General features: G+C 48.4%; 2 protein-coding genes across 2 annotated transcripts; both read left to right on the plus strand.

Annotated features, from left to right (window-relative positions):
• Window positions 1–18639: 18639 nt before the first annotated feature.
• On the plus strand, window positions 18640–58152 carry CLMP (CXADR like cell adhesion molecule; the record flags this gene model as incomplete). Its single annotated transcript, XM_082296863.1, is given in 8 exon segments — window positions 18640–18743; window positions 18745–18785; window positions 49794–49951; window positions 50586–50787; window positions 51572–51739; window positions 52450–52572; window positions 54093–54234; window positions 55896–58152. Coding segments are annotated over 8 exon segments (1233 nt in total). The 3' UTR covers window positions 56191–58152.
• Window positions 58153–62458: 4306 nt separating this feature from the next.
• Window positions 62459–67615, plus strand: HSPA8 (heat shock protein family A (Hsp70) member 8). Its single transcript, XM_082296968.1, has 9 exons — window positions 62459–62517; window positions 63457–63666; window positions 64120–64325; window positions 64412–64564; window positions 64658–65213; window positions 65493–65695; window positions 65982–66180; window positions 66468–66700; window positions 67130–67615. Exons 2-9 carry the CDS (start codon window positions 63462–63464, stop codon window positions 67313–67315), a joined length of 1941 nt encoding a protein of 646 aa, XP_082153094.1. The 5' UTR covers window positions 62459–62517; window positions 63457–63461; the 3' UTR covers window positions 67316–67615.
• The last annotated feature ends 2721 nt before the right edge of the window (window positions 67616–70336 follow it).

Here is a 70336-nt window from a genome sequence, read left to right on the forward strand (position 1 = left end):
TTAAGCCTGGAGAAGCTGCTCAGATGTCAACCACAAAACTCCAGCAAGCAGGATGTGGCAGAGCCTCTTTGCAGCAGTGCTGGACTTATTTTAAGCTTTCTGTAATTGATTTAATTTGCATGCAGTGGCTCTGCAGGGCAGGAACTATATTTTGCTCAGTGTTTATACAGCACCTCACTAAACAGACACCTTGCCCATGCTTAAGGCTCCTAAATGTTAAATTATAATAAATAAACAGTGAGGTACATACATTTATTTTTGTCTGTGGCCTGGGGGATTAATACAGCACCTCAGGGGAGTTACAAGTGAGTTTCAAGTTATTCTGAGTGGCAGGAGTCAGACACCATTTCAAACCAGTCACCTTTGGAAGGCCTTTTTTGAGGTCAAATGGGAAATTGTGGTGCCATCAGACAGGTTTGTTCTTGTCTTTCAGTCATGAAAAGCCTTTTGCTGACTCCTGCCTTTATGAACCTGACATCCTGACCCTTGGGACGGTGAGGGATGCAGGTCTGCCACTCAGCAGGATTTTATAGAAAATCCCTGCCAATGTTTGTTTGGCAGCACCATCACTCCCCCAATACCATCAGTGCCCTCTCTAGCCCATCCCTGCCTTTGGGCATCCCTGCTCCAGCTGTTCTTGAGTCAGCTGGGAGAATCCACAGTCCTCCCGTGCCCTCTTACACCTCAGTGTGCAGCCCAGAGCACAAACCCCTGTGAATCCTTCACGGGACATATTCATGCCCATTTTTGCTTGCATGAAATTCCTTTCCAGTGGAAAAATGTCCTTTCCCCAGCAGCAGCACACAACAAACCCAGGCCAGCTCTTCATCACCACCTTCCAGCTCAGATTTGCTTTTCTCTACTGCTAACACCCTTGCCAGCCAGCCTGACACTAAGGACTTCTGCCCAAAAAAGCAAAGGATTGCACAAAACTCGTTAAATGCACGAGTCCTGGCTCCTTATTTTGCCTTGGGGGGTTTTGTCTCATCCAGCACAGACAGAGGCACAGGTTCTTGTCAGGTGCAGTGCAAGGACCTTGCTGTGACATCTGGGAGCAGCTGGGGCTGCCATCTGCTTTCCACATGTTCCCTGTGTCCCTGTGCAGGGAATGGCCACTCCAGGAGCATCTTCATCCTGGATTTGCAGGGCCCCAGGAATTCTCTTCAGGGAGCAAGCCCTGACACTTGGCACCAACACTGGAGCACGTTTTACACGCACAGCACCCCCAAGAGGTCCTACAAGCAGCACCAGGGCAGGCCACAAACACTGTAGGACTGAGACCAACCAGGCAATCTGTCCTTGTGATGAAATAACCCAGCTGAGCAGACAAAATCTTTGAAATAAAGCCAAAACCAACTTCATTTAGCAGTGCCATCAACACCATGAGCATGTGCCATCAGGACCTCACTCCTTCACACCACAAATGCATCTCACGCTCAGCCAAAGCCATGAAGAAGAAATCCAGCATAAATAATCTATCCTCAGACTTTCTGGGGTTCATTTAAAAGTCTTTATTCACTTGTTAACCTAGGCTAGCCTTGCTTAACTTGCACTTCCAGATAAAAATCATGACCTAGAAAAAAATTTTTGCTGTGGGAAGCAGCAATGTTCATAATTGAAGTATAGGGAAAGGAAAGATAAAAGCACTGGGGAAAGGCATTAAGTTCCTTTGGAGGCCTGGGGAGAAACATATTTAAGCTTTAATGTGGGATGACGTGCAGACTTAACAAACTGTTGTTAGATCGTGATCCAGCTCCCTGCATCCTGTTCCCTGAATTCCAGGGATGAAGCACCAGGCTCTGGGCAGAACCACTTCTGTTTTCTCCAGCTCTTTTAGTGCACTGGGTTTGTTTGCCAGGGCAATTTTTAAAATCTCTGCTCGTCCCGTGCAGCAATTCCTTTATCTCCTGGATCAGCGCCTGCCAAGAGACCAGCCTCAGCTCCTGCCCTTTCCTCCTTGTCCCACTAACCCTTGCCTGGAGACTCTTCCCGGACTTTTTGCTTCCCAGGGTGTGTTCGGCAGAAGTGGGAATGGAAAGGCTCGGCAGGGGCTCCATCTGCTGGGACAAGGGACAGCCTCGGGCTCTGGATTCCCCAAAACAGGGATGAGGAGCTAAGCAGGCAGGTCGGGAGCCTCTGGAAGTCACAGAATCCATACAAACTTTCCTCATGCCCCCCAGAGCTGCAGATCCACGGGGCAGACACCTGGATAAGACAAAAACTCCATGTCCTGACCTTACTCAGCCTCTCTAAATCCCGTTTTTTCTCTGTGGTTTGTGCTTCCCTGAGCATCCCTGAGTGGCAGCTGAGAACAAGTCCCGGCTGGGAAGGGCTGGAGCAAACCCCTCCCAGACCGTTTCAGGCTCTGGATTCCCCAAAACAGGGATGAGGAGCTAAGCAGGGAGTTCAGGAGCCTCTGGAGGTCACAGCACGGATGCAGCCGTTCCTTATCCCACAGAGCTGCAGACCCACCCGGATGAGACAGTAACTGGATGTCCAGTCCTTACTCAGGCTCTGAGCCCTCCTCAATCTCATTTTTCCTCTGTGCTTGGCGCTTCCCAGAGCATCCCTGAGTGAGAGCCGAGAACAAATCCCTGCTGGGAAGGGCTACACCCGACTCCAGCCTGGAGCAAAGAATCCCAGACCGCGAATCCCTGCGGCTCCTGACCTTCACCCCCCCCCTCAGCCCTCGCGTTTCCTGCAGCAGGAACATTTTCCGACGAGGTTTTCCTTGTCGGGCAGGGCTCATCCTGCGTTCCGGGATAATCACAGCGAGCACGGGAAAACCGCTGGAAGGTCCCGCAGCAACGCTGGCTGTGGAGCAGGAGCGGCAGGGATGTTCCTGCTCCGCAGGGATGCTCCTGCTCTGCAGGGATGTTCCTGAGCTGCAGGGATGCTCCTGCTCCGCAGGGATGCTCCTGAGCTGCAGGGATGTTCCTGCTCTGCAGGGATGCTCCTGATCTGCAGGGATGTTCCTGCTCTGCAGGGATGTTCCTGAGCTGCAGGGATGCTCCTGCTCTGCAGGGATGCTCCTGAGCTGCAGGGATGCTCCTGAGCTGCAGGGATGTTCCTGCTCTGCAGGGATGCTCCTGAGCTGCAGGGATGCTCCTGAGCTGCAGGGATGCTCCTGATCTGCAGGGATGTTCCTGAGCTGCAGGGATGCTCCTGAGCTGCAGGGATGCTCCTGATCTGCAGGGATGTTCCTGCTCTGCAGGGATGTTCCTGAGCTGCAGGGATGCTCCTGATCTGCAGGGATGTTCCTGCTCTGCAGGGATGCTCCTGAGCTGCAGGGATGCTCCTGAGCTGCAGGGATGCTCCTGCTCTGCAGGGATGCTCCTGAGCTGCAGGGATGCTCCTGCTCTGCAAGCATCCCACAGGCTGCCTTCACACACACTTGTTCCCTCTGACAGGGAAATCCGGGATTTCGATGGCAGCAGGGACTAACAAGCAGGCATTTCTATTCTTTCCTCCCACCCTTTTACATTTAAGGGGATTCTTTGCGAGGTTCTGCCAGCGTTTAGGTAAAAAACACACGTTTTTAGCGGCCATTTTTCCTTCCAGGACTAGGCTGTGCTGCAGAAATGAAAAATAAACCAACAAAACCACAAAATCCTTAAAAAATTAAATCAAAGTAAAAAAAAAAAAATAAAAACTGCTGTGCACAGCATTTGTTCAGGCCACAAAATCTTTTTTTAATAAGAACATCGATAGCACAAAGACATTTCCAGGTTACCACTGACATTTTCTAGGAGAACCACAGAGATGCAGCTTGCAGATAAAAATAATATAAATATAACACACACCCCCAGCGCCCGAGAGGTTCGTCCCTAGCGGGCACAGGTGGGTTCCTAACAAACGAAAAATAAGGAATGGAGGTGGAAAGAGGAGGTGTTGCCTCCACCATTCACGTTTATCAATGCTGAGGGCCTTTGAGGAGTTATTTTATTTATCTATTATTATGTTTTCACGAGGATGAAGAAAGATATATTCATTCCTGTCACAAACTGATTTTTTTTTTTTTAAGACAGCACAGAAAAATCAAATTATTTCATTTTCAAAGGCTTCTCCTCAATCCTGGGGAGTTGAAACGTTACAGGACATACCCAAATGTTGGGAATATCAAGAAGCTCCTTCTCCATGCCTCATTTTTTATCCATTTCACCTGGATGTGGGATTGAACTACATTGATTAAGGTGGTTAAAAAGTGCTTTGAAATCTTCAGCAAAGACCCAGAGCCCAGGAAACTGGCGTGATTAAAATTTCCAACTAATAAGCTGCAGCTGGCACTGCATTTCTTTGATTTGGATTTGATAGAATTGCCCAGAAACTACTTTGAAAACTGCAAATTAAAACCTACCAAGTAGACCTGCTCTTACTACAGCAGTGAGAAGCTGGAAAGAAGAGTAAAAAATAATTGTTAACAAGGAAATTGTTGCAAGGTGAGGCTGTAAAATGGGAATTCAAACTCTGGGAGCATCCCCAGCTCCCTGGGTTTCAGCCCCTTGCTCCCTCCCGAGCCCACGAGGTGGCAGCGTTACTAAAAGAATAAAGGCTCAGGAATTTAATTCTCTCATAAGCCATTAACCAGCGGTCCACCGCAACCCCCGAGCTTTGGCTGAAGTTGGGAGCTGGCTTTTCACGCAGCAAAGTAGCTCTTAAATGCCGATTTGCCCCTTAAACCAAAGAAATAAAAAAATCAGATGATCTCTTCTGCCTTTGTAGAGCACCCACCGCCAGCAGAGAGCTCAGAGAGGCTCTCCTGAAAACCAAATTACACTCAGGCACCCCCTCTGAGGGACAGGACGAGCCTCACTTCAGTATCTATAACATAAATATTTTGTTTTAACAGCAGCTGCTGTCTGGACTCGGGCTTTAATAAACCTGTGCCTGTCGTGCCCCAGAGCTCTCCTCCTGTCGTGCATCTCCTCTCCAGCCCTAATTTCCATAACAATAACATCAACAGAAGCGCCCTCATCAGTTCCATTGCTTTTGACATCTGCCTCAATATTTAATGACTGGAACAGGCCTTCCATCTTCCTCTCCCTCGCTCCAAGCCTGAGATTTTTCCTGTTTCCATCTCCAAATGATAAATATGCTCCCATTTTCTGTTCAAGTGCTGTGGCCAGTTGCTGAGAAATGTTGCATTTCCATTGAGCAAAATAACCCCATTTTCTCCCCTCTCCCAGCAGCAGTTTAACGATGCCAATACCCACAGACCATTTCCTGCTGGTGTCTAATGTAAATAAAATTGTCCCCGCTACAAATTAACAGCTGAGGAGCGAATTTAAAAGCCTACATTAAGTACATCTAATTAACATGTTAGTCCATCCTAACTCGTGGAAGTCCAACCATGGTGATGCCAGCCTTGAATTAACCTCATCTTCAGAACCTTCAGCTCTTACAAAGCTGAGATCAGTTTGTTAAAATCAGTCCTTGCCTCCACTTCATTTTTCTGAGCGCAGGGGACAAGTGACACCTATCTGGCTGATTTATTCATCAATATTACACTCGCAGGAAAAGAGAATTTATCCCCAATTAACACAACTGTCTTCATAATAAAAAAATAATAATCGGTCTTATTTCGTTTCAACTTCGCTGGATATTCCCAGCCAGGCTGAACAATTCCAAGGGTTTCCTGCAGAGCGTGAAAGCTGCAGGAACCCTGAGTTTGTGCTGTTAAAGATCACCCTGCCCTTCTCCAGGCCCGCTGTAATCGATGTGACAGAGGAGAATCTGAAACAAGGTGACATTTTCTACCTCACTGTGCAAAACACGAAGCAGGAGTGGGTTGCATTCCAGAATTACCACCAGCACCTTTCCAGCCGAGGGGAAAACATCCAGAGAAATCCCACACACGGCAGGCGGGGTGTGGGCACACGCACGGATGGCAAAGCCCTCGGAAAGTTGCTGGATGAGTTTTCCTTCAAGAGGAATGACGAAAACCAGGCCTGAAATCTGCTCAGATTTTCCCCATCTGTGTCAAATTCCTCTTTTTCAGCCACTGAAGGCTTCCCTCACCTCACATCCTTCCCCTGACCTCAGGGCAGGCTGTGGACACCTCCTCATTTCTCCTCCCCATCGTTTTCCAGTTTGGGAGTAGCTTTGCCCCGAGCTCCTGTGGAAAAGAGTCCCCAGACAGGCCAAAAAACTGTTCCAAGAGAGGGCTGTCCCTTCTCCCAAGAGCTGCCTGTCCTTTCTCATCAGGCAGATGAGAACTCACAGCACAGTGAGTTAATGCCAGCACACAGCTGGATAAAGCAGCTTTGAGCTCTGCTCTCATGCCAGACTGAAGGCAAGAAAACAGAATGGGAGGAGACCTTTCCCTCTGGTCAAAATGAGAGGATTGACTTGTAAAAACTGGGAATTCTAATTACCACAAGGAGCAGAAGCCAACAATATTCACAGGTTCACAGAATCACAGAATGAACTGGGCTGGAAGAGACCTCTGAGATCATCAAGCCAAACCTGTTCTCAGGTGATCCAGTCCAGCACAGAATTGATGCTACACTAATGGGTGGTTTTCACACAGTTCTCCAATCCCTGATCTGTTCATCAGAAGCTCTAGAAAATAAAGGAATTTTCTCTCTTTTACCTTTCCCAGGTCAACCCAGCTCCTTCAGAAATGAGGGCAGAATGTTTGGTTCCCGACTGTTCTCGCACTGCTCCCCCATCTGACCCTGCAACTTCCAAAAATCAACATCCAGAAACCAAGATTGCAACAGCGGCTCCAGGAAACAGCCACCCTCACAGGCATTTGCCCAGTTAGAGGCACTGATCCCAACAGAGCACGATCTGTGAGTTATTCATCAAGCAACGTTTTCCTTCCTTTTTGTGGTCAGACACTGAAGAAGCCACAGGATGTGGCAGATGATCTGTAGCAAACTGCCTAGCTGCCTGGAACACTCTTTCCCTTTTAACAGGCTTTTAGTTAACATTCAGTAGAGTGTGGAGCTTTATTCAGACACCAAGGGACAGCTCCCAGAAAAGTCCAAAAGTCCCAACAAACACCAAGAAACCCAATTTTTGAGGTGCACATCCAGCCTGAAGTTCACACTGGCATCACGCTTTTGATCAGCACAGGAGACATTCGAGTTAATCCCGTGTCTGCCTCCTCTATTACGTAACTCCAGCCCCCTTGCTGCCCCTCAGACATCCAATCACTCCCCTGCAGCGAGGTCCTGTCAGATCTGCTGCCAAATTATTCCCAGGAATGGACGAATCGAGGGCTGCGGAGCTGTCAGTGCAGAGCTCGGAGTGAGCAGCCACTCTCAAGGCATCAGTCAGCACAACAGGCAACAAATCACTTGACCCTGAGCTGGGCTGAGTCTTTATTTCAGAGCTCACTTTGATTCCCCAAGATGAGGGGTATTTGCTGCTCCACCCTCCATCCTCAACCTCAACCCTTCAACAAGAGCAAAGCTTTCACTCGGAAGTCACTGAACAAAGTGCGGGGCAGGGAAAGGAGGAGGGAGCTGCACAAAAGAGATTTTATCACATTTATGATCACCCAGACAGGTGAAAGTTGTCTCAGCAGAAGGGCACGGCAGATTTCATTCCTAGGAGATGTTAGAAGGCACAGCTGCCTTTTTGAAACCTTTTTTGAAACCTTTCTCTGCCCTTCTGTGGGGGTGGAATTCAAAGTAAACTCTGACTCTTCTTCCCTTCCGAAACTCAGAGGATTCGTAACTCCAGTTATTCACTGAAGGGGTCAAAATCCACGTGTCAGACAAAGGGAGGTGGTGCAGGAAAAGCTCATCAAAGGCTGGGAAACACCTCCAGGATCATCAAGTCCATCCTTTGGCCAAATACCCCCTGGGCAACCAGACCAGAGCGCTGAGTGCCACATCCAGTGTGACCAAGAGTCAGAACAGCCAAGTAAATGTCACAGAAAAGTCGGTGTTAAAATCCTTTTATTCTGAAAAGCCAAGATCACTCTAATTGAAACTAAAAAACTGAAACAGGCTAATTAAAACTAAGCAGGGTAATGGCAGGCAAAGGCCAGACTGTGGCCTGCCCCACATACCAGCAAAACCTCTTCAGGTACCTACAGCAATATCAGCGATCCAGTGTCCCCCTTTCCCAGAAAATGAACTTCTTGGTGCATTTTCTCCCTGTTTTTCCTCTCTCTGTAAAGAATGGGAACAAGCAGCAGAGAAAGGCTCCATCTGCACACTTCACAGTGCCAGAACTCGCCTCCCTCGGGTGAGACCACCCAGCATCCCCCCGCTCAGAGACAGCAGGGCACAAGTTCCTACAATTTATCTCCCCGAGAGCTTTTTTGCTTTATCATCTCCCAGACATGTTATTTTGTCTTCAGCTCCAAAGAGACACACGATGTTCTGGGGAAAGATATTTACATTTTGAAAGCATTTCCATTAACTGGCTTTTCCCCCTTTTTAAATTTTTTTTTCCCTTTACTTTTTGAAGGTCACTCATAAATAATTCAGCGCTACAGACTGAAAGAACATGCAAAGCTCAACTTTGTACACAGACTGGAGCTAAAGAAGAGAGAATGAAGAGAGAATCACAGATCATCTGAGTGCTGTTACACACAGCACGTAAAGCTGTTTGAGCACAGCAATAATGCAGCTCTGAGCACAAAAACACACACAGGAGGTGCTTCAAGGGATTCAGTTGTGCACAGGAATCCTTGATCCTGTAGCACAGGCAGAGGTTGATAGGCCACCTTATCTAAATGCAGAATTACAAGCACACAGTGGCTCATGTTAAATGCTTTGTGAAATTCCACAGGAGCCCTGGCGTGGAGTGGGAGATAAAAAATCGGGCCATGTATTTATCATTAATAGAGCAGATCAAAATAATTGGGTTTATCTTTCATTTCCCCAGCTCTATTGAGTAAAAATAGTTTATTTTTTTCAATCTCTTAAGGCACTGAACACAAATTAACTGTAAACTCTGCTGGTTATTAAGCAAAGCAGCTTCCTCCAAGTAATCATTGCACAGAAGTTCTCCTGCACATGGAGCCAGAAAAATTCCAGGTTACATCTCAGCTTTATACATCTCTTAAATCAAAGGTTTAATGTTTGATTTTACTCCTCTAAGGCAGCACCAGTGGGAGCTGGAGAGGGAAGAGCACTCCCTCCCAGGTGGGAATTTACACACTCCTTCCAAGCGGCTGCCTGAGAGCTGACATCAAGCCTGGCCTGGTTTGAACAGCAGCTAATGGGGAGAATCCCCAAGGATTGGATGCCTCCCATTCACACTCCGAACTCTGCAGTCACAGCAGGAATAACTATCACCCTGCAGCTGGTTCCAGCAGATTATCTTCATCACATGCCTCAAGTCCTAAAAGACTCCCTCTCATCCAAGTCATCGTTCGCAGGGTTGATTAATTCCCTGAAATTTATTGCCATGACAAAAGACACGAGTGCTGCCCAAGACAGATCTGTCAAGTATCTGTTAGCGGCAGGAAATGAGTCACCGAAATTTGGGATCCGCTTTCTCGCAGCATCTGTTCCTCAGCTGATGGCAGAGCAGTGATCCTGAGCATCGTCTTACACACAGGATACACGAGTTTGGAGCCAGCAAACAAAAGAAGGTGCAGCTGGTAACCCCGGAGGGGTGAGCCAAAGGGCCTGCCTGGTGAGCAGCTTGCTCCATGTGCACTCCAATGACAGGAGAAGGAAAATCCTGCTCCCATTCCGTGTTCCTGGCAAAGGCACCGTGTTCTGAGTGCGTACCAGCAGTGAGCCTCTCCAGCTGCCTGCAGTGTACAAACCACGTTTCTCCCCCACACCGAACAACTTCCATTCCTTTTGACCTCTCTGTCCTTTCCCCTCCCCTCCACCTTTTAAAAATATTTTGCATTTTAAGCTGGTCGCGAAAAAATTTTGAGTTTGGAGCTTTTCCAGGTTGGAGCCTTCACGTCCCTGTCAGCAGAAGCCTCTGAGTTAAGAGAAAGAAATTTGCAAAAATCTGACACCTGCCACTTTCCATTGAGCTTTGGGTGGAAAATGTCCCTGGCCTCTTCCATTTTTAATGTCAGAGCCAGCCTGGCGGAAAAGATTACCTCAGGTAAAGTCATTCCGAACAGGAGCTGCCTGCCAAACCCCTCCCTCCCCTGCTGCAGGGTTGCACCACCGCAGCTGCGCTCATCAGCATCACTTTTCCAGGGATAACCCTCCCCAGGAGAGCTGCACTCCGCCCCCACCGCCAGGATTTCTGCTCCCTGTGGGTATTTGGGAGCCCAGGACCCAATCCTGATGGGATTCTCCTCGCCAGGAATGGGGCAGGCTGTGCCTTCTGCAATTCCTTCACAAGAACAGCCAGCTCATTGCAGGAGATGGAGGGGAACAGAACAGGATTTCTGCCTCTCAGGGGGTATTTGGGAGCCCAGGACCCAATCCTGATGGGATTCTCCTGTGCCCTCTGCAATTCCCCCACAAGAACAACCAGCCCATTTCAGGAGATGGAAGCAATGCCACTGCAGGAACTTCCACTTCACAGATATTTAACAGCTCTCAAATGCCCTTTGCAGCCTTCAAGGGGAGGATCTCAGCTGGAAAAAGTCTGGTTTGTTCCCAAATCTATAGGATTGTGCATTTTAGCCCTTCCCAGCCTGGGCTGCACATACAGAAAGTGAACAGCCTCCTGCTCTGCTGTATATCAGCAATTCCAGAGCTTTTTTGTGCTGCAAACGGGGGGGAGGAAGCATCTAAGGATCTATGAGAGCTTCTTAGGGCCAGAAAATTATTGGGTATATTCCACATTTGTACAGAGGCTGCTCAGTTTTAGGTTTAAATACATTTGGATTAGAAGTGAATCGCATGGAAACGCTTGGGTTCCCTGGCCCAATTCCCTCCCAGAGATCAAGATCTCCAGCCCAGCAGAGGAGGCACTGACTGAAGACCTGAAAGAGCTGAATTCCTCCTCAGAAAGGAGCTACAAAATCAGGGCAGCGCACAAGAAAAGCAGACAATTCCAAATTAAAATAATGCTGCCTTGGAGGTGATGAATTTCTGATTAGGGCTCAATCAACAGCCTGTAGGCTGCCTAAATCTTACTAGACAACGAGATCACTCAGACATGGAAATCTGGAAGGAAAAAGGAATTCTTGAAGGAAACTCAGCAACAGAATAGTTGAAAAATGGTTCCCTCATTATCTGTACAAGATAGAACAATGGTGGCACGATTAGAGCAAGATTTTACCAGGTAGCACACTAAATAAGGCTCAGCTCCTAATTAGTACTGGACTAAATACTTTTAAAAAACCTTAATCCTTCTGAAAAAAAGAGGGTTTCTGTTCTGCCACAGCTACCATCCCTGAGAGCACGTGGAAAATCCACCAGCTCGCTCTGCTTCCTTCCCTACATGGGCTCATCCTGCTGCCCTCATATCCCTCCAGGACTCTCCAGCCCGGATTGAGCTGCCTGGCAGGTCTGGATGCCCTGACTCGGGCATGGCAGTGCCCATGGAGAGGGTTCAGGGCAGGCTCACGCAGCTGCTCATCCTCCTCTCAGCTTAATGGGTTCCTTTAGCACAACACGAATTCCCTATTTTAATCCAGTCCTCAGAATCGTGCTCCAAGTGCCATTTGGAGCTGAATGTTATAACTGGAATGTTCCGAAACAGAAGGAAATAAAAGCAAAAGAGATGTCATTCTTTCCTCAGTAATTTCATAAGATACTGATGCTCTTTATTTATTGATGGAGTGCTCTCACTCCAGTCTAGCAATCTCAACATCCTCATGAATATTTCTGTGCACAGGGGAAGGAGATCCTTCTGCTTCTTTCCTTTCTGCTGGGACCATGAAAATTGGCTTCCTTCGAGATGCTGGGCTGTCGTCTTTGGCTACCAAGAATGAGGAGCAAATTCGTCTTGGTTATCTGCTCTGACTAAACTCCTTGTAGTCCACAGAAATCCAGCTTCAGGTAGCCAGGAGGACCTTGGAGAAATATTCATTTAATAATGATTAATTCACAGCATGGGTAGGGCTTTTCCAAATCCTTGAACCCAGGAATGGTCACAGGAGGTGGGAGGAAGCAAGGAACAGAACAGGAAGGAACTCTGGACTGAGATTTAGCAGATCCATATTAAGAAGCAAAAAGAGGGAATAGGATTCCTTCAAAACATGAATGGCACTGGATGGATCAGTCCAGCACATTGATCTTAAATGGAAATTCCAGCAGGAACCTGGCTCCAGTGCCTCGGAGGAGATGAGATGAGAAATGGATCCGGTGTCAGAAGAGACGTTCCTGTTGAACCAGAGCAGACAGGAGCCTGCCAGGGGCAGGAGGGACAGCTCCTGCTCAGATCCTGCCTCCTGGGAGGAAAGCAACTGCTCCCTGGTGCCCTGGCCTGAGCAATTATCCCATTATTCCTACTAACCACAGTCCCGGTTCTTCCAGGCCACCCTCGATGCCCAAACAATTTGCTCAGCCCACAGAGGGGAACATGGGAGCAGCAGGGAAGAGAAGAGGCATTTCCTGCTGTGTTCCTGCCTTTTTCATCCCACTGTTCCAGCCCTTCTGAGGGACAGGGTAGAATTTCATCCAGTCCTGAACCACAGGCAGGGCTGTAAGGGAAACTTCTGAGAGCATCACCCACATCACAGATCCCATGGCCCCGGTCCCTCGTGCTCATTCAAGATTTCCTCTCTCTTCTCCAGTGTCCTCTGGGTTTAAATGCCTTTGACTGGTGCAACTGGGACTGTCAGGAGAGGTTTAGCAAGTGAGCAGGAAGCTTCCCAAGTGTCTTTCAGCCACCCAGAGTCGGTGTCACAGCCCCAGTGACCACTCTGGCATCCTGATAGGAGCTGAAAGAGCAGGTCTGGGAACCCTCACTCCTTCCACTTCACATTAAATTAGTAATATATGTTAAATGATGATCTTAGATGGCATTATTTAAACATAACCTCACAGGACATTTGCCTGGAGCAAGCTGCAGCAGAGAGGCTGAAGGATGATGTAGCTCAGCTATGCGTGAGTGTACAACATCATCTTTGCACACGGAAGAGTGTCCAGGCCCCTGCAGGAGCTCCAGCAGGTTTTGGAGCATATGGACACCCAAACCCATTAATGACAAGGCTGAAAATCAGGATTTTATAATGGACACAGTTGTTTTTGAGCAGGCTGGAGGCCTCCCATTTGTGGTTACCTTCCTTAAAAATCAAAAATCTGAGTTTCCCTAGGTCAGGCACCCCCAAATCACAGGGATTTAATGAAATCCTTAAAGAAATGCCTCAGGTTACCTACAGAGAGTTGTCCTCCTTTATTTATTAGTGCAACAGGACTCCAAACCCTGGTTTGCAGTAATGAAATAGAGCAGTTACATTAGTGGTGAGCAGCACAATTAAACACAGAGAGAGCAGAAGTGAAGAGAGCAGGCTTGTGGGAATCACACAGTGACCATTCCCACGGGGAAATGACCTCCTGGATCCTCCTCTCCCCTTCCCTAAGGCTGAATAAATGAGAAATACAAGAGAAGCAGAGTGGGGCTCAGGACATTGACAGCAAGTTCATAACGTTCCTTCCCTCCCTTTATTTCTCTGTTTTCCAAGATACTTCTTTTCAAGGTCAGCACTTCTAAACAATATCTTTTAATATTGAGAGCGAAATCATTCGTTAAACAAAACATTTCACATTCTGCTAACCAAAGCAAAGGATTTATTTTCCTATAGGCAGCAGGCAAAAGCCTGTCCCACAAACTGCATCCTGTGATGGAAGGGGTCAGGAATGTAAACTTCAGTCAGCTGTTTACCAGAGGAGAGTTTAGAAGGGAGAAGTTGGACAGAAGTTACCTGAAGGCAACTCAGAAGCACATTGTGGCTTGCAATTTTAGAGCATTATTATAATTTTGTTCACAAGAAACTTTCAATTAACAGTTAAAGTGTCCAAATATTTGTTGAATCCTGAAAGGAAAACTCAGAGTTCACCTGGTACCTGCAACACTTTTCATTTAAAAAGGTTTAAACATTTGCTGTAAGGGTAAAAAGAAGAAAAATGGGAAAGAGAAGGTGCCAGGTGCCGAGTTTCCCAGAGCAGGTCGGTGGCAGGGCCTGCAGGAAGGCTTGGGGCCATCTCAGCCCCAAAGTGCTGAGTGACAAAGCCACTCCCAGCTCAGAGAAATAAGGAAAAGCTGGGAAAAGGGATTTTAGCAGTTGAACCTAAGAGCAGCATCTTTGTCTTCCCTCATTTCTCCGGCAGAAAGCTGCACCAACCCAAGGAGCAGCGTCTTTAATTATTAATTATTAATTTAATTCACCATCAGAACGAAACTCTTCATGCTCAGAAGTCACAAGAAAAGCTCCTCAGCCACGCAAACCTCCTTAAGCTGAGGTTTAGGCACAGGGACACCTAAGCAATCTCACTCAATCCTTCTTCAGCTTCTCCCTTTCTATGTTTTCCTGTATTTTACTCTCACTGAAGTTCAGTTTATGCACTCAAACCCTTCCCCAGCACACAGAAACCGTACGTAGAAAAAAGTGATTTCAGAGTATTAAAAAACCCAAGGATTTTGCTTCCCTTGCACTAAAAGAAACAAATGATTTATCTTTTTCAGAGCCATTACTTCCACATAAATACTTCTTCCTAGCCAGTTTATTCAGCTTTTCCTCCAACGCTTTCTAATATTATTATATATCCATTCATCAATTAATTAATAAAAGAATTAAGATCTTCAAGCTTACATGCCATTACATTTTTTCTTCCATAGCTTTGCCACGTCCCCTGACCCTCCCTGTTCAATCCCCTGCACTCCACACCTGCATTCCTGTGTAACCTTACCTTTTTTTCTTATAGCTGGGGCCTGAAACTTGAAGGTAAAGAGGAATTATTGTTTGCTTGTCATGCCTCGGTGCATTTTTTAGACCAGTGGGTGATGTTTTCTTCTCAGGAGTGTTCTTAGAGTTTGGCTTGTAAACAAAGGCCTTGTTGTAAAAATATTTAAAGATTTTTATGGTGATAGAAATTGAACCTTGTCGGTTTTGACGTGGTTTGCTTTGTAGCAAAAAAGCAGTGTGAGTAGTTTGTGCTCAGTTCTTTGGTTTTGAAGCACCAGCATGAAGTTAGGAGATTAAAGATGCTCTTTTTGGGTGTGAGGAACTATTTCCTTTGACTCTACTGAGTTACAGCCTCACAGAGGAAAATAAGACCGTGAAAAAATAACAGGGGTGTTTTCCCCTAAAACAAACAGAAATAAACCTGAGGCTCTGAGCCGGAGCTTTAAAGAGCTCTTCAGTTGTTTTCTTTTCCTCAAATACATTTACTGACCCCAGGAGTGCTAAGCCTCATTGAAGGGAGATTTTCTTACTGATACTAAATGACTGATAGTGCTTTTCTAATCAATGACTGAAGCCTGGCCGGGAGAGGAGAGCTCCTTGAACAACAACTGCTTTACAAGGCACTGTCTGGCTCCCACAAAAGATAAAGCAGCCTTTCCTCCAGTGGCTTATTGTGAAAAGGAATCTGTGTGAAGGGTTTGATTTCCCCCCCAATGTTTTTTGTTGTCTGTTTTGAGTTTTATTTGTGTCATTTGGGGTTTTTTCCCCCGTGTTTTTGGTGGGTTTTTTTTTTTTTTTTTCAGTTGCAACCCCAAAAACAGAACAGAAGGGGATTTTGCTCAGGAGATTCAAACTGATGAATGAATTTTGTTCTTTCACTGACTGTATCAAGGATCATTTAAACTGAGTGAGATAAGTTGATATAGGGAGCCTTGGAGAAGAGATAACAATGATTGAATCAGCAGCAGGGGGGAGCTGAGCAGCAATAGTGGGAGTTTTGGGGAGAAAATGTAGCTTTTGGATGTATTTTGGGTGATGGGGACATTAAAACACCACTAAGAAGAGAATGAGCAGCTCTGCAGCACTGGGGGACAACTCGGGCTCAAGGAGGAGTTTCCCTGGAGGAGGAAGAACAAGGTGAAAGAGATAAATTGATGCACAAAAAAATCAGTTGGGATTAGAGAAAGAGTCCCCACACATGCTAGGTGAGGTATAAAAACAAGCTAAAGGGTGTTGGGCAGGTCCTTGGGATGTGAGACTTTTTAAGATTTAAGATTTAAGATTTAAGGGAGTGTGTTTTCTGAAAGGTTTGAGCATCCAAATGTCAAGGGGCTGAAACTGAGACAGGTCCACAAAACCTGGTCTGGCCCAAGAGGATTTCTGCAGATTTTTGTATCCAGGTGTTTTAATCTAAATTTAAAAGTTGGGGTCTGTCAACAGCAGTACAGGAACTTGGAAATACTGAAAAACTAACTCAGTTTACCAAGGTTTCTACAAAATTTTTTCTTCAAAGCTTATCTCCAACATCAGTTTCTCTTTCCCGGTTCTTCCTGGTGAGAATTCCTGATCCATCTCCCACGCTGGGTGCAGCACCAGATAAGAGCTGTCACAAACCTCCCAGAAGAAATTCTCCACTCCTGGAAAAACAAAATGCTGCAGGGAGGAGCTTTTCCCCCAGCCACAACCAGCAAAGAGAGGACGTGTGGGTGAGCAGCACCTGTGTCCCTGTTTGTGCCCTCACTGGGACTGCTGCAGAAACCAAAAAACAGAAGGAGAATCCCCAGCGCACCCCAAAGGAGGAGCTGATGTGGGATCAGGCTGTGGAATGGGATGAGGAAGGGGAGATCTTGCAGGCACAGCCTCCCCCTCCGCCCTCCATCCTCCATCCTCCTCGCCCTGCACAGCCGGGCTCCGTGGGGCTGGGGGAGGCTGGGCAGGCGGTGCAGGGTGCCAGCGCTCCTCTCCGCCTCCCTGGGGAGGAATTGGTTCTGTTAAAGCCACCAGGACGCTGGGAGTTCACAGCAGAGCCCGGGATGTCTTCTGTCACCCTTGTAATGCACAGAGACAAGCTCGGTGCTGCCCGGCCTGCAGGGCGGGGGAGGCATTAAATGAATTTTTCTCCATTGATTCACGTCCTGCACTGAGGTTCAAGGGGGGTTTTAGGTCCCTTCATTAGGGAAACCAGCAGCAGGTTTGGTCAAGGGTGTGGGGAAAAGTTCTGGAGGAATCTGCTCTCGGGCTTTGGTTCAGTGGGATGGACAGAGCTGCTCTGTGGGAAGTGGGATATTCACCTAATCCAGGTTAGATGTGGATAGTCAATCTGTATGAGATGAAAACGCTGTTTAAAACATCGTAATACAGAGGGGAAATCGCTTCTGGAGGGGAGGTGCCAAATGCTGCTCTTGTCTCCATCTGAGGCTGGGAGGGGCAAATAAAACTTTAATGAAACTGGGGGCAGAAGGATAATTTTTATCCCTGTTATTCTCTCTGGAACTATCTGGATCTAGGGGTTGATTTTGTTCACTGTTTGTTGTCTTCCCATAAATGCCTGCAGAGCTCTGTGATGAGCACTGAAGGTACCAGACTCCTACGGAGCTTCCAAGACTTGTGCCCCTTGCTGAGGGCTTCATAAATATTTCTGTATTTCATGAAAAATAGAATATCCTGAACTGAAGGCGACCAAAAGAATCACTGAGTCCAGCTCCTGGCTCTGCACGGGGTTTGTTTTCATCCCTGGAGAGGCAGAGCAGGATTTTATCCCTGATTTTATGGGGAGAGTATAAATTGTGTGTAGGTGGAGTTACACAGGGAAAGGAAAGAAAGCTTGGAAAAGCGGAGTGTGATGTCCCAAACCACAGGCTGGCAGCCTTGCCCATGGTTTGCTGCTTTCCTTGAGGCTGTACAAACACTTCCATAACTGTTCTAAGGGGAAGAATTTTTGCTCTGTATTCCAAGGCTTTCCCTCATCACCAAGGTGGGTGAATCTGCTTTATTCACCTCCTGCTGTGTGTGATGGGCGTTTCTTTATGGGGTATCTGAGGTAATTTTAAAAAACTTGCTCCCCTGCACGAGGGTGAAGCTGAAGATGCGCTGTAAAGGTCTCTCTGTGTGCCTTACAGTGCCCTTTGGGAGGGAGTTAAAACTCGCACCCCACAGCAACCAATTTCTGCTTGATTGGGCTTTCCCCTCATCGGTGAAGCACAGCTACAACGGGAAATTGACTCTGTTTGCAGGGCTTTTCTTTCTCTCCTGAAAACGCAAAAAAAACCCCACGAAGCAGGCAGAGCGAGCGTTCCAGCAAGCCTAAAACCTCCAATTTCCAGTGCAGAAAAGACCCCAAAGCTAACACATACAGGGGAGCGCGTTTATCCTCCTGAGGAGCGGGTGTGCTTTTTCCAAGAGTCTCCCTCCAACCCCTGAGTGACGAATCTGATTTTTTTTTTCCATGCTGGATTTTTTTTTTTTTTTTTTTTGCTGCCTCCAAACTTAACTGTTTTGCCACTGGAAAAATCCTCTTGTTTCTCTTTTAAGTATCTATATGCTTGCTAGAAATCAGCTCTACCTCACCCACATGACTGGTCTTCACTATTAATCCCAGCTGATGGCAGGGAGGGGCTCTGGTGGGAGGCAGCCATGTGGTGAACATTGAGCTCAGTGTTTTCCCCCTGCTTCTCTCCTCTCCAGACAGGCAAAATTGTTCTGTGCTGCCGTGGATGTGAAGTCCTCGCTGTGCTGCCTCTGCCTCTTCTCCCCCAGAAACTCCCAGGGCCCTGAATTCGCAGCCCCGGAGATCCCAAAGAAAAAAAAAAAGCTCTGGCTGGATCTGGATGGAAGATGGACCGGGAGATGAATAGCAGGAGGGAAGAAAGAGTGAAGTTGGTTATTTTTCTGGCACATGGATGCAATTACACTCAGTGCATTCCAGAGGCGTTCCTTTGAATCCTGTGCAGGTCTGCCTGCCGTTCTTGGGAGAAAGGAAGAGAAAGGGAGGAAAAGTCCCTCTTGCTGGGAGACGGAATGTCTGCATTTTCAATCCTCTTTTTAGGTAGGTTGGCTTTTTGGTGTTGCTCGCTTTTTATTTAATCAAACTTCCACGAGCCTGCTCCGTGTGCCTGAAATTCATTTCTGGTGAGTTGGAGAAAAGGGGTTTGTAAGGAGAAAACTTTTGTGGAAAACTGTAATTTCAGTGGTGGTTGAGTTCTGACCCTTTTCTGGTCGCTTTATGAGCAGGTTGACAGCCCGAGACCTCTGAATATCCGGGTTAATTTTAAAAAGTGGTGGTTAAACAGACTCGTTTGGGAACGTGTGTTTTTTGTTTAAAGAGGGCAGCGCTTTTCAGGGATAAAGGAGAGAAGGGCTTAGACCTCTCTGGTGAAACAAGGTGAATAAAATGTCTTTGTTTCAGGCAGAGTGTCAAATTTGTGTAACTGTGTTGATTCGCTTGGGCACTCAGCGTTCAGATCTTGAAAATAAAAAGGGGTTATTGTTTCCAATGGATGGCTAAGATTAGAAACAGATGTGTTGGAGTGCAGGCGGGAGGAGTTGGGGGAGAAAGGGATGCGAGAAAGGGCTGCTGGAAGGAGGGAAAGAAAAGAGAGAGGGGCTGATTTGTTGAGGAGAGGAGCAGAGAATGGAAGAAGAGAAGGAAAAGGAGAGTGAAGGAAAGCTGGCGAGCTGTTTGTTAAAGCCACGGGCTGTGGAGAAAAGAGTTGGCAGCCCTAAGGTGTCTCAAGGGGCTCCTCGCCCACCCCGGCTCAGGAGCAGCCGGGCTCCTGCTCCTCCAGGGGCACTGCCAGGTGAGGAGTGAGCTCCTGCCTCCCTCCTGCTCACCACGTCCTGCTGACAGGCACCAGCCCAGCCCCCTGCCCTGGCTGGGCAAAGACGAGGAGTTCCAGGGCTTCCTGTGTGCTGGGAACCTGGGCACAGGTGTGAGAAAGTGGGCTGGTCTCTGCTTCCCGGGGAGGAGCTGAGCACCAGCGCATGGGGGACAGGCAGAACAGGATTTTTAAACAGCTTTCAAGGACTGTCGCAGGGACAGCCCAGTTTAAGCCTCCCAGGTGTGGAGCGTGGACTAGAGAGGGATGTTTGGTGATCTGAAACCCAGCATTGCTACAGCTGCTGGTAAATACTGAAGTGGCTTTTGCTGTTAGCAAAGGTTGGAGCTGCAGGGATGTGGTGGGGTTTGGATGGGCTGGAGGGTTTGGGGAGGGCAGGCAGCACTTTGTGCCCCTGCACATCTGCTCTGGCCACTTGTGCCTCTCTGTGGTGGGGAGTGCTTGAAGGGGACTCCAGGAGATGAGGGAGCAGGGTTGGGAGCAGCTCAGCTCCTGCCAGGGGCTGCTCAGCCCTTCAGGAAGCGGCTCTGTGGGAATTTGGGAGACAGAAGGGTTGGTTGCTCACCTTGCTGATGGAGACAATGGGAATTGAAGTCTTTGATCCTATTCAGCTGCTGATTATCCCAGTATGTTGAAGGTTTGGAGCCAAAGGAACAAACTGTTGCCACAGGAAAGATGGTTGTGGCTGTAATATAATGATAACTTAGCTTTGCTGCTTTTATCTGTAAAACACAATTGGCTTTATCAATATATCTTGTGCATCTCCACTGTGGCAGGAACACAGGAATGCCCAGCAAAAGACACTTTCCCCCTCACCTGGAGTCAGGTTCCTCAGCCTGTCTTGTCCAAGCACCGGTGAGGGGAGAATCGGCTTCAAAACTCAGAGCAAAGCCTGGAATGTTTTGTTTCCTGGTCCTGCAGTGGTCACTGAAAGCCCCCCGAGCTTCACCTGCCTTGCCAGTAGAGGACTTGGTCTTTCTGCTCCTTGTCCAGCTTCAATACTAGAAGCAAGTCCAGGGAAAAGTAAGGAAGTGTTTTGGTTCCCCGTTCCTCAATCCTCCTGAACACAAGGAGGCTGGGGAGTCTGATTTGCTGGCTAAAGCCTGGATTTTCTGCTGTAAGAAAGTACAGAACTGCCAGTGATGTCTTGCTGGTTTGGTGTTTTTTTGCTGATAAAGTGAAGACTAAGGTGGAAAGAAAAGGGTTTAGAGAAGCCCTGAAAGGAAGGTTTGGGTTTTCATCATTAAACATCCCAACAGTGTGGCTAATATGCACAATTCTTGTCTTTTCCACTGTTTACCTCTCTGGGGCACACGAGCAGCTGTGTGAGAAGACAGGAAACAGGAGCCAGTCTGTTTGAAGGAAGCTTTATTAAAACAAGACAAGATGAAAGACTTTGCCGAGTGTGGACAAGAGCATGGCCAGGCTCACTTTGCCAGCAGAGGGTGGGGAAAGGAGGCAGCGAAGTGAGGGGGGGAAGGTGTGGAATGCTCATGTGGGTCTACCTGTAAACGTGACACGATTGTGACCAGCTGAGGACTGAGAATCAGGTGTCACAAACTCCTTTTGTAGTACACTGCACCCTTGAAAAGCAGAATTTTGAAGCGTTTCTTCATTTCTGAGTAAAAAAAGTTCATAATAGAACGTTGCATTTTTCACCCAGTAAAGAAGTAGCCAATGCTTTCATTTAAATGTGCTCCTGAATTCGGTTTAAATTTTATGGGGTGGGAATTCTCTTCTGCCTTTGCCCCACTCCAAGTCAGTCATGAATCTTTTAATGGCCCTTCCATTCAAAGAAAAAGCTGATTTTTTCGTCATCAGAACTGTGATTATTTGTATGCCTGGCTTTGTCACTGGTTTCGTGTGCTTTTTCTTTAGATTTAGGCTGGTGTGAGTGCTCTGCCCTGCAGGAACTGCTGGGTTCAGGGATCAAAGCAGGAGATGTGCCAGCCCAAATCACTCACCCACCTTCCTGACGCCCTGCTGTGGGCAGTGACCCTTTCCAGCAGTGTTCGGGGTCATCCCCCACAATGCCCGTGAAATAATCACCTCAGTAGAGACTGTCTGACAGAGATGTGCTCAGTGGGAGCTGGGGTGTCATTCTGGGGTGGTGTTGAGAGCAAAAAGTGCCTCCTGTGTGGCTCAGCTCTGCCCTCCACGCTCCGAGGTCGAGGAGTCTCTTTCAGCGCTGTCCCAAGGGGCTGCAGCCGCTGCACTGAGCACCCAGACTCCTCCTGTCTCACTGCACCGGCAAAAAGGTTATGGAGCAGCTCCTTGCAGGGCCTGCTGGCATGAGGAATCGGCTCTGACAGCCGGCATTTGCCCAGGTATCCACGGGCTGGTAGCTGGGAAATCCGAGATGATGCGGGAGCAGCTGCACTGAGCAGTGCTGGGGCTGCCTGGGGCTGTGCTCTGGTGTAAAACCCTGTCCATTCCTGCTCTGGGAGCTCAGCAAACCTGCAGGGTGCCCTGTCCTCGGGATCCTGTTCCCTAAACCCTTCTATCCTACGCTGCAGCAAAGCAAAACCCACTGCGGTGTTTGTTTTTTAAAGGTGCTCCCGCTCCCGGTGAGCTCGCTGGGAATTGTGGATTTAATGGGCTGCTGCTGCCTGGGAGTAGTGGAAACCAAAGGAGACACATTTCAGGTTGCTTCAAACAAAGCTTGTGCATCTTTATTTCCCAGAACCAGTAGAAACCAAAGGAGACAATTTTCAGGTTGCTTCAAACAAAGCTTGTGGACCTTTGTTTCCTGCTGATCTTCCAGGAGTAAAAACTAAAGGAGACAGATTTCAGGTTGCTTAAGACAAAGTCTGTGGACCTTTATTCCTACTGATTTTCCAAAGGAGACAGTTTTCACATTGCTTAAAACGAAGCTTGTGGATCTCTCTTTCTGCTGATTTTCCAGATATTTCCAAAATTCCTCAGTCATAACTAGAATATATAAAATATTTGCTATTTTCTAGTTTTCTCTGGCTCCTTCTCTTGCCTTTGGCCGTTTCATGATGTTGAAGGTTGGTGTTACAAGGGCTTTGCCCCCACGTTCTTACAACATTCAGCAAAATCCTTGGCTCAGGAGTGGTGTGAAAAACCAACCTGCAGCTGTGAAAAGGGGTTTTGTGTGTGACTTTCGTGTCTTGATTTCACTTCCTCTTTGTCCTTGGCATCTGAAGGAACGCAGGGAACCTGGTTGTGTATTTAGCTTAAAAAAAGGACTGTTCTCCATAGGACAGCTTCATGGGATTGATAGTAATTCCTCTCAAATTCCAAGGGCAGGCAACAAAACATCAACGGTGTGAGATGTTCAGCCTGGTAGAGGAGTGTGGATTTAATTCTAGGCCAGGGCAAAGAGCTCTTTATTAGAACACTGCTCTGGGAATACCTGAGGAAAGGGAAGCAGAGGATCTATTTGGCACTCCAGGGGGAATTCAAAGGAGCCAGACACAGCAGAGTTGTTCTCTGGCAGAATATCAGGGTTAACACTTCCTGTGAGACACTCCAATTCTTCCAAAGCCAGGGATGGTTTGCATCAAATATTTGCTGTCAGGACACTTGATGATGAATTGCTTGTTTTTCTCTAGTGGTGCTTTGTTTTATATGAAATAGTTGGGATTTTTAACATCTAAAAACCAAGAGTTTATTTTGGAGGGGTTTTTTTATCCTTTCTTCTTTTTCCATTTTACCATGAGGAAGACAAGGGAGAAAAGAGTAACCTGCCAGAGAGAGGAAAAGCAGCGTGCCAGAACTGTGGAGATGAATTCATTTTTATGGGAAATAGAGCCAGAGGGAAGGCAACTTTTCTGAATTTCCCATGGAAAACAAGTGGTGTTTTGCCTTTGTACCCACCCTGGCCTTGTCTCCTCCACATAGAATTAGTGGTTGGATTTTGGGGGGGCCCTGACCCACTTCAGAGGGACATTTTGTGTAAGAGCAGCAAAAGCTCCTTCCCAGAAATGCCATTGCACAACCGGCTCGGAGATATCCTGGTGTTTATCCTCAGGATCACAACAAACGCCCCTGTTCTCCTCCAGGCAAACACAGGGTTTTGTAGGGGATTCAGCAGGTTTGCAATCTGGGATTTGTCCATTTTCAGAACTGGAAAGAGATGCAAACAGTCACTCTGCCAGCCTTAAATGTATTTGGAAAATCTTTTGTGTTTGATCCTTTGTTACACTGGACTAAAAACTGTGGGGAGTAACAATAAAACAGGGTGCTGCAAGCTGCTTTCTGTGCCTTTCCCCCACAGATTTAGTAAAAATGCACCTCATATTTCCAATTTAACAATGCCCTGTGTTAGCCCAGGCTGCAGGCAGTGTTTGTGCCTCTGAAATGGGTTTTACTGTGCACATCCTGTGTGCTACAGAAGAGGCTGCTCTGGGTGCAGAGGGAGCTTGGTGGTGCCTTGTTGAAAAGATGAATGGGTCTGTTTTGGTTGGGCTTTGTTGCCTTTTTTTTTTCCCCCCCCAAAGCTGTGTCTTCATCTGTTTTTAGAAATGGTTGGTTTACAGAAGCAGCCCGGCAAAAAGTCAAGGGTGAAGTCAGGTCAGGGAGGTCTGTGAATAGAGACTCGAATGACAGGACAGTGCAGGATGCAGGAACGGCTGGGCAGGAAGCACCACGATGGAAAATGTGTGAAAAGTCAACAGGCACGAGGCTGAATTCCAACTTGTTCCTCTCCTGCACTCTCTCCTCCCTTCAGCATTGCACAGGGAGTGACAGCCACCTCTGCCAGCCAAGGCTAAAATGTGTTTCCTTGGGCAAAGTACAGGGAAGGTGAATGTAACAGGCACCTGGAGCTCCGCACCGGGCTATCAACCCAGGATAAAGCTGCTCCTTCTTCCCAGAAATATCCCAGTCCTAGGGAAGGAGGGTGGGCACCAGGCCAGGCTCTCCTCAGCCACACCTTGGTACCTTGGTTTATTTATCTGATTCCTTAATGAGCTCTGTCTCTTCTCTGCAACAAGTTGTAAAGAGGACTGAGCAGCTCTGAGGTGGTGAGTGTGATTAGAAGGCCACAAAACCCATCCTGTCCTCATCTGCTCCTTCCCTTTCTCCAGGAAATCATTTGGCAGCTGAAAAAGGCAAATGTTTAACTCAGCGTTTCCCTTAATGGGCCAGCCCCAGACCCAGGGTGTCAGATTTGCTGTCCCACAAGGATCAATACACATCACAGCACGCTCCGAGCCTCTCTCTCCTCCTGGGGAGCTGCCACGAATTTTTCTGTGGCAGGAAAACGAGGCTGAACCCTCGGTGGATGCGACTGACTGGGTGGAAAGGTTGGAGTTCAGCTTAGTGCCTGCAGTTTAATTGCCTTTGGAAGGAAAAGGTCAGTGAGAATTCTGGTGTGTTTGTGACATTGCCTGGCAGGAGGGAGGCTGCTCTCCTGGAAACTGCTCTGAAATGGAGCGTGCACAGTTAGAGGCAAGGGATGACCACGGCCGGGCTGGGTTTGGGCTGCCCCAGCCCTGCTGCTGCTTTTGCAGTGGGGAGGGTCACGGTGAGATAAAGCTTTCCTTCCCTCCAGCAGGGCCATACTGCCCAGAGAACATTCAAAGCCCATCTGAGAGAGGAGGGAGCTCAGACTCACATGGGTGCACACTGCTGACGGTGATGGAGCACTTGGAACTTGTCTAAAACCTCTGCAGCTCTGACTCAAAGTCATTTTCCTTGTGATGTGACCCCAAACTCGGGTACAAGCAGTGATGTGCAGATCACTAACAAACAGCCGAATCCACCAAGCTGAAATCCTTCACCTGCCACCTGGAGGGAGTTATCCTCACGTTCTAGTAAGATATTTATCACAAATTAATGGCTTTTTGGTAACAATGTGCTGAGAAATTCCACTCACGGTGTGAAGAGAGAGAAACCTCACAGAAAGGAAATCCTGGGCTCTGTGTGCTGGGTCTCTGAATTACTTTGTGCTGCATATGAAAAAAGAAAAATGAGTTTTTCTATCTAGCAAATACCTGGAGTGTGTTGTGGCTGTGAGTTCCTCCGAGCTGATTCTTTCCCTAAGTGCCTGGATGGGCTATGAGGAGGCCTTTTCAGAACTGGAGTTAAAAAAAAAATAATTATTCCATCCCATTCCCTTTGTGCTTCAGCAAAATATTGGAATTAGGTGGTTTTCCAGTGATTGGAATATTTGAGATGTGTGCTGGATGAGTCTCACAGCTCACATTACCCAGGCTGTGTTTTTCCTTAAAGACTTGATGGAATTTTAAAGGTCACAGGAATATTCAATAGAGATATGGACCTTTATTGGCCAGGTAGGGCCAGAATCACGGGGTGTCTTTGTGTGTGCTGTGCTGTCATATAACACAGCAAGCCTGGAATATTGAACTGAACCAGAGTCAGGCACTTCTCTTTTTTTTTTTTTTTAAAAAAAAAAAATATTGCAGGGTTTTCAACCTTGAAGGCAAATCACTTTATGACTTCATTGTTTAAATTTAGGTTTTGTTTTGCGGGGGGGATCGTTAGACTTGAAGCAAAAGCCTTGTAGCCCAGGGACTGTCACTTCTGATTACTTCCAGTGACACTTCCAATTATTTCCAATCACAATTCCAGGGACAAGAGGAAAAAAAGGAGCCACGTTCTCCAGCATCAGGGCTTTTTTGTTTGTTTGTTTTCCTTTCCCCTTTTCCTGAACAAAGCACCATTTCTCAAACCTCTGCAGGGAGAGGTGCAGAGCCAGATTTGGAGCTGTGCTGCGGCGGGGTAATTTCAGAGTGAATCTGCTGGAGTGAGACTCCAGGCCGGCATCTGGCGGGGTGCTGGGAATGCTGCTGTGGATCCTGCCTTGTTGAGCAATCCTAGGGAAATTGCTTCATTCTCCCCAGGCACTGGCTGGCACTAGCACTGCTTCAGAGCAGCAGCATCAGGCTCCTGCGAGCGGCTGCTGGAGCCTCCCTGCCCCTCCTGAGACATGAACGGCCACAGGAGCTGCTCAGGGAGAGCCAGCAGCTCCAAATGGGACACAGGAATCTGCTGGGGGAGCTTGAGTGACTTCCAGGGACACCAAACACAGGATTTGGTGCTGGTTTGTTTTGCCCAGGGACACAGGAATCTGCTGGGGGAGCTTGAGTGACTTCCAGGGACACCAAACACAGGATTTGGTGCAGTGTGTTTGGTCCAGATGAGCCCAGGCCACTGTGCCCTTCAAAAAATGAAGCAGGAGCACTGCCTGATTTCCAGAAGTCTCTGGTAGCATCACTTGGAACTCCTCGAGCATAAAAACAGTCTTAAAATGGTGTCAGAGCTTTCAATCACACGCAGTGAAGCCTCTCACTCCCGCAGTGATGCTGCACTGGGCCGTGAGGCTCTGCTGAGTGCGGGGGTTGTTGGCAGCTCTTTGCTTCATTTGCTTCACAGTGGTGCAAGGCCCCAGCAAGAGCTGGGCTCTGCAAAAAGGGGATTTTTATATTGTATTCACAATTATTTACTATTTGCACGTTGTGCAAATGGATGAGCAGCAGGCCTGGTGTGGTGTTTAGAGCCGGCCGTTGAAGAACCCGAGTTAATTTGGGACGCTGAGCCTGAACATTTCCAAAGCAGCAGCAAATGAAATTCAGCTTCATGTGGTGACTGAGAACCCTTTACTTTCAAAGTAGGAATTCTGTTTATCAGTGATCTGGCTGAGTGGTGTTCTGGTGATTGCTTCTCACTGCCTTCACCCCCTGTTGCTGTTTGAGTGCTGGGAGTGTTCCCTTTCTTGTGTTTATTCAGGTTTGCAGGTGCTGGATGTCTCTGGGAGCCACCTGTGCCAGCTCCATCCCTTCCTGCAAGGCAAAACCAGCATGTCTTTGTAGAATTGCTGCTTCTGTGACATTCAAACACGGGGTATTTGTCACTTGAGCACGGAGCAGACCACAAATCTTTTGTCAGTGAAGTTCAGCAGCTCAGTTCCACCTGAGCAATTTGACATTACGCTTGTGTGGAGACCTTCAAAGGATTCCTGGTCATCAGTTCTGATGCTTTTGTGGCATTTTCTGTTTGGATGCCTGGATGAGGTCGGTTCATTGCAGACATCCAGTGCTGAGTGTCACTGAGGTGGCACTTTGGGATGGCTTGGTGCTGCTCCCCCAGGAGCCTCAGCATCTCACAGAAGGAACTGTTTGAATCCATCCAACGTGATGGAGATGTTCCCACAGTGCAGCTTTGTCTGTGGTCTGTGCTCTGGGCAAAACCTCTCCTCGTTTCCATTGTTCCAAGCTCTTGCTTGGAGACAAAGGGAATTTTAGCCAGACAAAGCAGAGCTTTTGTGTTGGCAAATGCTATGATTTTTTTTTTTTCTTCTATTCAAAGGGGAATTTGAAGCAATGGTGAGTGTCTTCTGGTCAAAGAAACATTCAGGATGTCGAGGTTCCAGCCTGGATTTTGCCAGTGATTCATGATTTACTGATTCAGGCTTGATTTTTAAGTGCCTGCTAGTTTTGAGTGTCTCCATTTCGAGTGTTATAAAGGATTAGTACTCTGGAATTTGTGAGTGTGGGGACGCCCGAGATGGGTCACACCGAATGAGGTGTCCTTTAATCATCCCAAGCTTTGGGGATGCACTGGAAATCTGCATTGTGCATGTTCTGCAGACTAAGAGCACTCAGAACGAGCCAGCCTTTCCCTCCTGAGCTGCAAAGTGCCCTGAAATCGCTGCAGAATGGAGCTGGGAAGTCCAGCCAGCCACTGGTTTAATGGGGGAAGAGGCTTCCCATAGGCGCCACTCGCTGTGCCAAATGCATCCCGGCTTTTCTGGCTTTGTCAGCTCCTTCCACTTTAGCCCGAGGCTACCCCTGGAGTCGACAAAAACCACAATTCTGCAGCTGTCAGTTAATTCAGGCCCGGTATGACGTGGTACGAGGGAGGCTCGAAACTCGTGGGCTCCTCTGCTCTGCAGATAACCATCCTGAATGACACAGGGCTCCTTCCTCTAATGACTCGCGCTCGCATCTTTCCCCTATTGAGCAGTGCCCTGGGCGTGCTGCTTCCATTGTGGGGCAGCAAGGAATGCGTTCCCATTAGGAAAAGGCTCCGAATGCGGTGGAGGCTGCGGGGTTGTCAGCAGGCATCGTCCCCTCGCCACATCCTCCACGAGAGAAGGCGAAAGCAGGGCGTGAATGGAGGAAATTTGGCCTTGTTGCACCAGCCAGAAGTATTTAGGGTGATATTTTACTGTGTTTTAAGTGCTCTGAGGCAGGAATTGTTTCTTCGCCTGTTTGCACTGTTCCTTCCAGCACTGCAGCCTCGAAGGTTTGCATGGAAATCCTAAGTTTTAAGCGGTCTTAAACCTGGTTTTGTCCCTGCTTGCTGCCCAAACAAGCCAGGCACCTGGTCAGCATCTCTGTGTCATTCCAGAGCACGAATTCCTGCAGAAAAGCTGGGAACTGAAGGTATCCAGCTTAAATGAGTTCTTTACTTGCTTCCCTTCCTCCTGACAGCCATAAGCAAAGAACATGCAGGGGGATAAAACAAAGCTGATAACAAAAGGTGATTATTCATGCATGTAGAATGATTTTAACTAGCCACTTAGGCAATATTGACATTTTCCTGCCCTGTTAGTGGTTTTCTGAGCGCTGCTGGGGAATGTTCTTTGTTCACAGGCACCAATGCTCTGATAAAGGGTTTTAAGGATGGTGTAGGGCACGTTCTACCCCCTCTGAGTGAATGTTAAGTGAATTAAAAACTTAATTATTTGCTATGAGTAGATTTGCTACTCTGCGTTCACACCCTTTTTTAGCATCCCTAAATGGAGGCCGTGCTGCCCTTTATTTTGACCAACAAAATTCGCCTTCCCCGAGGAGAAGGCTCTGAATGCAAATCCTTTTTATCACTTTGCAATGGCACATGGCATATGCAAGAACCTCTCCCCTTCCAGTGCCACTCCTGCCCGCCTTCCCTCCTCCCAGAGCAGGCTCGGAGCCTCTCCCCACGCTGTGATGCAAACCCATGTGTGCAGCATCCCTCGCTGCTGGCTGGAGCTTTTCCTTCGAGTTCCTGGCCTCGGGCTTGTCCTCTCAATATTTCCTTTTCTGCAGCGTGGAAAACCCAGCCTGCCCAGAAAAAACAGCAGCTCCAATAGCTCCTGGCAGCCTTGGTGCTGACGAGACAGGCTTGGAGTGCGCTGGAGCTCTTTTAACTCCATGTGTGCGTCTTCTCTTGGGGGTTTTGGGGCTTTTTAAGCCTTTGGTGGGGTCTGGGATTCTCTGATTCTCGCAGTGTCCCTGGCATTTCTCTACACTGAAAGCACCTGGTTTAGCAAGTTGAGCTCAGGAACAGCTTCAGCAAAGGTAGAAGGCAAATTAATTTCCAGTTCCTGCAAGGAGGGAGCTGATTCAGGCAGGAATTAGCACTACTCTTCCCCCCTCGCTGCTGATCTAAATGCTGCTTCATTTTTTTATGATCATCTTGTAAAAGCAGAATGGAGGAAAAAAAAAACCCCAAGACTAAAAAGCAAATAAATCCTGTTTTCCTAAAATATCTGTGTGGAGACTGGAACTGGGCTCACCCAGTGCTCTCTCCTAGAAAAGATGTCTTCTACCTGGAAGTAGGGTCTGCCTGGCAGTGAGGGTTAATTGCCCTGGATTTAGGAGGTTTGTGATGTTCTTGCCTTTGAGTATATCCAGTTCTCTTCTTCCCTTGATGATTTAATGTCCCAGCTTTGTTATAACTTCTGCTGTGACACCGAAAGCTTTAGTTCATGCTGGGGACACAGTGTGTGGTCTCCTTGTTACTAAAACTCGCTAATCTTATCAGCAAGCGAGGAGTGGAGGATGGGAGGAGGCTGTCAGAGGGTCTGGGATTGCTCTGGGTGAGGAGCAGGAGCTGGGTTTAGGCTGGGTCTGGGTTCTGGGAGGAAAGGGCAGCAGTAGCTCCGTGTTCCTGATCTGGAGGAAACAGCCCTGCTCGTGGTTTTAAATCATTCTGGGGCTTTATTTTTCTGTGTCAGCACTGTCAGAGCCTATAATCCTCAAGCAGAAGAGGCCGTGCTACCCTACCAAGAGAAGGACTTCAAGTGAGGAATCCCCTTCAGCAAGGATGTGACAAGCAGACTGACAATGTAGAAGAAAGGGGAAAATATCCTGAGCCAATATGCATAAAATTAGGGCCTGATTATGAGGCAGAATTAAAAATAAACCAGGAAGAATTCCCCTGGTGGAGGGAGCTGGTGGAGCAGCAGGAGGGGCAGCTCCTGGTGCCAGCCACACATTCTACCAGCAGTAATTAAGCAGGTAATGCTGATGAGGGTGCCTGAACACCCTCCCTCGCTGCTGGAGCCACACAGGCAGGGCTGGACGGAGCAGACAGAGGTTATTCCTGCAGCCACTTTAAACAGCAGTTTAAAGATGAGCGCTGCTCATCTCCTCCTGTCCCTCTCGGATCCAGGAGTTGTGCATAATAGATGAACATTCCGGAGAGACGCCAGGGAAAACGTGCTGGGCAGCTGGGAGAGAGTAAAGATCCTGGAGCATCAGGCCTGGGCTGAGCTCTGGTGTTCAGGCAGGTTGTCCTGAGGGGGCTCTGATCAGGATCCGGTGTTCAGGTGTCCTGGAAAACGGAGCAGGACACTTCCCTCGTGCTTCAGGCGGAGGTAGCCACGTCCTGCAGGAGGCACAGTGACTAAAGCATGGCAAATGGCATTTAAAACATGATGCCTTAGAGCAAAAAAGTCAAAGTTCTTTGTAAGGAGCCGAGGTGGGAAGACAGGAATCCGTGGGTTTGCTTCCAGTTCCAGTGGTGACTCTGTAGTCTACTGGAATGAAAATTTTCACTGCTAAAATTCAATTCTGTTGTTGATTAACTCATCTCATCTCACCTCCAGTCCCAGGAGGGGCTTTTAACAAGTCCTTTTGGAGCCTTGGCTACCCCAGCTGTAAAAAAAAAAAAAAAGAAATATCTCATTATGTAATGGAGTTTATGGTCTTCAGACAAAATGGGGAGTATCGGTAAATAATTTGATTATGGTTTTTATCAGGCTGCCCTTTCCAAAGAGCTTATAGCTGCTGTCTGCTTGCATTTGCATTCTGTGTCACTGGGATGGAGCTGTGCCCTGACAGAGCCAGCTCTTTCAGCATTTAGGGAAGAAGGGTTTGAAATCTCAAGGAGCCACACAAGCCCTTGCCTGAATTCTTTATAAATTTTGTAGGAAATACACTCAACCATACTTCCTAAAAGAGGAAATGCTTGAGTCCTGTCTCCTGTGTTTAGAATAAACAGAGTCCAGATAATTTAATCTAAGAAGAAAACGCTCTTTTGGGGATAAACAACCTGAATAAAACATTCCTGAGCCAACCCATGGCCACGACTCCCCCTTGCACCACCCCCAGAGCAGCCTGGATCCTGCAGGATGCCGGGGGCAGCTCTGAGCAGGGGAATTGGCCTCACCACAACCCAAATCCTGCTCAGGATACCCCGTCCTGCCTGCTCCAGCCATGCTGGTACCTACAACCACCCCAAAAAATCCTCCAGGATCAGTCAGCACCCTGCATCGGGCACATCTTCTTCGGCTTGCTCTGTATGAATGTCGAATATTGCCTGGCAGACACTTTGGGGATGTTTCTGGATATTAATGAGGGCCAGATGGAGGCTGGGGCAGTCTGGGCTGCTCTAATCTGCAGGGTGGAACTATTTGATTCTTTTTATTTTTATTCTTTTTTTCCCCCCTTCTCGACTAAGCAAAAAAAACCAAACAATTTCCAGCGTTACGAAGCTGTTGCTTCTTTCTGCTGAGCTGGCTGGGCTGGAGGAGCACAGGAGGTTTGGGAGGGTAAATGCAGGCTGGAAGCAGGGAAAGGAGGGATGTGCACTCCTGTCACTCCAGATGCGGCAAGAGGAGAAAACGGGGATGTTAATTAAGAGTCACACATTAAAGCTGAGTCCTGCACTGGGTGCCAGGATGTAATGAGGATGTGTTACAGAAGAGCAGGTACAGCCAGGGCTGGGATATCTGCTGGTTTCCAGCTATTAAAAGAATTCCTCAGCCTGTTCTCTTGTTCCCAACTATTTAAGATACTCACATAGGCTGTTAGCTTATTTCCAGTTATTAACAGGCGCTGGTTTGAGGGAAATAACGCAGCAATAGGGTAAAAAATAAAACCCCTGACTTTTCCTTAGCCAGTTTTTCCCCATCAGCAAGAGCCAATGCACTCGTTTAGCCAGAATTCCTCCTCCTGTGGCCCCTGGGTTTGTCTGAGTTATTCCTGCCCCTGATTCAGCTCTGTGAGCTCTCACAGTTGCATCAGAGAACTCTCTGAGCAGCCTGATGAGAATTTCACTTCTCTTGCCTGGATTCAGGCAGCGAGTCAGGCTCCTGCCTGAGACAAAACATGGGAATAAGGAGCCAGGAACCATAGTTGACTCAATGATTGTTTCACTCTGAAATCATCCAGGATCGGGTGGAGGTGGAAGAAAACCCACAAGATGGGGAATCACATGGTTTTATAGAGAACCCATTGCTGATTATTAGGCAGTTGGGGGAAAGCATGTATTGATACTCTGGAAGAAATAAATCTAATTTCACTTGCCATTGGGCTTCCCCAATAGGCTCAACAGACAGAAATGTCTTTCTGACCAGGAGTTAAGCACTTTGAATCTGTTTTGCAGCAGTTGGATGTTCCATTTCTTGATATAATTTCCTTAATTCCTGAGGAAAATGGGTCCAGTTCTGCCTTTGCCAGTGCTTAGCATCACATCTTCTGCCCAATGCCATGAATGAGGCCAGTTTTTGGGAATGACCCCTGCTCTGTAGGATTAGAAATCTCCAGAAAGGAAAGGTGGGAATCTGTTTAAAAAACTGCAAAGTCAAGTTTTGCTTCTGCTGTTCTTGGGCTGTGGGAAAGGAAAATGTGTCAGGTCTTGCTGGTACAGTTTTATTACTGTAACTCCAAGTCTGTCTTCTAAAGGATTTTAAGGACTGCGTGCTCAGAATAAAACCTGGGATGCTGTTTAGCCCCTACACAGCCTCGATGGGATGGACCCAGCTGGCCATGGGAAAAAGGGAACCAAACTAGGAAGGAAACTTGAGCTGACTGAGACTTTTCACGTTTCATGGCCAACATCTGAGTGTAAATAAAAAGTGCAGACACTGGCTGAGTTTATAGATCTGAACTGCTGAATTTGAGTGGATCTGATGAGTTGGATGTAATAGAGAAAAGAGGCTTTCTCAGAGTGATGGAAGAGTTGAACCAAAAATAGGCTGAGGAACCTGTTGAGGGGGCTGAACCTCGGCTTTGGGAGAGTTTTGTGTAGCCTGGGGTGAAGAGCTGCCCTCCCACATCTCCCTGCAGCCTTCCAGGCTCGCTCTCTGGCTGGTTCAGGACAGAAGAAATGTGTAAATAATTGGAATGTGGGGCTTTGTTTAGGAGCTGGTGCCTGGAGAGCCTTTGCTTAGTCTGGGTCAGCGTAGAGAGCCCTGCAGCAAACCCCAGGCTGCTCGAAGCAGCTGAGCTGGGTTTAGCTCAAGGAATGTGAACTCTGGGAGGCTGGAGATGACTCCAGGCTGTGTTTGCTGTCAGACACACAGAATTCTGTCAGATTGTGCTGTCTGGCACCTCTTGCTTTACCCGGTCACCTTTAAGGGTAAATATTCCCAGATCCGTGTCCAGGTGAACACAAGTGTGCTACACTCAGCCCAGATGGAGAGGCAGAGTGCTGTGATAATCCTCCCTCTTTCCAGGGAATCTAAGCTCATTGAGTCATGGAAATTCCAGCCTCGATTCTTAATGAGCCCTGGATCTTAACAGCACCTGACAACTGAGGCTGGTTCATGCTCAACCTCCTGGGATCAGGAGAGCCCCTGCTGCCTTTGCAGAGCCCTCTGAGAACTCTCAAAAATGGAAACATGAGGGGCTTTAAGGTCCGGTAGCTGGAAATCTGGCAAATGCAGGATAGAAACTAAATTTCAAGCAGGGCTGTTTCTCAGGAAAAGATGCTGCTGGAACTGCAGGCCCTCGAGCTGCAAACACCGTGGTGATGTTCTGTGCTCTCTGCTGCACTGAAAACGGCTGAAACTCCATCCAAACTCACCCATTCTGCTTTGGAAGATCTATTGCTAGATGGTGCGTTTCATTTTTGCAGTTTGAATATTGCTTGAGACTTAAATTGGTGGCACTATTCACTTAAAGGGTCCCATTGAATTTTGATGGGCTTAAAATCTCTATTCTGAGATAAACCTGCTTCGTGAATCACCACTAGGTGCAAATATAGGTACAGGAATTTATTTCAATGACTGGACCAGTGCTTGGGCTCTAAAAAAGACCACGCAGGTGTCTGACTGGCTTTCCTGTTTGACTTCAGTTTGTCTGTTCAAGTATCTTTTGTGACCCATCTCAGTTTCATATTAGAGGCCTGACTTCTCCTCAATGTTATAATTTGTTCTAAAGATATCCACAAGGCTGCTTTTGTTCTCGTGAGAAACCCCGGGGAGTTGGAGGCTTTGTCAACCTCACCAGCTATTTAAAATAACATTTAGCAAACAGAAGTTCAGAAAAAATGTAAAGCCAGAGGAATTTGAGTGCAAGTCCAGACTGCTAAATGGGTGGCATTTAAATGGGTTTTAAATTGGGAGGAGTTGCACTGCAAAAAAACCTTCAGCTGTTTGTTTTTTCTCTCAGCCACTTGAAAACCTAAAGTTTTGAAGTCTCAAATCTTCTTTTATGAGTTTCTTCATCCGTTTCAGCTTGCCTGGTGTCTCTTTTTGCACACAGATTTTAAGATGCCCAGGATCACAGCACTGTTGTTCTTTATGCAGCACCTAAATAAAACACATCCTTGGCTAATGCAAATAATATCAAGCCACATCTCCAGCTGGCATCTGGAATTTGCCAAATTGTACGGCCAGAAAAAAAGAGTAGAAGAGAATTTTTACTAAGTAGTAATTTGGCCTTAAATGTGAAAGCCTCAGATGCTCTATTTCTCAATGCCTTTGGAACAGATTCCCCACATCCTTCCAAAAGCAGGGAGGCTGCTGCTTGTTTGTAGCATTTATCCTGGATTGTTTATTTATTTGATCCTAAAAGTTCTTTGGGGGAATCTCTTTATCAGCTCAGAAATGCGGCAGTGGTAGTAAATAGGAAGCTGTGACATTAAAAGTAATTGACATTAAAATGTTGTGACATTAAAATTAATCATGTTTGATGGATGCTAGAGACTGAATCCACAAGGCTCCCGGGTTCATGTTCCAGCGAGCTTTGACATTCATTCTCCCCCTCAGTTCCTGCAGCACTTATGTAACTGCTGTCCCCACCACTGGTCCCGAAATGGAGACGTCCTGGCGGGAGGGGTGGCTGGGATGGGAAGGAGAAGGGGTTTCCTTGGAATTCTCCACGTGGGAGTGCGGGGTGGAAGAGCTGTTTCATTCCCCAGCCAGTAAATCGGTGTCAGATATTCAGCACTGGCACAGAAAGGGTCACATTGGGTTCTTCACCAGCACCAGGAGGTGAAGATAAACGGGATCATTTTGCTCCATCCATCACTGGAATGTTGGAGAAGAGCTGGTGTGGAGCCTTTGTTCCTGGTGCTGCGACAATTCCAGGCAGAAAAGACCTTACAAAAAACCCCAAACTCCAACAAAAACCCCTTTGGCTCTTCCAGTGTAAACAGGGCCAATTTTTGTTGCCATGTTTAGTAATAATGGGAAAATATTTCATTCCTGTAACAACGGTGCCAGGTTCAGGAGGAAACATTCCCAGCTGCCAGCTCAGCTCCCGTGGCACCAGCACGGAGTGAAAAAGAAACTGAGAGTTTTTCTTCAGGGCCTGGGGTTCCTCAGAGCTGCAGGGGCTGTGGTAGAACCTGACACCTGGGACTATGGGGAGTGCCAGGAATGGGAATTATTTCCACACTTTGTGGGGCAAGGACAGTGTGGAAAGCTCTTCCAAAGTGGGAAGAGCTCAGCCAGAGCCCACCTAGAGCTCACCTAGAGCTGCTCCCTGCAGGCAGGCAGAGAGAGGCAGAGATGCAGCATTTCGTGCTTCCAGGACAACATTCTCCAACTGCCTTTTTTAGCCATGTGCAGCTGGAGGGGCCTCCGAAAAAGGAAGGGATATTTTGGGCAAGAAGCCAGGTACCTCCTCACAGCCTGAGCTCAGGGCTGGCTTCACTCGCTGGCCTAGCTGGAAACCAGAAGTAATGAGCTGATTTTGGGGTTTTTCCCTTCCCACTGTGAGGTGCCAGTCTCTGGAAGTCAGCACAGGGGGGGTGCAGCCTCTTTTCCATGGGTACCTCGCATGAGACTCCATAAAATTTACATTTTTTTAAGCAAAAAGACTGTGCCATACATTTAGCTGGAGTTAAAGCTTGGTGAGAGGTTTCCTTTGCCTGGACCTCATGGATTGTAGATTTATCCCAAAATCTGATCCCTTCCAACCTTGGTCAGTCTTGTTACATCCAGAGTTATCCACTGTGCTTTCAAAATCTGATTTTTCCTTTGCAAACTGGAAACAGGGAGAGTTGGGGGCTTCAGTGATGAGAACACTGAGATTTTAGGAGGGAGGGAGTTGTGACTTTTGTCCTTTTTCGTTGTCCAGCGTGCACAGGCGGCACTGTGGGATGTCTTTGCTCATGCAAGAAAGAAAAGTGAAAATAAGGAGGTTTAAAAAAGTAAACAACCACACTACTGAACACAGTTTTCCCTTTTCTGTGCAATTTTCTACTTCTCTTTGCTGTTACCCACATCCCTGAGAGAGGCTTAGAATCCCAAGTTGGGAGGGACCCATCAGGATCATCAAATCCAACCCCTGGCCCTGCACAGGACACCCCAACAACGTCTCCCTGAGTGATTATCCCCAATTCCTGGATTTGTGAAATAAAACCAGTTAGGGATGAGCTTTTCTGGGGCTGTTCTGCAGAGGTGCTGGAGATTTCCAGCTGGGGCTGCCCTGGGTGAAGGGGGTGAGGGCGAACAGCAGAGCCCAGAGTGCTCAGTGCTTTTATCTGGGCGTTTTTCTCCCTGAAAATGCCTTTTTAAAGTAGGGGGGAGAAGCTGTGTCAGCTCCTATTACAGAAAATGAGTTTTTCTAGAGAATTCAAGCCAGCAAAAAAAACCCCACGAGTGCTGCACAGAGCAGCCAAATATTTTGGTGGCTTCTCGAGGCTATTCTGGCTCCAGAACACTGGGAATTTTTGAAGCCAAAATGAACCCATTGGAACACAGAATTGCAATAGTACAAATTCCTTGCAGGAAAGCAGATTTTGTGGGGTTTGCAGATGTAAACCTGGGGTTGTTTGCATTTCCAGGAGCACAACAGGGAATGGAGCCAAAGGAAGCAAACTGGGGTGGTTGAGCTCCCCAGTTCTTGCCTCAATCCCCCAAATTAAAGCTTTGTTGAGTAATATCAAATACTGTGCTAAGGTAAAACCTTAATATTTGCACGTTCCGTGCCCCTTTTTGTGCTACTCTGTGGCCAGTTTGTGATTTATTAACAGTCATTTTTCTGGCACCTTGAAATTTCAGTGCTGCCCAAGTAAATATTGGGAAAACCCCAATATTTCATGGATGTTTTTACTTGCAGACTCAGGCAATCATAAAACAATATCAGATGATGGATCTGATCACCAGTATGTTTATTCTTCTCTCCACCTGATGGGAAAAAGCTGGTACTGGACTGGAAGTGGGGACAGCTGGGACCTGCTCACAGATACTGTCAGCACAAAAAAGAGGCTGAATTCATCAAATTTCAGCAGGAAAAGAGGCTGAATTCATCACATTCTGAGCTCAGCTATCCCACAGACCACCCAGGCTGGGGGAGCTGGGGTTTGGAGCTCATCAGGGAGACCCCTCCTCCTTCATGGAGCGGCTGCCTGGGGTGTGACCAACTGTGGCACTTCAGGGACTTCTCTGCAGTGGGAGAAGAGCTTCCCGTGCTCTTTTGGGGCAGTTTAGAAGTTGCAGTGAAAGCTGAAGGTTTAAGGAGTGGGATTTCACTCTCATAGATCTGTCTCTGACTCCAGACTTGGAGCATGTCACAGAACAGAGCAAATTGAAAGGGATTTCTGGCAGTGCCTGGCTCCAAGCAGGGCCAGTTCACACCAGCTCAGCCAGTCCAGTTTGGAATAGTCCCAAGGATGCTGATTCCACAACCTGTGGGCCCTTACTCCAGTGCTTTGCTGTTCTCATAGCGAATCTTTTTCCTAAAATCTGACCGGGATTCCCCTCTTTAGGACTTCTCTCATCCAGCTGTGCACCTCTGAGAAGTCTGGCTCTGATTCCTTTAATTTTCTTGTTCCCTCTGTCAGCTTTACACATTCCCCCCTGAGGCACTGCAGGTTTTCTTACACAGATTGGAAAGGACAGAAGTGAGATCAGAGAAGCTGCAGCTTGTCCAGGGAACCAAACTTGTGCATCAGGGCTTGAGGTTCTCTTTTAAGTTGAACTAAAATATTGTCCAGTTTGGGGCTCCCCACTGCGAGATAAATACTGGGATGAGTCCTGCTAAGGCCCACAAGGATGATTAAGGGACTGAGTGTCTGCTTGGAGCAGGACTTTGGACCTCTTGGGAGGTTCCTTCTGACCTCCTCTGTCCTGTGGTTCTAAAGCATTTGTGGTAAAACTGAGATACCAGGAGTTTACAGAGGGTGCTACAGGTATTTCCTTGTCCTCAAAAAGCGGCTCTGAAAGATGATGTTTTGATCAAACAAAACCCACAGCAGCTGTTCCCAAGATGGGAGCAGTGCAGTACAGTCTGGTTTTGTTGTCTCCAATGCTTTCCAATATTGATTCGACCTCAGCTTTGTGATAAGTCAGGGCTGCTGATAAAACACTTCTTGGTGTTGAGGAAATCAGTTGGTCAAGCTGTGGTAGGGACCTCAGTCTGAGTCAGGACACGGGAAAAGCCAGGTGATGGTTCCAAGGCTTGGGAGATGGACTGGAGAGGAGGGCAGAAACCCAGCCCCGGTGGTGGAGCTGGTCATGGGTGCCCCCATTCCTCCCGGCCTCACTTCTCCACCTTCCCCTGACCTTTCCAGCCTGTTTCCTGATCAGATGCCTGACCTTTTCACATCCAATTAGCAGAACACTTCAACTGTTGCCTGAATCCCATTTTCACCCTCCTCCTCCTCCTCCCTTCCAAGCCCCTCTTCCTGCTCAGCATCCTGGAAACTCCAAGCTGGCTCTGTGACTCTGTGCTGTAGCTCTCAGTCAGGGGCTTTTTTTTGGCTCTCAGCCGGCTGATCCCCAATTCCTGTCCTTCCAAAGGGCTCTGCCTCTCCAGCCTCACTCGGGGCATCCCTCTCTGCAGGGAGGGCCCTGTGCCAGGGAGCTCCTTTGCTCTTTCCCAGCAAAGGTCACCGGAATATTTGGCAGGCGCGATGCTCAAAATCTTCTCGCTCGGGGCTCCCCCCAGCAACGGCCCTGGGCTTTCACAGATCTGGTGGCTCTGCAGGACCCTTGGTATTTGCAAACATGAAAAATCTGTGTAACATCTCAGCTGCTGGCAGGGGAGCCCGTGGTGGGCAGGGACGAGCATCTGCTTCCCTCCCTGCCCCATCCCTGCTCCAGAGGCAGCTGGATGTGACCGTCAGGAATGAGTTCAGAGCGGTTCAGCTGCGAGGGATGGAGCTCTCTGCCTCTGGAATACCATCCCTCTCTGTCCCCCTTCCCAACAGATTGCAGGTTTTATTTTACCTCAAGGAATAGTGAAGTTTTATTTTCAGTCTTCCCACCTGCATTTTTGACAGGCTGCTAAAATTGGAATTGAAAAGTCGTAATTTGAGCATCTTTCTGAGGGAAGGGAAATGGAGCTGCTTTCTGGTTTAGTCCTTATGCCTTTTCCAAGCATCTTACTTGGTGACTTAACTTGTGCTTTGAACTTTTAAAGATCAGGATTTTCGTACATCTACACTAAAACTGAAAAAGAAAGAGCACAGCTTTATAAGTAAAAAAAAATCCCAAAACCAACCAATAAACATGATTTGAAAAAAACAATAAACATGATTTTCCAGATGTTTTTAAATCTTCCCAAAAATTTGACAGAAGCAAACTAAAAATTAATATTTCTTCATTTTCTTAGGCTGTTTCTTAGGCTGCAGCAGTGTTGCTGCACTTTTTATTGTGTATGATCGTGTCCTTTTTAGGTTTGTGGTCTGTTGTCAAGTGGAATTGCACCAGAAGTTGGGATTTGGCCCTTAGCTCCCAGGCTGGAACCCTGTGGGGAGCAGAATCCCCCTCAGGCTTTTGTCTCTGGCTCTTGTCACTGCAGGAGCACACCTTGGGTCACTGAAAACAAAAACATACATACATATATATATATATATATAAATATTCAGGAATCTATCATACTTTGTGTCAAATAGCATTTCTTTGTTTCCTGTGTGTGCCTTTTCCTGAATTTCAGGATCCCTTGTGGCAGCTGTGCAGTGCTGTCAGTTAAAAGAGCTGCTGTGCTCCCCTTTGGGAAGGGAGAATCCTTTCCCAATACTTTTAAAGTCAACCCACGTTCTCAGGAGTACAGTGTTCAGTCCAATCCTTGGCTTGTAAGTGTTATTGGGAAGAAATTTGGGATCATTTGGAGCACAGGGCCTCTCCAAATGCAAGGTGAGACCGCGCTCAGTGCACTGTGAGCTCACATGGAGTGTGCAGGGCGACAGTGAATTCCCTGTGTGATTCCAGCTCCCTAAAACGCAGCTGGGTGTCTCTTCCAGCCTTTCCAGTGGGGTTTGCATTCCTCAGTAATCCCCACTGGCAGTGCTGATTCAGAAACTGGATTTAAAGCTCCACCTCCACTCTGAGAGCTCAGTGCAACGTCCAGATGCTGCAAGCCCTGCTAGGAGTGGAAAAGTGAGAGGAAAGATGTTCCCAGTCTGCTTGCAGCTGGCACAGGGCTGTGCCAAACTCCAGGGAAAGTGCAGGCAGGGATTTGAACCTCAGTGATAAGAATTCAAACCTCGATCCTTTATTTTAACGTCAGGTTCATACTAAAGCCAGTGAAAGATGAGCATTAAAGAATGAGGCGTCTTTAATTTTCTTACCTCTGGATTAATACAAAATAATTGATCCTGCCTACAACAGAGCTGATAAGAAGCTGCAAACATCTGGATTGGCAGTGTGTGACCATCACTACTCCGGAGTGAAGCTGCTGCTGCTCCTGGTGCTGTGCAGATTGTACCTTGGCTCCAGCCCTGAAGTGTTGCAGAGTTTAATGTCTCCCTTACAAGACTTCTGGGGGTGCTGGGGAGGAGCTGCTGCTGTTCATTTTGTGCCTTAGGGCAGCTGTGGCCGAGGGTTTGAGGCTGAGTGGAGATGAAAAGTGACAGGGTGTTAATACATTAGGCATTCATTTTGTATCATATTAGTGGTGCTTGTAGTGGGTAAGTGAGATGTCATAGCCTGTTACGTGCAATTATGAGCCCACAGATGAACATCCCGTGGAGGTAACGGGGATGTGCTGAGCAGGGAGTGAAGGCTGCGCCTTAAAACTCTGCCCAACCCTGCCAGGAATGGGATCTGAGGGAAAGCTGCAGGGAGGGATGAAGTTCCCCTGTGAATACCTTGAGTTTTCTGGTCCCTTTTTTGGCAAGTTTAGAACAAGCTCAATTTCCAGGACACCAAGCAGCAGAAAAGCACAATCAGTTCACCGCCTGCTGATTAAAATCTGACGCCTTGCTGCAAAGGGACAAAAAAAAAAAGGAGAGGGAATCCCCATCACAACATTTTTATTGGGAATCCTTATCAATCTCTCAAGTCTCTTCCAACCTCCCCAATTTTCAGAGTTAGCTGATGCAACCTTCTCCTTGGATTTCAGAATGGGTGAGGAAAGATCTGATGGACAAACACTGCTTTGAAAACAGTTTTGTTGCTGTCTCTTTGGGTTTGTACTCTGGATTCTGCTCGGTGTCTGCCTTGGGCAGAGAACTTCATTTCTGTGTGCCTTCATTTGTGTGTCCCTGAACTGACAGCAACAAGAGATTCCCTGGGAGACTGAGACCTAAGAATATTCCTCAGACAAAAGAAATCCTAGAAATTATTACTGAAACCATCTTCCTCCTCACGGTATTTTTGAAACCAGGCGGAAGGAGCGGAATTTCTGATGCTTAGGGATGGAATGTTTAGTTTTCTTGCTTTCAAAGCTTTAAGGTACACAAAGCAGCACAGAGATGCCTGGAAAAAAGGGGAATATCACACAGCCATCGGTGCTTCTTCCCTCCAGGAATCTGAGATCTGCACTGACAAACTCCCAGCTGCATCACTGAAGGCTTGGCTGAGCTGGTGCTAGAAACAGGAGACACCTGGACTAATTCCCTGATAAAACTGCCTGGACCAAAGGCAAAGGGATCTCACACATTCCTGTGCACAAGCACTCCGTGAACCACTGAATTGGGAGATGCAGTGCTGATGCTTTGTTTTCTGTTCTTGAGTCCTCAGGGATGTAAAGCCAGAATCTCCTGCTTGCACTGGATTTTTTAAAGTGCAGTGAGAGAAAGGAAAGCACATCCACAGCTGCTGGCTGCCTGGGAAGGTCCTCGGCTAATGGAGTGCTTCAATGCTTTTTTTCCAATATTCCCAAGCCTCTTTAGACTTTGGATCCAATGTGGGTTGGTGCTGAAAGTTAACTCTGGCATTTCAGGGACAGAATTTGGCCTTTTTACTGTAGGTAGGATTTTTAGTTGCATGTGGTCACTGGGCACCGAAGGATTAGTTTTTCACTTGTCTTTAATCCACAAAGGAACCCTTAAATTTTCCCTGAGGAATATTGAACCCTCGCTGCTGGAGGCATTTGATGAACCACCTCACTTAGACACCAGGAACAGTGCATTTACTCCCACAGGGTGTGCACTGATGCTGTGCTGGTGAAGCCATCCCACATCCCTTCCCTGGCTCAGCCAAGATTTCCAAGGAAGGACTGGTGGGCACTGTTGGTATTTCTGCAGGTAAAGCATCACCAGCCCAATTCCAGCCTGCTGTTGGAATTCCTGCTCAGCTGTTGCAAACCTCTAAAAACCAGAGGCTTTGCTCTGTGAAATGTTGGTTTTTTGCTCTTCCTGCGCCTTCCTCACTCCTCTGCAGCCTCAATTCCAAACGCTTCACGTCACCACTTGGAAACTCGGCCGCATGCAGAACCCTTCCCCTGTGCCTTCTGTCTGCACAGCCTCCCCCGGCCTCAGCACATGTGGCTCCAATTCCAGAGGCTCTGCAGCGCTGTGTGGATCAGCATGGGGCTGGGCTGACCCCTCTCTTTCACCACAGCTCGTTCTGGGGAGGGGGAGCCGCCTCTTATCTGGCCTTTTTCGTAGCTGGGATGCTTTCGCTTCACAACCGAATTCCTGCAACCCAAGGCGGGCTGCAGGCAGCGTGCTGGGGCCAGGCCTTGGTCACTGGGAGCACTGGAGCTCTCGGGAGAAGGCAACCCTTGGCCTCTGTGTCTGTGCCAGCCAAGGAATACAGAAAGCAGATGTCCCAGAGCGCAGCCTGCGCTCCCTTAATTATCCTCAGGAGACTGCGGCCGCCTCCAGCCTCTCCTCCCTTGTGTGAGGAATGCAGCAGAGCTGTCTGTAAGAAGACACTGTTTGATGTTTGTTTTGGCCTGAAATGCTGTCGGGGTAACTCTTAGGGCTGGTGTGGTCTGAGCATGAGCGGGGGTGTCAACCTTTTTGGGTTCTCCTCGTAACTCCGGGATAAACCAACACAGCTTTTCCCTGTCCCGCTTTACCCGCAGCAGAAACTGGGGAAGAGAGTCCAAGGGGACATAAAAGCCTTCGTGTGCCCGTGTCTGTCATCACTGCTGAACAGCACCAGTGGGGGAAGATGTTTGGTTTCTCAAGAGTTTAATTTTAAGGCCCACTGAGCCTTAAATACTTGAGTGTGGAGCTCGTCTGCGGTGTGTTCAGCACTTCACTGGTTTAACTCCCAAGTCACGCAAGCAGCCCTGCAAGTTTGACTCAAGATGTAATTCCTTGGCCATAAAAGTCGTTGTCAGCCTCCTGCTCCAGCAGCTAAAATTCTCAATCTGCTGATTGCAAAACACTCAGGTTTTTCTCGTTAGCACTGGATGGGGGGCAGGCTCCTGCTTTTTCGTAAGGAAACTTAGTAAATCATTTCCTACAAGACTCCAGCAAGATGAGACTCCAACAGATGTGAAATGTCTTAAATTCCTGGCATGAGGGAGTGGTTCAGAGCTGCAACATGGCAGGCTGTCCTGGGCTTTTTGTTTTGAGCTCCCAAACATATTATCCCTGCATATGCCTAATTTAGACACATTCTGTTTTCAGATACTTTGATTTTAGCACCAAATAACGAGGCAAATGCAGGATTATTCGGCTGAAGGAATGCTCTGGTGTAGCTCTGTGGATGTTTATTCTCTCTGAGCTGATTTAAGTAGGAAGTTATTGCATATTTGGATTATTTTTACTAAAACGAAGCATTTCAGCAGTTCAGGTCCAGCTGAGAGCAGCTATAACATGGGATTTCTGGATGCGCTGAGGTGTTTTTTCCAACAGCCTGGATTTTGGGAAGAGTGTGTGACTCAGGACCACAGGGACAAACATTCCTTCTCGGAAGGATCCCATTTCCAGTCAGAGAAGTGAGGATGACTTTTAGGAGTATCCCACAGAACGATGCACTGGAGAACTCATCTGCAGGGCACAGTTCCTGTTCCAGGGAGGACGTGATGTGCCCTGACACCAGGGCTCGTTCTGTTCCTGTCCCACCTCCACCCAGGAAACATTTTGATCTTAACGAACAAAAGCAAGCAGAGCACCTATCACAGGTGAGCTGGGAATTGTTTGGACAGGGTACAAACTGTGTGTGTGGATACCACTGGAATTCCTGCTCTTGCTGGGGTGTGGAAGAACGTTTCCCTCAGCAGCAGAGTCCGGTCGTTTCCTGAGTCACTTCTGACGTCTGGAGCTGCAGGAAAATTACAGGTGGCCTTTCTGCTCCTCCCTGGGCATCAGGGCCTTGGAACAGTCTGTTGCAAATGTTGTCTTTGATAAAAAGCCAAAATAAATTATAAAAAGCGTTGCTGAAGGACAAACTGCACAGATGTTCCTGAAGAAGCTGAAATTTTTGAAGTATGGATATTCACATCTTCAGTGAGCTTGGTGTAGGTATGGCTTGGGCCATACAAACGATTATTATGCATTTCTTTTATCTTGATTCTCTGAATCTTTTCTAGGCTGTTCCTCCTAATTCCAGCAGTTAAGTGATACAGCACAACTTATTACTTTTTAAATAGTAGCATCTATTTTTAGCATTGCTCCCTAATTCAAACCTTCTGAACTTAATGAAAGATTTAAGTCTGGAAGCTCTTTAGCTTTTAGGACGTGAATTTGCCTACAAATAAAAACGTCAGCAAAGCATTTATTTTCCCTTTGATTCTGCTTGTCTGGTAATGTATATTTGATGTTGGGATGTGTGTGTTTGTGGACATGTAGCTGTAACGGGTATGGAAATGCTCTGGGCTTCAGCACAGCATGGACATGAAAATGTGGGAGCCTGGTAAGGATTCAGGCATGAAAACACTGCTTGGGATGGACACAATTTATAAGGCCAAATAGAGTCTTGGTGTACTCAGGCTTTGCTGCTTGCTGTGTTGCAAGGGCCCCTTCCCTCTACACCCATTTCAAAGGGCTGATTCTGCTGAAATTCAAACCCTTTTATGACATACACTCACAATGAGAAGCCCTTAAAACGCTGAAATGAGTTCTGAGGAATTCCTCAAGACTGACATCTTTGCATGAGGGATCCAGGCTGTTGTCCGTATTCTTTTTTTTTTTAATTTAAACTCTGCCATGTGTGCAAGGCAGAAGGGGCTGAGAGGGCGAAAAACCCCTTTGAGTCCTTCCCCTGCTCAACCCGTGCTCGTGTGGGCACTGTCTGGATGGCTTGGGGCTTGATTAAAATCTTTGTTGCTGTGTTTTCCCTGGAGATTTAAGCATGGGGAGGGATGAGAGGATGGTTGTCCCTGGTCTGCAGGGTGTGGGGTGAGTTATTGTCCTCGGAACAATGGGAACAGTCACCCAGGGTCACTGCTCCTCCCCTCTGCTGTGCCACCAAGCCTGGCACTGCACCCAAAGCCTTCAGGCCAATGCTTCCAAAAGCATTAAAAAAAAAAAATAAAATAGTTGGAATAAGCAGGAAAACCAATCCCACCTCCTCCTGGAGTCATGGGACGGGAGCTGAGTAAAGCCAAAAGCAGCGATTCCCGAATTCTTCGCAGCACAAAGAGCTGCCCACAGGATGTGGAAAGGGGAAGAGGGTTTTTTGGGTAAGAACTGTGGAGCCTGCATAAATGTGGCATTCCTTCTGGATGGGATTTCTGGGAAAATCATCCCTTTTTTCATCCATTGTCTGCAGGATCCAGCCCTTGAGGCCACCCAGGGCTGCGGAGCTTTGTGAGGGGAAGGTTTGGAACAGCAAAGGGATGCCAGGGATAAATCCCTTTGCAACCCAGCCCTGTGCCCTGGCCAGTGCTGCTGGAAGGAGCTGGCCACGAGCAGATGTTCCTCTGGCAGCCTTTTAGGTGAAACTTCAGCTGGGGAGGGAGGGAAATGGTTAAAAGCATCTCATTTATTTGGCCTGTCCTTGCAAGGTCTCACCTACAGGAACACCGAAAGCTTCGGGGAGTGTTTATTCTTCTTTGGACAATAAAACCTTGAAGCCCCCTGCATCTGTTTCCAGCTCCTTTTTCTCTCATGTGCCATAAATTCCAGCACACATCCAAACATAAATCACCATTTCATCCCTGTTTGCTGCAGCGAGACGCTACCCAAACTATGGAAAATGTGAGATTTGCTCATGTTGAGCTCTCTTGGGATGTTTTTGTGGAGAATTTCTCTACCTGGCCCTTAGGTTGGGTAATTGTAAGAGGCTGTTTTGAGCTTCCTTTTGATCAAACAGGTACAGGTGACTGGAAGGAAATAAAGTGAGAGTCCTGTCTAGAGAACCTGCAAAACTTAAACTCCTTTGGGAGTTTTCAGGCATTGTTAAAGCATTAAAAAGGATTAAAGAGACAAATCGGGGGGGGGGGGTGTCTAATAAGATTTTTTTTTTTTTCTAATAACGTTATGGAAAAGTTTGCATGGTGTGTGAGAATCTGGTTATTGGTTCAGTGGTGAATCAGCTCCGAATTGTTGCTGATTCTTGGAAAAAGTAAAGGGTGCTATAGGAATCTGTCATTATTCCACTGGATGTCTCCCTGATTTTTCTCGCCATTCACATGATGAGTTTATAGGCACAGGACTCTTCCTTAAATCCACAGATATTTCCTGGGAGCAGCAAGAATTAGGCTGAGGTGTGAGCCCTGCTAAACCCAGCGTGTTTAAAACAGAAAGGAATGAAAACGCTGTCATAATCTGGCAAAAGATTTATCATTTTACATTAAAAACCTCGCCCAGGATTAAGTTTTAAACCCCAGAACACCTGCGAGGTTCTGCACAAACCCTCAGAGCTCCACAAGGCTCGGGAAATGTTGCAAATGTCGTGTGAATGTCCCTGTTGTGGTGCCTAAATTAAGGTTATTGATCAGTGATGTAGCGAGTGTCGGTGCTAATGAGGGCAGCCCGCAGCAACGTGGGCTCCAGGGAAAAGCTGGATTCGTCCTGGGCAGGAATTCTAATTGTATTTGGCAGATGGAGCTTTGAGACCAGCGAATCCAGTGATAAACTGGATTACTTTTCCCGTTAAAGAAAGCAGCTCATGTGGCTGAAAAGGAGCTTTCACTGCCAGCAGTTCCGGCAGGGGAGGAGAGCTGAAGCTTTGGCAAGGCTCCACCTGCCTTAAAATTCTGGGTATTTATTGCACATAGTAGGTGATAACTTCTGCTAAAGTGTTTGAGAAGGATAAATGAAATACCAGAATCTCGGGGGCTGAGGGATGGTCGTGGTGACTCAGAGGAAGGTCTGGGAATGCAAGCAGGAACAGAAGGAATTTTCTAAAAGTTGGTCCCGAAGAAACGAGGAAAAAGATGAGAAAGCATCATGTTGGACATCAATTTTCCGTCTGTTTTTCACTTGCAGGTTCAGGATCCGCTGTTTAAATAGCACAAAAGTATATCATTAGTATGTAATAATATAAAAAGTATAGGAACAAATCCAGCCTGGGCAGCTGGAACTTCTTGTGCTGCTGCTCTGTCACCCCAGGATTGTGTGTTCAGTCACACATGGGACTTCCCAGTGCTGGAAACGTCCCCAGTTTTCATCAGTTTCACAATATTTGGCCCAGGAAGCAAAACATTTCCTCCCACTTCATTTCACAGGGAAAAAAAAAAAAAAAAAGAAATGGTTTTAGGGTTTTGTCTCGAATAGCAAAACTGCAGAACAACCCAAGTGCCCTGTGAAAATTCATACCCCAAGGGCAAACGGCATCGGTGCCCCACAGAAATTTGGTTGGGAAATTCTTGATTTTGACCTGGGGGCTCCCTGGCCCCAACGCCTGCAACTTTCCCGTTCCTCTGACCTTGTGAGTCAGTTTTAACTGAATTTGGACTTTCCACGGTGGGTCCACGTTTACAAGTCGGAGACGGGCAAAGCCAAGGATCGATGGCAGATTTTTGTTCTGGATGCAGATAAACAGTGCCTAACGTAGTGCTGGCTGAACATCCCATTCTCCTGCGCTGCATCATCTCCTGGGCCAGGTTTTAGGGCGGTAACACACGTTTTGGGGGATTTTCTCTCGCATTCCAAGGGCTCTGCTTCCCTCTAGTGGGTCCGCTTTGCAGTTTCCTTTTTATTTCTTTTTTAAATCCTGACAAACCGTCTTTGACAGCTCATACTTTTTTCGGACGTTGCTATCCAAAGATACCTCCCAACCCTATTTATTCCACTTCCTTAAGTTTAACCCTCTTCTTCCCAGGCTGGTTTCTTATTGCTGAAATACACGAATATCATCTGGTGTTAGGGAAGGGACTCCGGTGTTAGGGAAGAGACTCCAAGCCTTTGTCAGATATAGGGATATAGGGATAAATCGAAGGTCTTCTGGGTGGAAATACTGCTTTTGAAATCAGGTAATAAGAGGTGAGGGCAGAGCTGGGGAGGTTATCTGAAATTTGGAGTGTGCAGAGGGTGTGGGTGCCGCTCGAGCACTGACAGCTCCGGAGTGTGAAGCCATCTGCTCCTGCTTCAATCTCAGTGTGAAAGTGCCTGGGAACGTAGAGCTGTCTCCTTCAATCAGCTGTGATCTGTGCAGGGAGTCGAGCTGGGGGGTTTGCTTGGATGCTGTGGAGAAAACAAGGAAGAATCCAGCAAAACCTGGCTTAGTAAACCCCACCAGAGACGCACCCTGAGCACTGGCGTTTGTCTTCCAGCTTCCTGTTCTGTTTGGCTCTGCGAGGCTCAGACCGAATTCAAGAGAGTGGCTGAAGAAAACGTGACCCTGCCCTGCCACCACCGCCTGGGGCTGCTGGAGCAGGGCAGCCTGGACATCGAGTGGCTGCTGCACATCTCCGAGACGGTGCAGAAAGCGGTGGGTTTGCTGAGAAAATCACTTTATTTCTGCCTTCACACCACCAGCCCTCGATTTAACAGCACTCCTGTGATGATCTTTGCAAGTTATTCTGATGACAAGAGCAGTGTTTAGAAAACAGAGCTGATTCAGAGAGATTTATAACGTGTAGAAGTTATTTGATATCCACGTGTGATGTGTTACAATGGAATTTTTTTTTTTAATGTAGTCAGTCTTCATTAGATAAAGCTCAGAAGTGCCCTTCAGGCTTTCAAAACAACCTTGGGTTTCGCAGGCCCAGTTTTCGAATCCTTGGTTTCAGTACAAAACACAGTAGTTCAGTCCTTATAAAAATTAGGTCTGCAGTGACTTAAAATTAGCACAGCCAAACCCACAGCCTGCTTTGATGTGTTGTGGCATAAACTGCTGCCTATTTTGACACTTGTTTAAGTGCCCAATGTAAATCTCCAGCATAAATTCACTTTTTGCGTCATTCTCAGGGTAGGAACCCAGGTTTGCTTTCCCACCCTGCCCCAGGCTTCCTGTGTGACCCTTGACAAGTCACTTAACCGTGGTGTGCAGCTCCTGGAAACGCTTGGATTTGTTGATCTGTGTGAAAATAAAATGACAACTCAGTGTTTGCTCTGCTCCTCAGGTGATCACCTACTCCGGGGGCCGTGTTTATGATGACCTGAATGAGGAGCAGAAGGGCCGTGTTTCCTTCACCTCCAACTTCCTTGCTGGAGATGCATCCTTGCAGATCATCTCCCTGCAGTCCAGCGATGCAGGGAAGTACATCTGCAAGGTGAAAAACGCTGGGCAGTACGAATGGGCTCGCATCACCCTCAAGGTTGTAGGTAAGGAGAGTTTATTGTTCTCCCAAAGGGATAAAAAGAAACCCAGACTCACTTCCTGGGGAGAGATTTGTTTCAGCGGGGTATAAATACACAAAGACACCTCCAGATCTAGTGTCAGTGCCCAACTTTATATCTGCCTTGGCATTTTTTGGCAAAGGACAGGCCAGAGGAAGAGCCTGAAGGATGGTCTGAGGTAGGTGTGATTAGCTGCACAACCATTCTTTCCAAATGATCACTATGATCTCATCACCCAAAGCAGGCTGATATTCTATCTCAGCTGACCATCACCCTGCCCAGACCTCCTGCTGGGGACTGGCAGTTCATGTCCCAGCCCCGCAACCCGACCCAAGTCAGTGGAGGTGACAAACAAGCAGCTGAGGTTGGCATTTCCCTTCCCTGATTTCAGTTTATTGCTCAGCTTTTCACGCACTCCGTGACCCCGTGGAAGAACCCTGCAGCCTGCCAGGCGCTGTGGGGAAAAGGAAGAACTGGACAAGTAAAGGGAGGGAAAGATGTTCTCCAAATTGTGCCTGGAAGAGGAATGTGGTGCTAGAGCTCCACTGATGCAAGTGGCCACGAGGCAAAGTGCCACAGAGTGGTGGAATGGCACTGCCATGGCTCCTCTGTGGGGTTGCAGCTGAAGTCCCCTAAAAACCATCGCTGGTGTGATTCCTTAACTCATTGCAGGGAAGGCAGCCCTTGGGAGCTGTTTAAATGCCAAAGGAAGGGCTTCCACTGAGCAAACTCTGCTGTGTTTGCATGACCTGTCTCCTGCTGCTTCTAGAGAAACCCTCCAAGCCCAAGTGCTGGCTGGAGGGGGAGATGCTGGAAGGGAAGGAGCTGTCCCTGCAGTGCCGCTCCGCCTCGGGCACTGCCCCCATCTCCTACCGCTGGCAGCGCATCAGCGAGGAGGACGAGAGAGCCGAGCACCTCCCGCCCAACGCCAGAGTCAGTAAGTGGAGCCCTCCTTCCCTCGGAGCTCTGCGGTCACTGGGTGGTGGTGACAGTGGTGCTCCAACACTCCTCCCACTTCTGCGGCTGCACCTGGGGGGATGCTCCACCTTTCTCCCCTTCTTTCCCCCTTCTTTCTCCCTCTGCATTGTTCTGGAGTTGATCTGATGCCACAGATCAATTTGTGTCTCTGTGCACTACCCACAGCTGAAGTTTCTTGGTGCATCTGATGAACCCCAGTGGTGTTTTTTCCCATTTTCCACACATTTCTAACCCAGCCTCTGTGCACTACCCACAGCTGAAGTTTCTTGGTGCATCTGATGAACCCCAGTGGTGTTTTCCCATTTTCCACACATTTCTAACCCAGCCTCTGTGCACTACCCACAGCTGAAGTTTCTTGGTGCATCTGATGAACCCCAATGGTGTTTTCCCATTTTCCACACATTTCTAACCCAGCCTCTGTGCACTACCCACAGCTGAAGTTTCTTGGTGCATCTGATGAACCTCAGTGGTGTTTTTCCCACTTCCCAGACATTTCCAACCCAGCCTCTGTGCACTACCCACAGCTGAAGTTCTTGGTGCATCTGATGAACCCCAGTGGTGTTTTTTCCATTTGCCACACATTTCTAACCCAGCCTCTGTGCACTACCCACAGCTGAAGTTTCTTGGTGCATCTGATGAACCCCAGTGGTGTTTTTTCCCATTTTCCAGACATTTCTAACCCAGGGCAGGTCCTGCTGAAGAACGTGACGCAGATGAGCACGGGCTTGTACCAGTGCGTGGCCACCAACGAGGCGGGGCAGGAGAGCTGCGTGGTGCAGGTGACAGTGCAGCGTAAGTACTGCCCACAGCCGTGTCCCTGCTCCACGTGGGACACGCTGCTCCCAGCTCTCCCACCTGGAAAACTCTGCACCTTTGCCCTTTCGTACTCTAATCACATAAAAATAGATACCTTTATTTATTGCGCTTCTGATTCGCACTGCAGCCCTCACCTAAAACGGTAACAGCATCAAAACCTGAGCCCAAATGATGTTTTTATCACTTTAGATGGGTCTGGGTGTGTTAGAACCTTTGGTTTTCGGAATGATTCAGGAAATACAAGCAGGGAAATTGGTGAGTTTAGAGGTTCTTCTGACTGCAGTGATTGCAGGAGGTGACTCCCGGGTATGAATTCTCTCTCTGGATATTCCATCACTCCAAACTCTGTACTGATTGCACTTGGGACAGCAAAATATCTAAAGGCAGTTGGAAAGGCTGACTGGATTTTCGCAGGATAAAAAGTAACTTTTGACATAGTTTGGTTTTAATCGGGATTTAGCCATTTGTGTCCTGAACAGCAGCAGTTAAGATCTCCTGATTAACCCCACCAAGGGTGTGTCAGCTCTCGGCAGGGTGTCCTTTGCATCTGCATACCAGGAAAAGGGTGGAGTTTATCACCCAAACCCCAACAATAGAGTTGAGCAGCTCTCCCAGCTGGAACTGCTCTGATAAGACTCCTAACAAAGAAGTTTCGTCTTGGAGATTCCACAGCTTTGGAATTTTTCTGCCCAGCCAAGCCTGAAATAACTGGAATATGGAATAAGGAAAACCGGTTTGCCTCAGGCATGTGAAGTAAAAGCGCCCAGGCAGCTTTAACGCCAATTGAAGTGAACTGGTTTAAAACCTCACTTGGCTTTGCTAAACCCTCCGTAGGGACTGAGCCTTAAGGAAACAACTTTCAGCCAAGCCCAACCTAACCACTGTTAGCAGAAGAGGTTGTCATAAAGCATCAGCGAGGGCCCACAATCCACGGGAAATGTTCTCTCATGATCTTGGCTGGTTTGGATGAAAAATGCCCCGCACAGGATGATCTTCCTTTCCTCCTTTGTCTACCTCAGCCAGGTCACTTTTTCCCCACATTTGAATAATTCGTTCTCAAGTGGGTTGTAATCGTTCAAAGGGAGTTGAAGGGGGGAAAAAAAAAAATCCTCATGGGGAAACATTTACAGATGAAACATTCTTCTGCCTCTGGGGCGCTGCCTGGCGCCGCGTGTCACACGTGGGCTGTCCTGCCTTTGTATTTTCTGTGGGTTTGTGCTCTTACAAGGGGATTTTGCCTCCTTATTTCATCACTGCCCCACAGCTGAAGGCACAGCACTTGTGGTTTCACCTTTCCAGAGGTGATTGCTTCACTCGCTGTCAGCTCAGCTTTAGCTGGAGAAAAAACTGGTTCAACTTCAGTGCGGAGACACACCTAAAAAAATAAACTACGGCGTTCTGTCCCGAGTTACACCCAGTGCTGGGAGTTGTAGCGTGGACTAGAACCTGAGCACACCAACAAGGGTTCACCAATACATTTGTTTTTTGGACAACAGATGCACAAAATATCGGCATGATCGCCGGGGCAGTGTGTGGAGTGGTGGCGGGGCTCTCCCTGCTTTTCCTGGTGGTGAGGCTGACGATAAGGAGGAAAGAAAAGAAGAGATATGAGGAAGAGGAGGCACCGAATGAAATCAGGTAACGCCTTTTATTTAATCCCACCTCCCCCACTCCCTTCTCACAGTTTCACACGTCTTTCCACCGCCGTTTTAAGTAACTGTAAGTAGCTTTAAGTGTCTTCAAAGGTCGTTCTAAAAAGCTTTTAAAGTCTTTCACCGACAAATTTCTTGAGTGTGAGAATCCTTGTGATGAAGACTTTCCAGAAAATGATAGGAAAGTCCCCCTCCTCCCCCCGGGCGAATTAGCACAGACCTCAAACAACTGTTTTCTCTCACATTTGCAATTTCGGTATTTTGAAGCATTTGCATATTCTTTTATGGTGTTCAATTAAAGCTTAACCGTTGTGGTTCTGAGAGGGTTTGGGGGTGGTTTCCTTCTTTCTTTTCTCTTTCTTTTTTTCTTTTATTTTTCTTTCCTTTCTCCCCCCCTCTTCTTTCCTTCTTTTCCCTCTTCTTTCCTCCTTCTCTCCCCCTCTCGTTCCCTTCTTTCCCCTCTTCTTTCCTCTTTTCTTTCCACCTTCTCTCCCCCTCTCGTTCCCTTCGTTTCCCCCTTCTTCCCCCATTTTTTCTCCCTACTTTTCCCTTTCTTTCTCCCCTCTTCCCACCTTCTTTCCCCCTTCCTTCCCCCTTCTTTCCTCCTTCTTTCTCCCTTCTCTCCCCCTTTTTTCTCCCTTCTTTCTCACCTCTTCCCACCTTCTTTCCCCCTGCCTTCCTCCCTCTCTCCCCCTTTTTTCCTTTCAACTGCAGCTTCTGTTGGACCCACCATGAAGCTGACAGCTTCTCTGAGCCTTCCTTGAGCCTTTTGAACAACTGTTCCCCTGGATTTAGCTCCGGGTGAGCAATACCCTGAGCCGAGTGCGGAGGGGAGCAGGAGCACTGGGAATGCTGACTCCTGTTCCTGGAGCTCATCTGTTCCCTGCCTGGGGCCTGGCCCCTGAACTCCCTAAGCAGAGCTTGGGCTCCAGCCAACCCGGCCTAAACTCCTCAGGAAGGAAGGCGCTGGAAAGATTTATTTCCAGGAATGAGTTTGAGCTGCTGCCGCCCTCGAAGAAACAAAACCCTTGATCCATCTTTGTGTCTATTTGCTGCCTGGCCTCGTGTGACATCTCTGCGCCATCGGGCACCTCCGTAATCCCTGCAGCTGCTGACTGCTCCAGCACAAAGGCAGTCTCTGCTGATTTCTTCCCCTTTTTCCCGTCTCCTTTGCTTTCTCATCTTGCCTTTTCAGTTTGAGCCTCACCCTCTTGTATCACCCTTTCATGCCTGCCTGTTACCTCCTCTCCCTCCTTCTCTCTCTCTTTCTGTCAGGACCCAGCTCTTGAGCTTCTTTCACTCCCCACAGGGGTGGTTTTAAGTGGAAGAACCGGTTCCAGGCAGTCTTGCCCAGGCCATTTGTCGTTCTGGCTGAGGATTACAGAGCAGACAGCTCTATCTGCGCTGTCTGCTCCCACACTTGCCGTTCACTGCACACGCACAGAGCTGTTTGTGAGCAACGTGTTTATTCCAAACCCATTTACCAACAGCTCTGCGGGGCAAAGGGGAGTTCAGCGCACAAAGTCACACAGCACAGAGTTCGGACAGTTTAAACGCAGGCTATACCCTGCTGGTTTGCAGAGGGGTTCAGTGAGTGCTCCTGTTCTCGCCGCGTGCTGTTTGAGCCCTGTGTGTGTTCCCTTGCAGGGAGGATGCAGAGGCACCCAAGGCCCACCTCGTCAAGCCCAGCTCCTCCTCCTCCGGCTCCAGGAGCTCCCGCTCGGGTTCCTCGTCCACCAGGTCCACAGCCAACAGTGCCTCCCGCAGCCAGCGGACTTTGTCCACCGAAGCCACTCCCCACCTCACCCCTCCCCAGTACAGCCAGCGGCAGCTGGACAGGAAAGAGACGGAGCCCAAGAAAGTCGACTACAACAACCTGGTGAAGATGGGAGTGACGCCGGTGATGGTGCCTGCCCAGAGCCGGGCGTTCCAGACTGTGTGACTGCCCAGCGAGTGTCCCCTGTCCAGAACAAACACCTCACACACACCACCAGCCACGTAGCGATCGTTAGGGTAGCTAGTTCTCTTCCTGGTCAGCTTAATCTTAATCACTTGGGATTATTCACACCACGAGAAGCCCTCCCACTCAGTTCTTTCTGAACGTCTCGCAGCACTGAGGTTCTGATACGGAATTTTCTTTTACTGAAGAAAGATAAGTTGGAGGGAAAAGGGAGCTTCTTTTTAAATTATCTTTTTTTTTTTTTCTCTCTCTTGAAAATGGAACACTGAGCATCCAAAAACTACGACAGCAAAGCGCTGTATGAGTGAAAAGAAGCCAAACCTCAGGATTTTTTAAAAGGGATCAACAGAGACTTAAAGATGCATAATATTCCAGCGAGGTTTTGTGAGGAGGGAGAAGTCTCTTGGACTGGTTTTAGAGAAGTTTCTCAAAGATGTATTGTCTTAAGTGAAGATTTTGAGGCTGAGGGTGTCCAGCCTCAAAGGGAACTGAGAGGTGCTTCACATTTTCTGCGTTCAGTGAAATACTGGAGGCTGTAACTAAAGTGGAAATGAAAGGATCACTCCCAAAGAACAAGAGATGCAGTATTAAGGCATCTGAACTAAACTCTCTACTAAAAAGAAAGGACCTTTTCTGTCAAGAAAACAGAGGTGCTTTAATTGCCAGAATAAACTTAACGATGCACCCAGAGATAGGGCCAGGAGCCTGACTCTGCTTTCGTGGGCAGCACTGCAGAGCCACAGGAGCCCCACTGCAGGGGTGCCCGTGGCTAATGAGCCTTAGAGAGAGGAGAACTGGGCACTGAATCCAGCAGGGAGGCAGGGCCCCGAATGGGAAGGGCCACCAATGTACCAAAAAGCCTGGATGGAGCATTTGGAAGAGCTCTCAGCTATTGCCAGGTGGAGAATGGGCCACGTTTGGGGGGAGCTGTGCTGGAGAAGCCTTATGGAAAGTTCTTCCCAAGACTGAAGGAACAGCACTGCTGAGCTGACCCCCAGGGAAGGCTTGAAGGATTCCCTGACAGAGGAAAACACACCTGGGACAGGTAAACAAGCACAAAACGCTGCTTCCATTAGGAAACCTTTGTGTGCATTGTCCCACTCCTACACCAAATGCTGGGCCACGTGCTAGAGCTGAGGCTGAAACCTTTAGCAAGACTCTTTAAAAATTGCAGGAATTGTAAAAAATATTTTTTGTGAGCAACCAGGATAAGCATTTCCAAGGAATATGAAGTTAGGAAAGGATGGGAGGTAGGGACAGATGCAGAGTTCTGTCACTGATATTTTCCTCTGAAGGACTTGGCTCTGACCACTGCTACACACAAGACACTGAGCTTGTAGGTTCTAGATTCCTGTATTCCTAGACTGGTGATTTTCTATTTAAAAAAGAGGGTGTTTTGGGGTTTTTTCCCCATTTGAGGGAGGGAAGGGGTTTCTCCAATTTGTGGAAAGAGCCTACAGAAGATGGATGAGCACAGAAGAACCACAGATCTCTTAATTCTTTCACTCTTGGACTGTCATTAATCTCCCTTTCTGACTGAGACCCAGAATTCTAATTTCTTTACTTGAGATCTTTAACAACCTGATCAAAGCCAAGCCCTGCTTGGGCTACTTCCACATGGGAAATAGTTTTCAAACTCGCCCTACACCATGTGAGAACTTCTCTTCCTAGGAGCAGCCACCCATTTCCACCAGATGTACCAAAATTCCATTGCTTTCTCTACCCCAGATTTAACCCTTGGCAGGACAAATTGCTGATGCCACGCAAGGAAAACAATCCCAAGTCAGTTTTAAATACGGGAGACCTGCTATGAGGTGTTTGACAAGCTGCTCCTCCCATGACAGCTCCTGGTGGTGGATTCTCTGTCATCTCACCCTGGATGCTCCGGGAGCACACCCCTGGATCAGCTGTGTTTGAAGCAGCAGCTCTGTGTGTCTGTGATTCCCCTGCAGTTGCTCTTTTCCTGAGCCCTGAAGGCTCAGGCTCTCCAAAGCATTCCCAAACCACTCCAGAGCTGGGAAAATCCCAAGAGCAGGAATAGGATGGCTAAAGCAGCTTGTGGGTTCTTCTGTGGGTGCTCATTGTGCTTAACATTCCCTGTGCTGCACCTGAGGATCCTCACTCCTGCACAGAGACCCAGGAGTGCTTTTCCCGTGCATCCCTGAGCATCCAGGAGCTCCTCACCACAAACTGAGGGTGACAATTCCAACATCGAGGCTCTGGGGTAGTTTTGAGTCACAGCCCAGACTGGTAATTAGCAGAGAGAGGCTCTGCAGCCTGGAGGGAGGAGAATTTGCCCTGGCGGGCTTTCCTGGAGCATTTGGGAATGGGCTGCAGGACACAGCAGCCCTGTCCTGCAGCAGAGAAGCCACTCCTTGTGCCGTGAGCTGTCTGATGGCATGGGCTGAGAGGTTTGGGAGCCTTGGGGAAGGTCAGTCAGAGGTGCAGTGGCTGAAACCTGGTCTGGGGGATCAATCCTGGCTGCTCCAAGCCCTGTCCAGGTATCAGCTTGGAATTTCCAAGCCCTGTCCAGGTATCTGCTTCCAGCCCACACATCAGGGATTCACAGGGAAGGGGAAAGTTCATCATCCAAAGGGAACAGGAGAAAGGGATCACTCCAAAGGTATTCTATTTTCCAAGTTCCAGACGACCAGGAGCTGCACAAGGGAAGCAAATAAGCCAAACCCTGTTTTGTAAAATAGTGTATTAAAGCTTTTACTGTCATATACCAGCTATTACTTGTGTGATTAAATGCCTACCATGTTATGTAGCTTTTTGTTTCTCAGCAGCTAAACTAAGCTTCCATCTCTGCTGCCTGCTATGATTGGTGTACTTGTACTGTGTCTGAACAACTCAGAGGAAAGCAAATATTTATTATTGATTCCTTTGAATCAATGATTTCATAACTTTTTTTTTTGTTGGTTGGTTGTTTTATAAATAAAGGTGCTGCAGCTGAAGTGCTGCAGCTCAACTCAACTTGTACCATTTTCTGGGATGTGTTTCATGCTGTCAAGCTGAATCCAAAGGGGGAAAAAAAGGATGAAGTTAAAAATACCATTTTGAAGCTAAGGAGGCCTGTGTGCATATTTGCATGGGAAGCGTGGGGAAGCTGGGCTTTTTCCTGGGTACTTTTCAGTCTAAATTAGGTGACATTTCAGAAAAGATGCAAAACCCTGGGTGCATGGAAGTAAACGTTTTGTCTTCCATGTGGCCATTTCACCTGGGATATTTTGGCTGAGGATGCAGGTGCTGGAAGCCAGGGTGGTAAATAAATAATGCCAGCACAACAACAACTGGTGGCTTCATCCTCGCCCTGCTGTAACCTTATTGCTGAACCAGCCCACGTGTTTGGCTTTCCTCATGAGCTCTGAGGTGAGGAGGAAACCTTGAGCTGTGTTCAGACAGTTCAGATCTCCTCTGCAGATAAACCTTTGGAGCCAGCTCACAGGAGTCTCCAGCCAGGGAGCTGTGGGTGGGATTTAGGGTAGCTAAAGGTGCTGGTGCTTGGTTTCTCTCAGCCTTCTTTCCCCCCAGGGTGTTTTGCAGAGATCTCCAGACATCAGCAATCCTCCTAACTGAAATCTGGGAGTAAAAATTGCAACATAATTAGGCAGTATTTAAAACAAAGCGTGGTGACAACACAGTGGTCTCACAGGTGTGTCCTGTCTGTCCCTAATTCCAGAGCAAACGCTGTTCCTGCTCCCGCTGGAGTTGATGGCATTAAAAACCCTGATCAGGTGATGCACATTTTGAGAGCAGTTGTGCAGTTGCAGACTTTTGTACAGGATCAGGAATTTGGGGTTATTTTTAACCGGGAGCAGTTTGTCCTGACACACTGAGGCGGGGGGGGGGGGAACCCCTCCGTGGGAAAGGGAAAGGATGGCCTTGGAAATGTGTGATTTTCAAACTTCAGCAGATGCAAATGTTGTATAAATAAGCGCTGCTGCTGTGAGCAGGAGGAACGCCTTTGATAATCTCTCTTCTCCTCCCAATTCTGTTTTAAACACTTAAAGGAGAAGCAGTGCTGGATCCTTCATATACTAAATTCACTCCCAAAAATAACGTTTCAATCCACAATTTGAAAAAACCCTCCACACTAAATACTTAAACCCGTCCAGCCTGCCAAGCCTTAATTTTTGTGATATACAGTAAATGAGCTCCTTTTGTCCAGTTTAACAGCCTCTAATTTCAGATGTAATGAGTCATTTGCAAACTGCCCTCCTCCCTGCACTGACTCACTGCAGTTTCAGGCTGCTTCCCCTTGCTCTCAGCCTGCTCTGCAAAGTGTGCTCGCACATCTAAATGTCACTGTGGCATCCCAAAGTGCAGGTAGTGCTGTTCTTAGGCCCTCCTCAAAATTTTGCCCATGGTTTTAAAAAAAAACAACCCCAAAAACCACCCCAAAGGCAATCCCCCAGCGAACAGCACGGCTCCCATGGTGGGTTCAGTGTGAGTTACACTGAGGAGCATCTCTGGAGTAAGCGGGGAGCAGAATACCACAGCAGCCTGTACCCTGGACAGGGTGGAGTGTGCTTTGTAGCATGGTTTGTATGGAGTGCCCTCATCTTGAGAGGCACAGTTGGTGCTCCATGACACAGAGTCCCTTTCCCCGTCCTGGCTTTAACCTTCTGCACCCAGATTCCAGCTCCAAACCACCACCCTAAAGTCCCTGCTCAGGTTCCGTGGCAGAGCAAGAACAGGAGCCACAAACTGGCTCGACACCAGTGGCTTCCCGTGGGTCCAGCCCATCTGCCACTGGTGGTGTGGGACTGGTTTCGTGGTCTGGCAGCGCGTCACCAGCCAGGCTGGGGGACTGCGTCACGTCCCCTTTTTGAGGTGACCCAAAATTGGCATGAAAAGCAACGTTGACACCCTTGTCTCAGGATGTGGCTTGCACACAGCAAGTTATCACAGCCAAACATAAGGAAGAGGCTGGGGGATCTCCTCCTGTGTCCCTGTATTGGACTTTTAAGCATCAGCAGGAGGTTTTTTGTCCAAAGCCAACCTCAGAGCACCCGAAATGCCTTTTTGTGCAGTTTTTACCCCTTTAAACGGAAGTTCCTTTGCCTGTTTTCCCACTGTGCCGTGTCCCAGAGCCTGGCTAGGACTCGGTGTTTGTGTTCCCTGCTCCAAATGAAACTCCCCGGCTTTTCCACTCGGCCTTTATTCCGTGCAAACACTGGATGCAGGTCACAGCCCTGAGTGTGACCTCAGGCGATTCCCGACCTCTGCCCAGCTCCCCCCATCCCCAGGGACACAAAGCACCCGCGGTTTTCCACCATTCCCCTTTCTATGGAAGTAAATCCATGCTGGCAGCTGGATTATCCATGCAGCGAGCAGCACCAGCACGCCAAGGAGTAACACCCCGTCCTTGGCTCGGCTTGGAGCTGAGGATGGATGGGAACATTTAGGATGGATTATAAAGCATGGAGCTGCTCAGATGGGCTTTGCTCTGTGGAAGAAATATTGCCAGTGTCCAAAACACCACAAACACGGCTTCCTGCGAGAGAAACAGGGCGCGGGGGCAAACCGGGGAATGTTCCTTTGCCTTGCAGAAGGGAACATGGAAGATGCTGACTATTGTACTCGGGAGATTTACTGAGCACACGCTGCGGGGAGCACAAGGGAAACGCCAGGCAATGGCTGCGAGCATGAGGACGGGGAACGCCGCCACTCCTGAGGGGAAGGAGGGATCTCGGCGGGCACAGAGGGGCTGGGGAAGCACGGGGGAGATCCCCGGCTGCGCTGCCCAGGGCCGCCCCTCATGGCTCCGCCATCTTGCGCTCGCCTTCCCCGCCGCTCGCCTTCCCCACCGCCCTCTATGCAAATCACCCGCCATTCCCGCGCGCCGATTGGCCCCTCCCGCCCCATTGCGAAATATGCAAACGAGCACTCGGCGCGCCGCGCAGCGATTGGCTACCGCGCCCGCCCGAACCCCGAACCCCGCCCATCAGCCGTGTCGTCACCGGAGTTGTGGCCTCTGATTGGCCGAGACTCGCGGAAAGCCGCGCCCTCCGCGGGGTTCGGGGGGGGCGCGGGGAAAGCGCATGAAGGTTCGAGAACGCGGGGCCGGCCGGCGCTCAACGCCCCCTTCCGGCGCGCGTCACGCACGGCGCGGGCCAATCACTGCCGGGCGAGGGGGCGGGAGCAGCGCGCTGATTGGTCAGAGCAGTGAGAGGGAGGCGTGGCCTTCTGGAAGGTTCTGGGTGGGTATAAAAGGGCGGCGCGGCGGGCGCGGGGCATTGATCGAGCCGGAGCCGGGTTGGGATCCTGTACTGTGGGTGAACGAGAGACCGGGCCGGACTGCGGGTAACGGGGCTGGGGGGAGGGTGCGCGGGAATGCAGCTGCCTTGGAATGGCGTAGGGAGGGTGCCGGAGGAAGCTCTGGGGCGGCTTGGGAAAGGCGGGGGGCACTCCTGGGTGGTTTTGTGTCCTCAGGGACCGTCCCGCTGCGGGGGATAGGGAGGGAATGTTAAATACAGAGCCGTTTTTCGCTGCTGCGGTAGTTTTTTTTAATCCCGGCTTTTGCGCGTTTGTCTCCTAAATCTGATCTGCTGCGGGAGGTGGGGCGGAGCGGGGACTCGGTTCTCTTCCCCTGCCCCCTTAGTCTCTGCTGGAACGGGGGAGGGGAAAAGAGGGGAGGGCTCGAGGAGACGCAGCGTCCATCTCGCCTCCCTGGTGGGCGGCCCGGGGCGGTGCCGGGGCATAGCGGGGGCTGCAGTGCCCGGCGGTGCGGAGGGAGGAAGCCGCGTGGGTGGAGAACGGCCGCGTGTGGGATGTGGGGAGGAGGGGGTGGCTCGGAAGGGGGGGCTCGGTGTCGCACGGGGCTGGGGCTGTGCCAGCACACGCGGCCCGCTCGGCGGGGACTCCATTTCCCGGCAGCCTCCGGACACGCCCCGCAGCGCCGGTCACGTTGCGCGGGAGGCGCGGTGCACGCTGGGACTTGGAGTCCCGCGCAACGCGGTGTGCGGGGGGGACGCCAAGCGGCCGAAGCGGAGAATGCATCCGGTGTGCGCTGCTGGGGCCACGTGGGATAACGGGCCGGAATTCCCGGAGCGGTTTAGGCAGAAAAGGGATCCAGTTAACAGCCCCTTGCAATGGGACACTTTCCACTAGATCGGGTTGCTCCTAGCTCCATTTAGCCTGCTCTTGAACATTTAAAGCCTGTGTTAGCTACGATTTCTCTATGCAAGCTGTATCAGTTTCACTTTTAACTAAATTGTTGTTTTTAATTTTTTTTCTCTTCAGACAAGATGTCGAAGGGACCAGCTGTCGGGATTGATCTTGGCACCACCTATTCCTGTGTTGGTGTGTTCCAGCATGGGAAGGTGGAGATCATTGCCAATGACCAGGGCAACCGCACCACGCCGAGCTACGTGGCCTTCACAGACACAGAGAGGCTCATCGGTGATGCTGCCAAGAATCAGGTGGCCATGAACCCAACCAACACAGTCTTTGGTAAGGCTGCAGTGTTGACACACTTTGTAGTGATTAAAGAAATTTTTCCTGGTTGGAAGAATTATTAACAGCAAGATTTAAGCTTTCTCATGGAAATTAAAACATCCTAATTATTTGTAGCCTGACTGCAACTGCGCTATTGGAAGTTAAGATTTATTAGATACTAGAAAAGTATTTGCCCTGTAGCACGTTTTTCTGGGCAGTCAGTCTTGAATAGCCTTAATATGATGTGTCTCAAGCTGGTTTTTGGCACAGCATTTGCACTATTTTAGAGTGAGAGCCCTGAGTTTCTGCATATCAAAGAGGTGAAACTTGGTGTCTGCTCCTGAGTCTTAACAAGGCAGTAATAATTCCAGGTTAAGGATGGTGGTTTAGGGTTTTTTGCTTTCATAGTAAGAACTCCACGTGTTTAATTGTGAATAAACACTGACATGGTCAAATCATCTTTTCCAGATGCAAAACGGTTGATTGGGCGCAGATTCGATGACTCAGTGGTGCAGTCTGACATGAAGCACTGGCCCTTCACTGTGGTGAACGATGCTGGCAGACCTAAGGTCCAGGTTGAGTACAAAGGCGAGACAAAGAGTTTCTACCCAGAAGAAATCTCTTCCATGGTTTTAACGAAAATGAAGGAAATTGCAGAAGCATATCTTGGAAAGGTGAGTCTAGGACTCCAGTGAAATGTGATCAGTAATTTTCTCTGAGCATTTAGCACCCATAACTGATCTGTTTGCTCTGTTTGCAGACTGTTACCAATGCAGTAGTGACTGTCCCAGCCTATTTCAACGACTCCCAGCGCCAGGCTACAAAAGATGCTGGAACCATTGCAGGGCTCAATGTCCTGCGAATCATCAACGAGCCCACAGCAGCTGCCATTGCCTATGGGCTGGACAAGAAGGTACGGAGGGATCACTGTGTTTATCCAGTGAGTAAACTGTTAAAAGTAGTAGTAGAAGGTGAGTTGAGTAACGAAAATTGATGTTTTCTTCAGGTTGGTGCTGAAAGGAACGTCCTCATCTTCGACCTGGGTGGCGGCACCTTCGATGTGTCCATCCTGACCATCGAAGATGGCATCTTCGAGGTGAAATCCACAGCAGGGGACACCCACCTGGGTGGGGAGGACTTCGACAACCGCATGGTGAACCACTTCATCGCCGAGTTCAAGCGCAAGCACAAGAAGGACATCAGCGAGAACAAGCGCGCCGTGCGCCGCCTGCGCACCGCCTGCGAGCGCGCCAAGCGCACCCTGTCCTCCTCCACCCAGGCCAGCATCGAGATCGACTCCCTCTACGAGGGCATCGACTTCTACACCTCCATCACCAGGGCTCGCTTCGAGGAGCTCAACGCCGACCTGTTCCGCGGCACCCTGGACCCCGTGGAGAAGGCGCTGAGGGACGCCAAGCTGGACAAGTCGCAGATCCACGACATCGTGCTGGTGGGTGGCTCCACACGCATCCCAAAGATCCAGAAACTGCTGCAGGACTTCTTCAACGGCAAAGAGCTCAACAAGAGCATCAATCCTGATGAGGCTGTGGCTTATGGGGCAGGTAATTGATTACTCTCACTCTGCAGCTTGTAGTGGTGCAAACTGGTGTAGGGCCTGGGTTTTCCTCCTGAATCACTAAAGCTTTCCAAAGCTGTAGGAGTTTCCCTTGGACTTGCAATGATGAATCAGATTCCAAAGCCATTCGTAGTTTCCACCAGAAGTCGAAAGACTTGTGATGGTCCAAGTACCTTCCTTGGATGTCTGAGCGAGCCGTGTGCATCCTCACAGTTTGCAGAGTGTTTGCTCTGCAGGGTTTTTAATGCTCTGTCTCTCCCCGTAGCTGTGCAGGCTGCTATCCTGTCTGGAGACAAGTCTGAGAATGTGCAGGACCTGCTGCTGCTCGATGTCACTCCCCTGTCCCTGGGTATTGAGACAGCTGGAGGGGTCATGACAGTCCTGATCAAGCGCAACACCACCATCCCCACCAAGCAGACCCAGACCTTCACAACTTACTCTGACAACCAGCCTGGGGTGCTGATCCAGGTAAGCAGAGAGCTCTGGGGCAATAACAAGACATTGTCCATGCTTTTACTGGTTGGTGCTTAAAGGAACTGTTAGGTCAAAGGTGTTAAATTCCTGTAATTTGTGAGTTCCTGGTTGCTGTGATGAAAGTGATTCCAAAGCCATTCGTAGTTTCCACCAGAAGTCGAAAGACTTGTGTTGGTCCAAGTACCTTCCTTGGATGTCTGAGCGACCACATCCCTTCAGGATAATAAATAAATTAGTCATTATGGCGTTAATGATGTAATTTGATGGTTTCTCTCCATAGGTGTATGAAGGAGAACGTGCTATGACTAAGGACAACAACTTGCTGGGCAAGTTTGAGCTGACTGGCATTCCCCCTGCTCCCAGAGGGGTCCCTCAGATCGAAGTCACCTTCGATATCGATGCCAATGGCATCCTGAACGTGTCTGCTGTGGATAAGAGCACTGGCAAGGAGAACAAGATCACCATCACAAATGACAAGGGTAAGGATCCGCTGTCCTGAGGGTGGGACACTGGATAGGGCTTAAAAATGGCCTTGTCAAGCTGTGCCTTCTGTTGTAATCTGAATTTAGCTGTCATTGGCATTTTCACATGGATTTATGTCTGTGGGCGTTCATTTTTAGTGCAGCAATTAATGAATTCCTAGGAAGGCACATTCTGGGCCTCCTCTGTGTCCCCCCCCCCCAAAGCCTGAAGTGTAATTTTGGGGGATTTGTGATCCTTCCCTAAAAAGGACTGAGTCCAAACTCAAGACTTCTGTTCTCTGCAGGCCGACTGAGCAAGGAGGACATTGAGAGGATGGTGCAGGAGGCAGAGAAGTACAAGGCAGAGGATGAGAAGCAGCGGGATAAGGTGTCCTCCAAGAACTCCCTGGAGTCCTATGCCTTCAACATGAAAGCCACTGTGGAAGATGAGAAGCTCCAGGGCAAGATCTCTGATGAGGACAAGCAGAAGATCCTGGACAAATGCAATGAGATCATCAACTGGCTGGACAAGAACCAGGTATGTTGGATTCCATGTTCAGTTCCCAGTTCCTGGCTGAGCTACACGGAAAGGTCAGGAGGGAGGAGAAGCCCTGGTTGCTGTGATGAAAGAGATTCCAAAGCCATTCGTAGTTTCCACCAGAAGTCGAAAGACTTGTGTTGGTCCAAGTACCTTCCTTGGATGTCTGAGCGACCACAGCTTGGGAGCACAAATAGTTTCCAATCCCTCCTTCTCCTGGCTGGCTTTCTTCCCAGGAATGTGTTAGAGAAGGTCCTATTGCTCCAGGAGCAGTGGGAGATGCTAAACAAGCAGAAATGATCTTTGTCTAATGCAATTCTGGCTTGGTGGTGGGGCTAAACCAACCCGGATCTTGGAACGTGTAATCCAGGGTAGTGCTGGTTCTCTGCTGGGCCAGCAGCAGCACCTGAGCTCTTTGTTCTCTTGCAGACGGCCGAGAAGGAGGAGTTTGAGCACCAGCAGAAGGAGCTGGAGAAGGTTTGCAACCCCATCATCACCAAGCTGTACCAGAGCGCAGGAGGGATGCCCGGTGGGATGCCTGGAGGATTCCCTGGGGGTGGAGCTCCTCCATCTGGGGGAGCCTCCTCTGGCCCAACCATCGAGGAGGTGGATTAAGGACACTGGGAAATGCATTCCACTAGCAGTTAGTGTTGGAGGAGACCCCTGGGGGTTGGAGTGAAGGACCCAAACCTGTAGGCACATCTGGGTTTATCTTGCCAGATAAAGAACTCCATAACTGAGCTGCTGTAAAGAAAAAAAAAAAAAGGAATTAAAATGAAACAAAACATTTTCTGGGCATTTTAAATACTTGAAAATGTGCACAGGTGGGAGATGATACCATTGCACTTTAAGTACTGTAAATGAGTGGAAATGCAATTCATGTCCTAAAGAATAAAAACTATTTAATGGGCATCACACTGTCTCTGCTTTCACTTGTTTGTGGAAATAAAGGGAAAACAACCTCAATCCAGGTAACAGCTGCTTCTCTGAGCTTGACCCAGGTGGGCACTGCAGTGGGAAAAGAGGTTTGGAACCAGGTGCTGCTTGAGCTTTTAGGGTCTGGATGGATTTTGGGAGAACTGAACTGGTTGTTCCTGACCTATGGCAGGAAATCCCAGAATTACTAGTTTGGAAAAGACCTTTGATATCATCAAGTCCAGCTTCAATGTTCCAGGTGTAAAATCCTGGATAATTACTTGGTCTTGAGGGAATTTTTTTGCTGAAGTATCTGACCTTGCAGGAAAGGTCTGTGGTGACTGGATTTGGAGGATTTGCTGGCTGGGGCGGTGGCTCTGGGTGGCCTTTCCAGCAGTAATTGGTGATGGCATGGACCCTTTTCTGAATCCACTGCTCTTGTAAGTGCAGCTACAGCCTGTCAAAGTTCCTAGAGCAGTTCCAGGTGGAAGGAGCTTGGGACAGATGCTCCAGGAAATGTTTCATGTTCAAGACACTACCAAATGTTTCCCCTTGAGCCATTCCCATGAATCCTTCCCTAGGATCCCAGCAGAAATCCTCCCCTCCATAAGGGCAAACCCTGATCCCTCAATTTCCAAATGCTTTCCCGTTTTTAGAGCTGTGTGTGGTACCTGAGCCCTGTGGGTTGACATAAAGCAAATTATTGGGTAAAATGAAGGCTAAAAGCAATCATGGAATTCTTCCTGCACTTCCTGTCTCCCTTCTCCTTCCCCAGCTCCATATGCTGAGCAGGACCCCACACCGTGGTCTGGGATGTCCCTGGGCTGAGTTGGGGTCAAAAACATCCCTGAGTGCTCATCCCTGTCCTATCCCAAACCCTGAACAACCCTGGACAAACCTCTGTGCAGAAATTCACCTGTCCCAGTGCAAACCAGCTGCCCTGGGCTTAGGCCAGCCTGGCAGGGCTGTCCCTCAGTGTCCCCATGCTGCCTGTGCATTGCCAGCTATTAGAATTCCCTAACAATTAGGGAATCACCAAAACATTCATTAATCCCACAAAACGGAAGGAAAGTAGCAGGGTTTAAATGTACTTTGGTTTGGGGACCCTGCTGGCACTGCTGGTGCTGGGCCACCAGATAGCAGCACCTGACCAGGGAATGGCAGAGAGGCCCCATTTTTGGTTGCAAAAGAAAAGGAGAAGAAGCTTTTGCAGTTTCTTGAAGAAAAACAGTTTATGGGGTAGAACAGTTTGTGTTTGGTGAGTAAACCCGGGTTTATAAATAATCTGCAGTGGCCTTGAGCACAATTAACCAAGTTGTGCTCCTTTTTCCTACCTTGGAGAAGAGGCAACTCCTTAACCCCCAGCAAGTGCAGAGGTGCTGTTAACTCTTCCAGACAGTCCTTAAAAACTGATGGAGATTTTGAAAAAAAAATAAAAACCCCTCAGGGATGGTGAGAACTGGGTGTAAGGAAAGGCACAGATGGGAGCTGTGGTTGGACATTTTCATTTTCGGAGGGATTTAAAGGCAAAAGGCAGCTGAGGCAGGAGTGCAGCAGCCACTGCTGAGCCTCGGTGCTGCTCTCCTGTCCCTGCTCAAGTCCCTGTTTTTCCATCACCCGATTGCCTCCGGGATTTTTTCTTACAGCTGAAAGCCGGGAGAATTTGCTGCAGGAGCAGTCAATGCCCAGGTCCTGGGCCATGGGAAAAGCCAGGGTTAATGGGTTTGTGCCTTTGAGCCAAGCCAGCAGTGAATCGAGGCTTTCCCTGCCGGCCAGGGCTGTCCAGAGCCTTTGGAGTGTCTGAGAAGTGGGGTTGGGATCTGAGGGATGACACAACCTGCGGAGAGGGGTGTGCTTGTGATGGGCTGGCTTATGAGCCACAGCAGAACCTAATTGAAATGAAGCATTTTTCTGGGCACATCCACACACGTTTCATGTGTCTTGGGGGATTATCCAGCATTTAAAAGCACCAACAGGGTACCTAAGCCCCACACCTGGGGGCAAGGTGTGGATTTATTCACACCACTGCCTTCACTCAGCACACACGGGCACTCAGCACCCTCCTCCTCCTCTTCCTCCCTGCTCTTCTTCCACTCTCCCTCATCATCATCATCCTCATCATCCTTTCCTGCTGATCTTCCACCAATGCCTACCTCTCTTCCTGGGAATGATTTTCCCCTGGGCAGCAGGACTTATTTCAGTCATCAAATCTCCCTGCAATCTTTACACATGAAATATTTAGCCCGGCCCCAGCAAAGCACACAGAGTGTTAACGTGTCACAAGCTGCCTGCAGACAGCGTTAGGCTGTAATTTGAAAGTGAGTGAAGTGATAATGCCACGCTCCCTGCTTTTGTGAGCCTGCATTAATGCAGCCTCTGCCAGCACCAGGCATCGACAGCGCATCGACTGCCACTAATAGTGCGAGGGAGGGTGGCAAAATTGGGGCTGATGCAGGAAATAAAGGGTATTGACCAGCCCACTGCAGTGCCACAGTGGCCTTTAATCTATTACTGCCCTTGATGGGGGTGTTTTAATGCAACTTTAGTGTCAATCACATTTATAGTCCCCACTCTGCCTGCTGGGGAGCGCTGGGAGGGCGGCAGGACTTGGGTCAGGCTGTTGCTCAGAGCTCATAGGTATTGATCGTGGCCAGGCTCTGGAGTCGGGGTTATAATTATTTCATTAAACCGTTTAATGGTTATCAAATATGAACCCCTCTC

The sequence above is a fragment of the Coloeus monedula genome (genome assembly GCF_965178545.1).
Source record: "Coloeus monedula genome assembly, chromosome: 25".
Classification (NCBI taxonomy): domain Eukaryota; kingdom Metazoa; phylum Chordata; class Aves; order Passeriformes; family Corvidae; genus Coloeus; species Coloeus monedula.

Coding starts and splice junctions, on each gene's coding strand:
- HSPA8 (XM_082296968.1), top strand. CDS start 63,462: ATGTCGAAGGGACCAGCTGTCGGGATTGATCTTGGCACCACCTATTCC. Junction 64,565..64,657: donor CCTATGGGCTGGACAAGAAG/GTACGGAGGGAT, acceptor TGTTTTCTTCAG/GTTGGTGCTGAAAGGAACGT. Junction 66,181..66,467: donor CACCATCACAAATGACAAGG/GTAAGGATCCGC, acceptor TGTTCTCTGCAG/GCCGACTGAGCAAGGAGGAC.